Consider the following 63,714-nt stretch of genomic DNA (forward strand, 5'->3'; position numbering starts at 1 on the left):
TGTTTAGAATTCTTATGTTTAAGTTGTTAAGTATATTTAAACTGTTGTGAAATTGTTATGTTTAATTCGTTTGGATTGCTATTTAATTATGTTTTATTCATTTGCAATTATTTATTGTTAATTATGAATTTATTTTGTTTTATTTTATTTTATTTCGCGAAATGTCCAACATATTTTTGAAAAATTTAAATTTGGATTTTTTTTTTGCAAATTGTTATGAATTTTTTAATTTTGTTTGGAATTCTTATGTTTAAGTTATTAGGCATGATTAAATTGTTGTGAAATTATTGTTTTAGTTTGTTTGGATTGTTATGTAACTACTTTTGTTCATTTTCATTTATTAATTAATTATAAATAATTTTTATTTGAAATTAATTATTTTATTTTATATTTTCGAATTTAGATTCAAGTTTTTGCAAATTTGAGTATTCAATATATGATTGGAAATGTTAAATTTAAATTTTTTTATTTAAATTATTTGACGGATAATGATATTTAATTCAAATTTAGATTGTAGTACTCGAATAATTTGCGGATTCAATTTTTTTATATAGATTTACATATTTAAATTGGAATCATTCAAAAATTCCAAATATTCAATCCACTTTCATTCGTATATATTACAAAGACTAATTGGTCGGAAATCAACCACCTACAGTTGTTCCTTTTGGCATGAAGGCCATAATTGTCTTGTTAAACTATTTTAGCTAGTGTCCTGGACACAAAAACGTCAGTGTGGCTTCAATGGTTATCCTAGAGGGCTTGGTAAATTATAGCAGGCCTCAATTGTCAAAAAAAAAAAAGTTTGATTAGCATCTCCAAGAGTTTTTCCGAGAGTTTTAAGTGACATTTTGATTTTGATATCTTCTACATTGTCAGAAATGGTTCAAGAAAACTTGTTTGATCATCACAGATACTAGGAATCATGAAATTCTTGACTTGTATCACCAATCAACTTGCTCTTGTTGCTCAACAGTCCTCAATTATGATACCGGTATTTCGCATCACTTCAAAAGAGACATACCAATCTATGATCCCAACAAAATAGAGGCCGGTTTTGGGCTCCTAAATGAACCAATTCCATTGTTTTCAAGGTAAAAAATTTCCATCGAAAGGCTTCTATACTCGTTTCTCCAACTCCTACAGAATCTAAAGAAGGCCCTCAAACGACATCGTTGCGTTCTATATATAACACGTCTGTTAAGAATTCATAGCTGCAACTAACCATATATCGATCCCTCCAAAGTTTAGAAGGACGTTGTTCTGTCATTGCTACTCTAGTTCTTGAAGATAAGGGTTTGTGGCGAGAGAATTGTGGAAGAAACAATGGGATCGACATCGACCAAGATAAAGTTGAGGACCTCCGACCAAAAGGTTTTTGAGGTAGAGAAAGCGGTTGCAGTCCAGTCTCAGACGATCAAATACATTTACGAAAATGGTTGCCCCGACAGCGTCATCCATGTCCATAGCGTCTCCGGCGACATCTTATCCAAGATTCTCGACTACTGCAAGAAGCACGTAAATTCCGCCGCTGGCAAGGAAGACATTTCCCCTGAGGAACTCTACGAATGGGATGCTAATTTTGTCAAGGTTGACCAAAACACCCTCTTCGACCTCATCCTGGTTAGTTTCTTTTCTTTTCCCAATTTGCCATTCTGCCATCTTCTTGAATCTTGGTTGTATTCTACTATCATGAGAATGGGGTTTGCTTGCAGGCGGCCAACTGTTTGAAAATAGAGAGCTTGTTGGACTTGACATGCCAAACTGTTGCCAACATGATAAAGGGGAAGAGACCTGAGGAGATTCGCACTACCTTCAACATCAAGAACGATTACACCATTGAGGCAGAAGAGGCTGTTAGGAGGGAGAACAAATGGGCATTCGACATGCTTGGGGTATGAAGCTTCACCGGTGATAGGTTCTCAAGTTTGAAAAAGTTACAACATTGCCCCTTTTTCTTGACATTTGCTTTCCAATCTGTTTCTAGAGGATTTCATATGAGGATGCCTCTTTTGCATGCTTAAGTCTTTAGCCTTCAAATTTGATTGAATGAGTTGATCGATTTCTTGCTTTGCGTTTTGTGGTATATACTTAAAATCATTGTAGAAACAAACATCTCTTACACCATCCTAGATAACAATCGAAGTTTAGTTGATTCATGTCTTCTTTTCAAGGGTGTTGGAACCATGGTTATAGAAGAGTTGGCCGATGATACGATGAGCAAGTGCGTTACAAATACAAAGTCACGAGTATGTGTAATTGCGGCAAATCAGATTGTTATGATGAGGTCAATTTCAAAGCTTGCAAACAAGAAAAGCATTGATGTATATAAGCAACCACAAAATCCCACAACACCAAGGATTAAGGAAAGCGTCAAGCAGAGAAATGTTGGAACTGGTTTTATTGAACTCTTCTTTCATTTCAAATGCAAAATGTGACCCATATTATGAACCAAGTCCTGAGGCTAACATCAAGGACTCTTAATTTTTCTTGGCAGTTCATTTATTCCAGAAAGCCAGGAATCAGATTATATATAGTGCTCGAAAACAAGTTTGAAACCCTATCATCAATTTCTCTACACACAACACTTTCATGACGCTATCAAGGTATCTAAATATTTATGTAATGTCTTACTTCGCAAACAATATTACAGGAGCTCATCCACCAGAGATTTGCCCTGGAACTTCTCGTTGATTGATGCTATAGATGAAATAGTTTTGTCCAACTGAGAACATTCATGTTCCATGTCATCCAAACGGGCCTTGATTTCTGCGACTTTTTCCCGGGCATCAGCAGCCTCCTTTTCTTTCTGAGATAGATTTTCCATTCGAGATTCCAGTTCGTTCTTTACAGACTCTAACGAACTTTCATACTTAACCTTTTTGGCTTCAAAAGTTTGTCGTTGACTAGCAAGATTGATGGCTTCTGAGATTTCATTGAGCAGAGCACGCAGCCAACTAACATCAATGTTTGCAGATTCTACATCCTTAAGAACAGCAAAAATTTCTTTTACTTTTGATTTGGTCAGTTCATTGAATGGAGTGGATTGCAACTCTTGAACCACAGCACACAAGCACTCTAAATAATATGCACGCATGGAAGACGATTCCAACTGACAGTTAGCTGCTATGTCTCCATATTTATCGAAAATTGACTGTAGAGTTGAGGAGATGCTTTCTTTCACATGGTATTTTCCAACTGAAACACAGGACTCAGAGATTATGGATTTGTTATCTTCCTTATCACTCTCTTCTAGAGCTTGGGTGATCCCTGTGAAACTGAAAGCTGAGCTAGTAACATCTTCTCTCCCATCCTCGGTACTTGCATCTGAACTTACCTTAGAGGAAATTTGAATCTTCTCCCCTTTAAATTTGGTTGCTGTATCACCAGGAGACTGTCAAAGAGGAGGATATAAGCAAAGGTTTACATTTATAAAAAATCAAGAATCACTAAGCTTTCATATGTAAGTATAAGCCTTTGCGAGTTTGTAAGAGGGAACAACCATGATTTTGCCAGACATAGGCAACGGTTGAGAGTATTGAATTTGAGCCTTGTCAAAAGATTGCTCTTGCGAACAAATCTCTTCAGGGTGTTGCTCAAAAGAAGAAAAGGACTCGGCATTCTCTGCTTCCAACTTCTCCCTATATAAATGAGACTCAAGTGAGTTGGGGTCACCATGGTAAATTGCACCTAGGGCAGGGGTAATCTCAAGTGCTCGAGGGGACTTAGGCTGAGACTCAGATCCCTTCTTTTTCCTGTCAAAGCTTCTGGAATCATCAATAAATTTGGAACCTACAATGAGAAGACTGTAGTCATGAAAATGCAACAGTGAATTTGTGTACCTTGAAAGAGAACATCAATCTCAAGGAAGAATCAAGTCGTTAGATGTTATCAAACTGGTGGAAATGAGTCTCAAAAGTGTATCAGACTAAAAATTACCCTCAGCATGCAACAATATGCCAAAACAAGATCATCAAACATGCAACGATCTAAGAACAACATGGCTTACGAAACTCTTTAAGAACATCTACAAATTCTCCAAGGTTCTATGAATAGCCAACAATAAGATTGATGTGGCCTTTGACTACCTCCACTATTCCATCCCGTCTCCATTCAAGGGAGGGAAAATAATCTTGATCCGTTCAAGAGGAGTCCTTCTATCCAAAGGTTGTATTTAGTTATCTATTTATAAGAATTTACTGTATTCCTTATTGTTTCACCAAATTAGAACTGCAACTCCAACAAACAAAAAACATAAAAACAAAACAAGTTTACAGTGGAATTGTTTCTAGCAACTTAGTGATAACGAGTAACAGAATTATGACAAAGGTTTGGCTTTTGGGGTGAGGGGGGGTTTAAAATCTGTTTCATTTCTGATCCCCTGTGTAGCATCATTATTCCTTTCAAAGAAATTTTCGTTGCATTCATGATAAGCATTATTAGATGCTTACTGTTCTCTCGACATCCTTCTTTCCTAAGTTGACCTCGTTTTATAACATTGCGACTATCTAACAAATAAAACTGAAAACATGTATGCCTATGTTCAGAAAAAGGTCTGTAAAACCCACAGAATACACATGAACAAATACAACAGTTCTCTTAATCATATCATCAGAAACCTGATTCTTTCTTGGCCTCTGTAATTCTGTTGAAACAATTTTCATCACATTCATGGTATGGATTCGATGCCTTTCCGCAATTTTGGTGCACTCTTCCCTCGCCACCTTTCTTTTTTCTAAGCTCACTTTGTTTTATACCGTTGTGATTATCTAACAAATAAAAAGACATGACCACCTAGCTTTAGAACATCAACAAAAACCTAAACAATAATATAGTAAAGAACTTTTAATCATGAGCAGAGACCTGATTCCTTTCTAACTCCCTGAATATTGGCCTTGGAACTTCTCTGGGTGCAATTATCATTGCATTCGTGGTAAGGATTCGATGCTTTAGGGCAATTTGGTTGCGATCTCCCTCCATCATCAGTCCTTTTGTTACGCACAACTTCTTTTATACCGTAGCGGTTATCTAAAAAATGTAAATGCAAATAAAACCTGCCTTTAGAAAGTGATCAACAAAGCTTTGACTTAAGCTAATAAATTAAAAGTTTCTAGGTTAGGCTTAACAACATGCCTATATCAGCCAAGAACCAAAGGAACCTAACTGTTCAGGTACTAACAAGAAACTTAAATTCTTTGTACTCTGAATTTAACCAAGCTGCTTTTGATGATATGGAAACAAAATTATTTTCCGAAGATACCCTTTTCTCTGGGAATTCTGTTATTTGTCGAGCCGAGAATGACTTAAAATGACATATTCCTTATTCACACTTTCTACCAAACATTTAAAGATAGACCAAACTTCACCTTTTAGATTATTTAGTTCCACAAATAAACTTTTATTAGGTTACTTAAACCATAAACTAGATTTCAATCATCCACCTTGCATGAATTACATTGAATCGATCACAAACCAATGGTACATGAAAGCATAAGGGATGCCAGTGTTTATGAACTCCTAAAATGAATTGATCATCTTTCCAAATGCAAAAGGAAGTAATAGAATTGAACAACTTCATCTGTGGAATAACATGTTTCGCAAAGATCAGTTCGGGAAATTGAGCACAAGGGGGTAAGATTGATTACCTAATATCTTTTTATCCTTTTCCTTATATCCCTTGCCATCAGCAATCTTTTCTAGGCAATATGCACCACATACATGGTAGGGATTAGCAGCATTAGCACAATTCGGGCGTACTTTTCCATTCTCATCCATCTCTCCTCGTTGTTTGATTTCAGTTTTACCTGTACAGGCTCACAATAAATTAAAACAATCTAATTACTAAAAGTTGTCACATGCCATTGAAATAGTAAGCACAAAGATCCTAGCTTGCTATGATCTTCCTTTTTCTTAGAACTTTTATCATACACTAAGTCTTCGATCTCACAGCCAAAAGCCACTTCTAAATTTATACACATGATTGAAGTTCAATCCACAAGTAACCAATAAAAAAACTTGAAATTATATATAAAAGAAACAAGTAATTAGTATTCAATAGATGGGAAACAAAAACTGTTTCTCTCCTCCAATAAATAAGCAGCCAAAAACATGATCGAAGACACTTTTTGACCTTCCGTTAATTTCAAAACCAGAAGTTGATGAGTCAAGACGAACAGAGGGGGGAACCCAGCAGAAAGTTTCTTTACACTTCCCTACTCTTTCTCCCCTTCCAAACAGAGCATAAAGTAAAAAAAGAAAATACACAAACTCCAAAATCCCATCTTTTTGATGAGCATACAGAAAAACATGGATAAAATATTAGATGTTGATAAAGAAGAGAAAGAGAATACCAGAGAGAGAAAGGAGAATAGAAAAAAGAAGAGATGGTATCTGAGACACAGATTTTATTGTTGAAAGTCTTTGTATTATAAATTACGATTGACTAATGAACCTGTCCGAGAACTGAATTAACAAATCAAATTGGAATTTCTCCCGTCTTTGGGGTTGTCGCAGTTTGACCTGAATTTTCCTTCTTTTTTTTTTTTTTGGTAATTGACCTGGATTCTGGAATGCATATACATTAATTCTCCATTTTATTATTTTGTAAAAAGAATCTTTATATATTAATATAAGAGTTGATGTTACAGTTTTCTTCTTTCTGTCAATTACAAATTTTAAAATCTATTTTCAATATTTAACTATTTTTCTGGGGGATAGTGATTTCAGTTATTATAAAATTATAAAAATACATATTTAAATAAAAATTATAAATTACAAATTTAAACATTAAACACATATTTAATAATATCAAAACATTTACACTCTACTTATTTTCATTACTAAATAATTTTCTAAAAAATATATTTCTAATATAAATTACTTTTTTCACCCATATAAAATTATTCTACTTAGAAATATAATGTTAATAAAGAAACCTTGAAAAGGCTCCAAAGAATGACTTTTTTTCACCCATGGTCTTTCACTTTCTTTTTTTTAACCTCCCAATGAATATAATCTATATATCTAAAACATGTCCCACCTTCTTCTTCTTCTTCTTATTTTTTTTTTTGGCCTTTTTCTAATTGCCCTTGGTGTAACTGCCAAATTTGTGGTTCAACTTCACAATATTTTGGGTAAATTATACAATTAGTCATTTAACTTTTATAAATTCTTATTTTTGGCACTAAAAAATGAAAATTTTGTAATTTAATAACTGTCGTTACATATTGTTATCATTTCAGTTATTTGCAGTTAATTTTCCATTAGGAACACTCATTTTAGTCACCCAATTTCAGTAAATTTTAATTTTTGTCACTCATTTTATCTTTTTAATTTCTTTTATTTTTTTAAATTTAATTTTAGTTTTTTCTGTGAAGGGAAAAACTTGAAATTTTACCTGAGAAATTCTGGTTAGAAAAACTATTTTATCTTTTTAATTTCGATTTTAGACTGAATTACTCGGGATTTTTACGAACAAAACTTTAGTTTTTACTGGAAAAATTTTTTTTTTCCTTTTTAGAATTAATTTTAATTTCTTCAATAAGTACTTGGGTTTCTATAGAGAAAACTTGAATTTTTACATCAAAAATCATTTTATCTTTTTAATTTTTTAAGTTTTTGGAATTAATTTTAGTTGTTTTTAGTAAAAGGGAAATATATGGGGTTCTGTAGAGAATTATTTGAGTTTTTTTTCTCGGAAAAATTATGGTTATCTAAATCGGACAAGACCTATCGGTTGGACCGAAAACCGTCTGGGGTTTTGGTCTAGAAAAAGTCTTTAGACCGATTGAGTCAGGAAATGGTACATACCAATTCAACCTAGTTAAACAAACTCGAATAATTCCAATAAAATCCCGAGTAATTCCGTTCCCTATAAAATTTTAAAATTTATGGATAGTAGAAAAAATAATTTAAACTGGTATTGACCGGTTCAAACGGGCTAAAAAAACCTGGTAATTCCTATAAAAGCCTAAGTAATTCCCTTCCATGACATATGACAAAATTTTACAATGGAGATTTTTTTTTTCTATAAAAGTCTAAGATATTCCCTATAAAACTCTAGGTTTTTCCATTCCCTTTTTATTGAGAAAAAAATTAAAATTAATTCTAAAAAGAAAACTAAAAAAAATAAAATGGTTTTTCTAATCGGAATTTTCCAGGCTTTTATCTTCACTGAAAAAATAAAATTAATTCTTAAAAAAAATTAAATTTATAAAATGAGTGACGAAAATGAAAATTAAATAAAGTTAGATGACTAAAATGAGTGTATCTAATAAAAAATTAATGATGAGTAACTAAAATGATAATTAAAAGTATATAATAGTGGCGACTAAAATGATGAAAGTATGTAATAACCGTGTCAATATTATAAATTTTTTTATTTTTAGTACCAAATGAAAACTTGTGAAATTTAAGTGACTAATTATGTAATTTACCCTAAAAACATATTAAAACGTGATGAATAAAGTTGGGTGACCAATTGCGAATTCTTATTGTAAATTTTTTTTATAATATCTTTGAGGAGATCCAGAAAAAAGGACAAGAATATAAATCAAACGTATAAAATGTTAGGACAAGTACCCACATATATATTAAACTATTGCTGACAAGTACGACGGTTGAATTTGGTCACGTTGGAACCAAATTTTATTTTATTTCCCTTTTCTGGAGTTTTCAGAAAAAGATGGCGTTGATTCACATTGAACATAAATTATAGGTTTAGAGCATTTAGGCTTCGTTTGGATGGGCGATTGACTGCGGTGAGGTGCGTTTAGTTTACTTTTTGTCTCACGCTACAGTATCGCTACAGTATCTAATCTCACCGCCACCGCTGTTTTTACACTAACCGCAGCTAAACGCACCGCCCATCCAAACTCACCCTTTATAAACAATGAAGTTCTAGTATTTATTTTTGGTTCAATTCTAATATTAGTACCTATACTTTATTAAAGTTACGACTTTAGTTATTATACTTTAATTTATTATTTTTGTCTAGTACTTTTCGAATTTTGAAAACTTAAATAATAGTAGTTAAATTTATTTGGTTAAATTTAACTGTTAGTCTCGTATTATGCATATAGTTATAGATTTAATTTATATTCTTCAAATGGGTCATTCTAAATTCCTATATTCTTCGAATTTTAAAATTTGAGTATTGACGCAAATGACCGCCGTTAATCCATTAATTGAATTAACTAGGTGACATGAAATTTTATACGTGATCATATGTTTAATGGACTTAAATCCACAACTTTCCTAAAATATAGAGTATAATAACTGAAATTAACCTTTATTTTAACCTGAACATCAATATCCACGCCGCCCAAATCGTGAAGGATGGTGCCTTCTGATGTGCTTGTACAAGCACCAAATGTGGGCACGCCAATGCCGGTACCGGGGAGATTTGCATGCTAATGAGCCGCATGATTTCGTGCAGGAACGCGACGTTTTAGAAGGTGGCAATGAAGACCTACCTAATCTGCAACTGGGCCCATCGAATGAAGACCTCACCCAAGACATTCCAATGGCCCCCTTCAACAAATAGATAGAGTTTAAACATAATATTAATGCATTTTATATTTGTTTAAGTTTGACTCCAGTAGAAATATGAGCTAAAATCTTGCCACAAGTCCCTTTTGAACATTCCAGTCCAAGGTGATGGTAATATAGAAAGCAGAAAACCCAAGTAGTGATGGTGAGGCGCAAGCAGCATTCACCCATGAGGAGGAGCAGTCGAAACTCACAGGGAAAATGAGCGTTGTTGGAAAGAGGAGCTGAGCCATGGAAACTCGTAGGGAAATATGAAAATACTATTATCACAAAATCCCTGTACAACTATTAAAAATAAAAAAAATGGAGTGAGTGAAGTGGCACAACAGCTAATGGAAGTTTTGAAGGAATACCCAAACTTTGGTTAACTCAAGCCATATAGCCTATGAAGTGTAGGGCTGCATTCTGAGTTCGAATCCTGCAATGTTTTTCTTTTACCTTTTTCTTAATGTCGTTACACGGTAAAAACTATTGATTTTTTTATTTTAATGTAGTTTTAAAAAAATCACTTTAATTTAAAGGATGAAAGTATTTGGTTCTCATTATTCTTGTAATAAAATTTTGGTTAAAAGATTACATAAGATTCTGTATTCTTTACAAATTTAGAATTTAGTTTTATTTTCATGAATTTAATCTTTTTTTTATTTTTTTAAATGTTAAAATTTATGTCTAACTATTAACACAATTAAATTTGTTGGTATGACATTTTATAATAATAAAAAATATTCACTTGGTAGTCATGTAACTATAAAATGATATTGTAATGAACTTAAATGTAACAAAAATTGTTGATGTGACATTTTGTAATATAAATAAATAATAAAAATTCACTCAGTAGCCATGCAAAAGACAATATCATAATGAACCTAAATTTAATACAATAATTTTAATTCGATTAACAATTAGACCAAAAATTTTAAATTCTAAAAAGTAAAAAGTAAAGAGTAAAGGGACTAATTTTCAAATTTTTAAATGGTATAAGGACTAGTGGCATATTTTAACTTAAAAATTTTCATCCAATGATGAAATTTTTTAAGGCAAAAAAGTGAGAGTAGATTAGCCGCGCCTAATGAAAAATCAGAAAAAAAGTAAAAGAGAAGCTTTGAAATTTCTTCCCAAATAAAACAAAGGGAATCTAGAATGCGTTCACTTTTACATCTTCTATATATGGGGAAAATCTGGTTACAACTTACAATAATGAATAATTAAAATAGATTTACCTACTTTTATAAATTTTGTTGATTAATTTATTAAAATAATTGTATTTATAGTACATGTAATTTTTTTTAATTGATTCAATATTTTTATCATATTGATCTAAAATATAACATTTATTTTTTTAAGCCCGGTTGATACAAGTGTTCATCAAGTGCGGTATTGTTTTAGCATTTTGTTTATTGAGGTAGTCTGAAATTGTTACATCTCAGTGGTCTCTTAGTAGTCCCCTCTTATAGATAAGTTTGCTCCCGCTAAAAAGCAAGTGGTCTAGTGTCTAGTGGTTCAATGGGTGACCAATCGAACAATGCAAGGTGGAAGACTAACCAAGAGATGCGAGGTGGAGAGCCATCCACAGGTGTCTCTCAAGTAGCTTCTCACGGTGTTACATGTCTGGGAGGTGCAGGGGTATACCCAGTCGAGAGGTAGGTTAGAAATTGGCTTACCTTAAGACCTTCTGTAGGTAATCTCAGTGGGTGGTAATTGTCATAAGAGAAATAACATCATCTTCAAAAGCGTCCTCAAGACACGAGAGGTAGGTTACTAGTGTATTGAGGACGATTTTGAAGATGAAGGGTCATTTTAAAGATTCTATAACATCTACTTTAAATGAAAAGTTGAGCCATTATTTATAGAGAGTGGGGCCAATGATAAATTGTGTTATTGCAAGGGACACTCTCCAAATGCATTGGTCGTAAAGTGTTGAGATAGTTGTGTAATGAAACACATTTTTTGGGGGATTTATATATATATATATAGGTTTCTCCTTCTTCTTCCAATTATTTGATAGCTTTGAGTTCTCTGGTTGTTGTTCCTGCTCCTTTTCTGATTGTTCTTTAAATTCTCTTCATAGTGTGTGGGTGGCTAGTAACTAACAGTGCAAGGTGGAAGGCCAACTGGACGATGCGAGGCGAAGGGTCATCCGTAATAATCTCATGGGTAGCTTCTCGTTGTGCCACATATTTAGGAGGTGCAAGGGTATAACAAGGCTTAAAGGTCTAGGAACCCTTTCAAAAAAAAATGCACTCAATTGAGCTCTTGAACACTAGAATTTGTAATGAGCTGATTTTAGGCAATGTCAGAAAATATGGTTTCGAAATCTCATTTTCGTAAACCGAGTCTGTAAAAATAAAATGGGAATATTTACGAAGTTACTATAAAAATATATTGAAGATCGTTTAAGTAATTTAACAGAGAAAATAGTTAATTAAAGCTTAGGGACTAAATTGTAAAAGTTTAATTACTATTGAGTTTTAATTTAAAAAATGCTTGAGGACCTAGTTAACAATTATCCAAAAGGTTTAAATGGTTATTAAACCATTGTTTTTTATATTATTAGTGGGAAATGATGATTACTACCATTAACTTTAATAATAATAATAATAATAATAGTAATAATAATAGAATATAAATATTAGATTAATTAAGAAACCATGACTAATTAACTTATTTAAGATTAATTAAAAACTAAACTAAGTATAAATAATAAATTAGTAGAACGAAAGATGAAGTTTTCATCTTCTTCCCCCGTCATTGAAAAGAAAAGAAAAAAAACCTCAAGCTTCAAACATCATTCGACCATTCAAATTCTCAAGGTAACCAAGCCTTTTTCTTTGAATTCTTATAGGTTCATAATCATGGGAGCTTGATTTAGCTATCTCATGTATTAATTTGTTCATTTAGTTTATATTTAGCAAGTTTCCATTGTAGTGAAATTGATGATTTTGAGCTTAATTTGAAGAAATTGATAGTTAATAAGCCTAGGTTATGATAAGGGCTAAATTAGAATGTAAGTTAAACTTGTTAGATAACTTTGTAACATTAAGGACTAAATTGGATAAAATGAAAAAATATCATGAAATTACGTTATAGATAGAAAGTATAAGGTCCCTAATGAAAGAATGTGAAATTGGATTTTGATCCGATGTTTGATATTGAAAAAAACAAGTATCCTAAATCTAGGGACTAAATTGACATGTTTGGATATGTATTTCAATGTGAAGTGGATGTAAAATGATATTGTTTCTATTATTGAATTATCGAACGTAGCTAAAGGCGACGTCGGGCCCTCACAAGAGAAAGGAAATACGAAAGTTATAGACGAGTGACGAATTCAATTTGTACTTTTATGATTCAAGTTCAATACATAAATACATGTGCATATGTGTGTGTGTGTGTGTACACACATATATTGTATTATTACCTTGTAACGACCCAAATTTCATTACAATCGAAAAATGCAATTTCGGAGCCCCATTTCCATAAATCGAATCCATAAATATTAAATAGGAATATTTACGGAGTTAATACAAAAATATATTGAGATTTGGTTAAGTAATTTAACCGAAAAAGTAGTTAATTAAGGCTTAAGGACTAAATTGTAAAATTTTAATCGCTATAAAATTTTAATAAGGAAAAGACTAGGGGACCTAGATAGCAATTATCTAAAGGATTAAAATGGTAAATAAACTGTAACACCCCTTGCCTGACCCAGCCACCTAGTCCTAACTATAGGATGCCACAAGCGAAGCTGGAACAAAAACTAACAAATTATTCATCCAAGCATTCATTCATACCATAAACGTTTTCACATGATGACATGCAATTAAATTCAACTCTAAATCAAGTTTACGAAAGCTCTTTTGGTTACTCGGGCATGAATTCGAACCAAATTGCAAAGTTTGAAAGTCTGGACCTAACGTCATGATGTCACTTCCTCCACATCGTGAGTCGCCCAACAGTTTGTCATGTCCCAATATCGAACCACTTGATTTCACAACATCACTTACTGTCGGTTGACATTGCGACGAGGAAGAATTTCTCGTCAAGACAAGGACCCTGTTTTTGCTTAAATTTAGCCATTTGGTACCTATTTTATGCCAAGCCAAACCTTTAACTCATTTGGTGCATAAATGCACACTTAAACCTACATAAAACCAATCCAAAAGCATTTCTAAACATTCATTTAACCATTTCTAAACATCCATCCTAACATTTCCACAATTTGGCATCAACATGTCAATCCAACCTATAGCAATTCAACCTACCAATCATGGGTTTATAACTATTCAAAATCATCATTTTACCATGCCTTATCATGCTCAAAATGCCATTCAAAAATTATTCATAAGATTACAACACATTACCAATTCATTTCCATCACTTTTAACCATTCAAATAGCATTCAAAGACATTATATGTCAAAACCAAAATCATCATGTACTACTTAGCAAGTGATGCATAACATCAAACATTAACTAATTCAAACCAACATATCCAACTAGTAATATAAGCAACCACATATACGCAAACTCTAAGTCCATATTATCATTTACAAACACCTATTTACATGCCACATAACTGGACGTAAATGAACAAAAGACTACCAAATCAACAATTGGATAGTGTGAGCTTTGAGGTGATCCGATTGATAGGTTCCGCAAACGAACAAACTACAGAAAAAGAAAACAACAATCGAGTAAGCATTTTGAATGCTTAGTAAGTTCATAAACATAAAAAGGTAAACTTAACTCACTTTATACTTATATACGATAATATATCCAACCTAACAAATTAAACCCAACATGGCAATTCAATTTCACAAGGTGAGTTCTCATATGATCATGCCATATAAAAATTCAACACGTAACTTGCATTTTCATCATTAATCAATAGTCAATCATATACTTGTCAAGCTCATTCTATATCATTCTTGTATTATTAGTTTGTATTAATCATTTAACCCAATGAACCCTAGTAAAGAAATCCTAATACACGAGTACTACACCACACCAGAAAGCACTGTGGTGTTGTACAAAGGCACCAAAGTGCAAACAAAGGAACCGAAGTGCAAACCTATACAAGTGTGCAACTAACTCTATTGTCATGCCAACCGTATCCTATTCTTTGCTATGTTCACACGGGCATTACTTTTTACAGATAATAACATTTCTTTACAATTCAGTCTTAATCTCACCATTTTGTAGTATTTTGTAAACAAGTTAAACTATAGTCAAACATTCATGATTCAATTATACAACAATTTCATTGCAACTATTTCATCTGAACTTACCAAACAGGATTAGTAATAATGAAACATAGAGGACTAATCTACAATTTTCTCTTTTTTCGAGATTATCTACTAGTTGGTTCAATTCTGGATCTATATCATAATTTAATTCAATTTATCAATTCCAAACATCATTTAATAGCCTACTATGAGTATGCCTCAATTTAATTTCATTGTTTAGATATTCCCTCAAGTTTTACATTTTATTCAGTTTAGTCCCTAAAATCGAAACAACCATAACTTACACATTTGAGCTTCGTTTTATAACCATACTTCAATTATAACATTAAACAAACCTTTACTATCTATTTATATCAAAACATCATGACAATTTTACCATTTATTCATTTTAGTCCTTATGTTTAAAATTAACATTCAAACTTTACAAACTAATCCTTTTTCATTTCTAAGCTTAAAAGCAAACATTGTAACACCAAAACTTAAAGCATTCATCCATGGTAACATTTTTTAACTTTAACGGTTTTGAAAAAAAACACGGGTTAACTAAATCGAGCTACCACTAATAAAAACGTAAAATTTACGAAAAATAGGCTTCAAACGCAAGGGCCGAACTTTCGGTTGAAGGTCAACAATGGATTCCTCAATTTATTTTTTTTAGAATAGTGAGGAAGAAAAATAAAAGATAGGTTTTGTTTATTTTGTTTTAACATATTATTTTAATTATTTAATCAAACTTTTAACATTCATTATTCATAAAAGATACCACTAACCGTCCATTCACCCTTAAAATGGATGATTTGCTATTTAAATCCTTGATTTAATTACCATTTAAGCCTTTAAACAAATTAAAATTTATAACGATTAACTTTTATCACTTTTACGATTTAGTCCTTATACCACAATTAACTACCAATTCAAAAAGTTTACTAGACCGAAATTTAATATAATTCTATAATAGACTCGTAAATATTAATTAATAATATTTACAAACTATCAAAAAATGGGGTTCAAAAACAATCGTTTTTGATACCACTGAAAATGTGTTGTTACATAAACCAATGTTCTTCATATATATAATGAGACATGATGATGATATCTATTATGCATAATTTATAATTAAATTAACCTAAATATGATTAATAATTAACTAAAAATACTTAATTAATTTAATTAGCTTACTAATTATACTATATATGTTAAGTGGGATGAAAGATAAAAGTTTTATCATCTTTCTCCAAAATAATACACCATTGAAGAAAAGAAAGAAGAAAGCTTTGAAACTTCTGAACATTAGACAACCATTACAAGTAAGTTCCTAAGTCATTAATTTGTCCAATTATTGAAATTTTGGTAAGTTGTTATTGTTGAGAAATTGAAGAATTGGGCTTAAAATTGATAGAAAATAAGCTTAGATTATGAAAATGACTAAACTATAAAGCTTAATAAGCTTGTTTGTTAACTTTGTTACATTAGGAACCAAATTGAATAAAGTGAATGACATGAGATTATACTAGAAATAGAAAGTATATGGTCCCTAATGAAAAAATATGAAATTGGATTTTAATCTAAAGCTATATACCGAAAATTATTCAAATCCCGAGTTTAGGGACTAAATTGAATAAAATGAAAAATATGCTTGGCATGAATTGGATAAAATTTGTTTTCGCTTATTTTTTGAATTATCATCCGTAGCTAAAGATGACGTAGAGCCATCAAGAGGGAAAGGAAAAGCGAGAGTCGTCGATAAGTGACATGCAATCCCGATTTGTACTTTTATGATTTGAGATCAATTTACTTGCTTTCGTATTCATGTTAATTGCATTGTTGAGTATTGAGGTGAGTATATAATTTTCGTGTAAATTGATTGGATGTGATTAATATTGAATATTGAGATTTTGGACTGAATTGAATAAAATAGAAAGTAGGATGATTTAATTGATACATGATATGTGATATGGAAATGGAACAAAACATGTTATGTGATATGAGAAAGTTTTGAATTGTTGATGAATTGAAATGTGATTATGAAATTGAATGAGAAATGATATATGAGTTGGATTATATAATGTAATCGAAACATTAGTACCTATTAACTGTTCGGGAAGCGTCAAATATAGTTGGCATGTCATAGGATTAGATTGTATACGGTTTTACACTTCATTTTATCTGATGGTGCACTTATGTGCCAGTATATTTGCTTTGGCTTGTCCAATGATGCACTTTGTGTGCCATTATATCTGCTTCGATTTATCCGATGATGCAATGCGATGCTAGGTTGATGTGTTGGTTGGTTAATCTGTGTATTCGTCTTGCATTTGAGTCTGGTTAATTGGGAATATAAATAATTAATTGGATAAACGATGTTAGAGTTGAATTGATGATACAAATTGATATTATAAATGTATATATGTGAGATGTGATTAAAGACAGCATGTGAAAGACCATGCAAATGTTGGATCTGGTGCCCAAAGTATAGTATTTTCATTAATGTGCACTTTTATTTTTTTTCCAAACTGATTGTTAATAAAATTATTCATGAATTACATTAATACTTAGTATAATTTCCTCACATGGTTTTTCATGCAAAGCAAAATGGAAACAAATGTTACTCATTGGTTGTCTAATGTTTAAACTAATACAAAGTGGTATCATGTAGTCGGATCGTAATACAAAAAGACAGCTTGTATTAGTAGACGAACCTAAACATGTCTTTAATCTAATCGAAAACGATCAAACCGATTGAAGTACTAATATGTTGTCTATCAAGTCTAATTGTGGAGATGCTTTATCTTGGACATCAGAGTGGATGACTCCCAGAAGATAGAGACATAGAAGAAATTGACTGAACTGGCAATACATTGGATAGAACCCAAGAAGAATAGATCATGAATCTATTTATAGATAAGGAATAAATAAGGAATCGAAAGTTGGTTCGTTAGGTGTATGACTCCTATAGTATGTAGCATCATTCACAATAGTGGAATTCATAGCTCGAAACATGGGCAAATGATATCCTTTCATTGGCATTACATGGTTAATGAAAAGGAAACGTGGCCAAGGGTCGTTCATTTTTGTGATGGATGACTTGATCACTATTTGATAGTGATTGACTTTTCATGAAGGAAGATGTAATGGTTACCATAAGATAAAATAGAATCATATTGGGAGAACGGATATTATCCCAAAAAGATTAAAAATATCTTATGAGGGTAACACACTTATGATAAGGTCATTGGACGAGCACTAATTGAGTTGCTTTTGTAATGGTATACTGTTAGGGAGAGCTCAATCATGATATTATAATGGAAAGACTTCGTGACTAAATGAATAAATAATTAGTAGGCGAAAAGCTGGAACTTAATTATAAATCATTTAAGCCTCAATTGCATATGTTCAATCGATCCCTCCGCTAGCTCGTTGGAACCACAAATGAATTGCATGATGAATCAAATGAATAGAAATTAGTAGAAATGGTGAAATAAGAGAAATGGAAAACATTCAAAATGATTATGGTTTTCTCCGAAATGAAGAGATGGAATCATTTGGAAATGAATGTGGTTTTCTCAAAATGGAAATGAAAATGAGAAATGATTCATTTGCAAATGAACATGGATTACTAAAAAATGATCAGAAGAATGAATTTATGTTTTTGAGCTATTTTAAAGCCCAAAAATGAAAATAAATCATTTGATCATAGTGAACAAGTTGAATGGCGAAATATTAAATATATTTTCTGAAAAATTTTATCAGGGGTAAAATCATCATAATTTTATCGAGGATAAAATTGGGATAAAAAATTATTTAATTGAATATAAATATTGAAGTTTATTTGGGAAATAGAAAAATAGAATCGGGTTGGCTTATATAACAAAGAATTAGGTTGAAAAGTTTAATAAGTAATTATAATTGGACCTGGTGTGAGAGAGGCCGAAAATCCCCCCATAAAACATGAAAGGGTGACAACCCTAGTAGGAATACTAGGGGATGTCATTCGCCCTACTTATACTCTAAGTAGGAGGTTATTTTTCTAGTTGAAATAAACTTCTACAATTCAACAAGAGTTTTGTTTTCTTTTCCTATAATAGATGGCACCGGTAGGGCTAGAAAGATAACTTTAAGATATTGTTACTCTGTCGAAAAATAGAGAGAATTTATTCTCAATTATTAAAAATTCTGTCAGTTTCCATTTTGAGAAGAGAATTTTCGTTTTCACCCCAAAAGAAAAGAAAACTATTTTTAGTTCTGTATTTTGATTCGATTTGATTGAGCTCATGCTCGAGGCAATTTATGGTACCAGAATAGTGGAGAAGATCATTTGGTTGAAAGACGAGAACGACAAGGATTCGTCTATCTAAAAAAACAAGTGCGATTTTGATCTAGGGTTTATTGCTATAAATATAAAAAACTGAAGGTTTTCAAAATTTTTATTTTTCATTGTGTAAGAAAACCGTTTTTAAACCAATTTTTTTCCAACAACAAACTGGTTTATATGAGCCCTAAGGGCTAACATGGAACTAAGCGAATCAATATATTTGATACAAAAATATAAATTTGGTATAGTCAAATGGAATTGATTGAAATTAAGGATTGAGTATCACATTGTTATATGCTTATGTGTATGGAAATTAAATGGGATTGTTTGTATACATATTATCAAAAGGCATGGTATTGAATGTTTTAATTGGTTATTAAATGAAATGGTATATGAAAATTGGTATTTGAATAGTAAGCATATAAATCAATATAAATGAAACTTAGCATACATTGATTGAATCCTTATTATGATTATGTTCAATTTATGACTTGAATTATGAAAGTACCATTGAGCTTCATCGTTCAATGTACGTTTGTTTGTCTGTGCACATATTAGGGAAATCTTGAAGATCCCATTTGTGATTCAGCCAGTAATCCTTGACTCAGTAATGTTTGTATAGTTCCTTTTGTTTTGATAGGTGGCATGTACCCAGGTCTCGAGTCGGTTTTGCATATATAAAACAGGATCATGTTGAAGTTTAAGCTAATAATGGTTAACTATATATAGCATAATTTTATTTCACAAATTATGTTTTGAGATTGTTGGTATTGATACAGCATTAGTACGCATATGTGATCTTAAGTAGATGTAGTGAATTGGTAACATATAGCTACAAGTTAGCATGTGAAAAATACTGTTGGTAACAAAATGGAATATTTTTTTTTGTAGTGAATTGGTAACATATAGCTACAAGTTGTGTTATATGCTTATAAATGAGCTTAGGAATACGATTTTAGTTCTTATTTGAATGTAAAATAGAATTGGTTTATATGATTTGGTATTTTGAATAGGCACCAATTGGACCTTATGGAATCAAGCGGTCACGTTGTGATGTTAGCCCCCTTAACATTGTGACGAGACCAAGTCAGTGAGTTGCATCACGATGAAGAACCCCTGAAGTCGCGACGTCAACCTTATAATTTGAAAATTTTACAATTTGGTCCTTATTCGACCTCGAGTCATCTTAGGAGCTTTCATAAGCTCATAAGGGACCCATAAATGATTGTGCATCATATTATGAATGAATATTATAATTGGTAGCATGCATACATGGTTTATTTGAATCGTGATTGATCGTAGTTGCTCCAGCAACGAATGTTGCATCCTGTAGCTCAAATCCAGCAATCAGATCGGGTATGGGGTGTTACATGCCTCATGACTTGGTTTGAATATGATGATCTCAAGTTGTCTAGAATTTAATTGAGTTGATTTCAAACATAGTAAACACGAGCATGATTTGAACATGTTAAATGATTTCTTAATATAAATTGATGATGGAAATGGTATGGAATTATGATATTGAACATGTAATGACATGTAAATTAGATATTGGAAACCATATTAGCTATTTGGGCAGATTCAGATATAGCTGGCATGCCATAAAATTAGATTGTGTATGGGTTTATACTTCAATTTATCCGATGATGCACTATGCGCCAGTATGATATGATAGCGTTGAGTGCAGATTACTTTGGTTTAGCTGATGATGCATTATGTGTTAGAGTATGCCCAAAGACCAATCATGAGATGATTGTAATCATATACTCCTTTTACTTTGTTTATTAATATAAGGTGTTGTCATTGTACAAGCCCAATTTTTAGCCCAAAACCCAATACAACCCAATTAACCCTACCAATACACCAAACCAATTAAACTAACCCATTAACCCTAAGCCCAAAACAATTAAACCCAAAACCCATTTACACCCAAACCCGAAGCCCAATAGCCCGGGCCCAATTTCCCGAAAAAATATCTGCCTAGGGTTTCAGAGACTGAAACCCTAGGTCTCTGAACCTAGGTGTCGCCCCTTGACTTTTGGCCCTCTGCCATTGCCGCCAGTACCGCCGGACGTCCCATCCGCGTCCATCACCGCCCATCCACTTGCGCCGCCGGTTACCTGCAAACAAACAAGAAAAAGCAACAACAGAAGCAGTAATAAATCGGCTATAAAAGCCGAACTTGTAACATTTTAGGGGGTTCTTTTTTTTGGTTTTTTTTAGTTCATCTTTTGTAACGAAAACATTAGCAGAGAAATACAAAGAAAAAAAAAGGGATTCAAGGTGATTTGTTAGTTTTTTTTAGATTCGTTTTTCATCCTTTTTTTCTTTTGTTTTTCTTTTCGTTTTACATACATAAATAAAAGAAAAAAAGGGGAAATGAGGTACCTTTCTGCCAAACGCCGCGCCGGAGGATGAGGAAGCCGAATGGTTTAGCCCTCATTTTCGCGTCTTTGGTCCGTTTTTCATTAGTTTGGCCCTAGATCCACGGCCTGGAAGCAATCGGCCTAAGAGAGGAACCAAAAAGGTTCCGTTTTGCATCTCTGGCCGCTGCCCACGGTGGCGCTACGGCGGAGGCATGCCGGCGATCTAGGCCGGACCATGGCTGAATTTGGGAAAGGGGGGAGAGAGTTTTCTCAACTTTTTTTTTAAAAGGAGAAGAAGAAAATGAAGATTCAAAAAAATTTTGGGTTTAAATAACCCCCATAAAACGGCACCGTTTTACCCTTAGGGGTCAGGTGCCAAAACGACGCCGTTTTGGCCCTGACCCGCGCGGTGACCCGACCCTAGGGGAGGATCCGCGTGTTTTCTTCGAATGGGTTATTTATGCCCGCAGTCCCTCCTATTTTTCAGCGCATTACAGTTTGGTCTTATTTCGTTGTTTTCTTTTATTTTGATCTAGCCTTAAAATTTTACTTTTGTTTCATTTTAGTCCACTGAAGTGCTGCGTTTTAGAACTTTGGTTTATTTACTATTTCGATCCTTCCCTTTTTACGCGTTTCGCAATTTGATCCTTTTTGTTATTTATTATTTCGAATTGGCCCTGTATCTTTGTTTTTCTTTTGATTTAGTCTTTTTTTTCTTTTATTATTTAGTTAATTATTTTTAACATTCTTATTTTTAATAATATTATTATTACCTACTTATTTATATTTTTTATTCAAATCTCAATATATATATACATGCATATATTTTTATGATATACATACATTATTTTTTTAAACGTATATATATTTATATATTTTTACATATTTTACCACTTATATACATATCTATATATCTATATACATATTTTTATTTTCATAAATACATATACCTACTTATATACAGTCTTTATAATTTAAAACATACCTTTATATATCTATATATATTTAAATTCATACATACATATATATTATAACGTTATTCACTACTATTGTTTTATTTGGTGTTAATTTGTTTATTTATTTACATGCTCATTATTATTTTTATTTTATTTAAGTGCTTTAATTTTTTTACTTGTTTATTTACTTTTATTTGTTGATTTCTTTTCATTATATATTTGCCATCTTATTTATTTATCTTTTCTTATTTTCTTGTGTTATTTACATTATCATCATTATCATTATCTTACATTTTACTCGGATTTATCAAAAACGAAAAATTTTTCAAATAAGGCAATGTTTTGCATTTGGAAATTTGAGAAAACATGCCCTAAGGTGCTGGGTGTCGATTTTTCTCGTTCAACCAAATGGCTTAATATCCTTTTAAAAATTTTAAGATAAGGTAATGTTTTGCGTTTGGAAATTCGAGAAAACATGCCCTAAGGTGCTGGGTGTCGATTTTTCTCGTTCAACCAAATGGTTTAATATCCTTTTAAAATTTTTAAAATAAAGCAATGTTTTGCGTTTGGGAAATTTGAGAAAACATGCCCTAAGGTGCTGGGTGTCGATTTCTCTCGTTCAACCAAATGGCTTAATATCCTTTTAAAAATTTTAAAATAAGGAAATGTTTTGCGTTTGGAAATTCGAGAAAACATGCCCTAAGGTGCTGGGTGTCGATTTTTTCTCATTCAACCAAATAGCTATATAGCCTTTCAAAAATTTCAAAATAAGGCAATGTTTTGCGTTTGTGAAATTCTAGGAACATGCCCTAAGGTGCTGGGTTTCGATTTCTCGTTTAACCAAATTGCCAAATATCCTCTTGAATTTCAATCCATGCTATTCGAGTTTTTTTAAGGATCGTATTTTAAATTTCTTTAAATTTTTCAGTTTTTTGACACTAAGACATTAGGTAATCAACTAGGTACCAATTTTGGGCGTATCGAGGGTTCTAATCCTTCCTTGTGCGTAACCGACTCCCGAACCCGTTTTTCTAAATTTTGTGGACCAAAATCGTTGTTTTAATAAAATTAAATCGTTTATTAAAAACAACCACTTTTCAAGGTGATCCGATCACACCTTATCAAAAAAGGATTCGTGGCGACTCCTGTTTTTGTTTTCATTTTCAAAACCCAAGTCGACCCCGTTTTCAACCAAAAAATGGTATCAACAGCTTGGCGACTCCACTGGGGACTTTAAATAAGAGATTCAAGCCACGAGTTGATTATTTCTTGTCTTTTTGTCAAAAGTTGAAATTTTGATTTAAATATACGATCCTCTCATTGCATTTCATTTGTTTTGAGTTATAGTTTTAATCATGTTTTGTATTTTAAATTTTTATATCTTTCTGCATTGCATTGCATGACCACTCGGTCATACCCTTTTAGGTGGGAGTGAGAAGCTAGTCCTTCGTGAGGTTTTCACCTCCGTGCAGGATAGTGGATCGCTTTCGGGATACATCCGTACCTATGTCTTCGTGAGATTTTCATCTCCGTGCAGCCATAGAAAAATGTATTCCCCTGAACCGAACTCGGTCCGTATGAGCCTATAATAGGTGAGGATCGAGGAATCTGCTGGTTCGGGTACCTTGACTTTAAAACCAAACCACATATAGTAGACTTAGGAACTTAACCCAGGTAGAGCCACTCCAAATCCCTAGTGGTTACCCGACTAGGTACTTTTTTTTCCTTGCTTGTTTATGTTTTCTACTAACCTCTCTTGTCGTGTTTTGACTGACATTGAATTGCATTTGCATCTTAGGAAGGAGATATTGATTCAAGTTTGATTACTAACTTAGAAAGCTTGTCATGGAATACGGGTTCCTTGATAAAGTGGAAGACAATACGGTTGCCTGACTATATTCTGAGAAACACAAGAAGAGCAATGGAAGAGTTCGTGGCCTTACTTCGTGGCCTGAGGATTCAAGGCGATCGTCTGAGAGCCTTCGACGTTCCAACCCCTTAAAGAAGCTGACGAGCCTTATGAAGACGGGTAGATGGTGGATCGCAACCAAGATCAAGAAAAGGAGCTGGAAATGGCATCTATTGGCGAGATTACCTCAAACGTGCGGATGAAGAAAAAGATCGATATTGTCTCTTAGAATATAAGGGCGAAGTCGTACATGCCTCTGCTTTATGTAAAGGAATTTGCTTTCTAGAAAAGTTTTCTAAATGTAATTGAATCTGATTCAACGTCTCTTTAGGCATTCATTTCATGCATCTGCATTACATGCATTAAAATTCATTAAAAGAGTCTAATTGAATAAATTTATTTCAGCTAACCTGGAAAACCAACCAACCCAACACCCTTACGGTATCCAAACAAAGGTTAGAAAAATGGAACGAAGGTTGAAAAAATTAGAGCGAATGCAAATGTAGATATGAGCAATTGACCGAATTTCAACAGGAGATGAGAGATCAGATGCTAGAATTACAGAGAACTATGATGAGCCAGTTCAACCGATTGCTAGCTGGAGAGTTAAAAAAAAGGAAGGACCTGATAGACCACTCTGAGGTTGATAATGAAGATTTTGCTTATTTCTTAGATTGTACTCCGACAAGTTTCCAGGTCCAGCCAGATGGGTGCCCACAAGGGGCACTCTTTACCATAAGATCTCAACAATATCAGACTGGTACAACAGCACCAGTGAGTGGCTTGACGGGTCCAAGATCCAATTTGAGGAACAATTTTCTTGTTGCACGTAATGATCCAGTAGAAATGAAGCAGGTGAGGGCAAAGTACCCAGATACTATAGAGGCCCCAAGGAAGGAGAATAGGGGGAATAATGCGAACAGATATAACAAGGGCCACTCAAAACCAATCACTGTGGGCCGGTCAAAGACAGAAACCACCAGACGTCGGAGTCCTTTAAAGCAAGAATCTAGGGTGAAACCAGGTACCGAGAAGCTCCGGTTCACACCAATTCTGACGTCATATAAGGAGCTGTATCAAAGCTTGTTTGATGCGCATGTTGTTGCTCCTCATTACTTAAAACCCATACAGCCTCCGTATCCCAAATGGTATGACATGAACGCACAATGCGACTATCATGCAGGAATTACGGGGCATTCAATAGAGAATTGCATTGCTTTCAAGAAACTAGTTGAAAGATTCATTAAACTAGGCATTGTCAAATTCGATGAGGCCTCCAGTGCAGAAAATCGGCTACTCAATCATACGGATAATGAAGGGAATGCGATGAATGAAGAAATGTTGGGAAATGTTCACATCAGTGCCGAATACGAAGAAGCAATTGGAGAAGAGATCTTATTAAATGTTCGCCCTTATAAACTTGGGAGTGTTCTGAACAATTGAACTGCAGAAGAAATTCTTGTAGAGTAATGTTCAGAACATTTTTGTTTTTAGCCTAAAAGTGATAGAATTTCCTTTGTGAAATAGGCTAATGTCTGAACGTCATTATTCTAATAAAATACATCTTCGCATTCCTTTTTGAGCCAATATTCTTTCATTCTTTTTGAATAATTATTTGTGATTATTTCATTTTTTTGGATTTTCTTCCACATCATTCATTCATTTATAATCATATTGTATAAATAATTATTCATAAATTTATACGTTCTGTTGTATATTCTTTGGTACTTATTATAAGTCTTCAGATATCAATGACATGAATGAAACTGCTACAAACTCAGATTTTCCACTTGAGCGAGGCATGTATTTAGACGGATCTCATGACTTTGGAAATGACATAGATCGTAGATTATTTCCAAACTTGGTAGAACAAGAGGATAAACAGATCCTACCTCTCAAGGAATCATTAAAAATTGTGAGCTTGGTGAAGACTAGAATTGACCTTGTTGAGTTACCTCTAGAGTTCAAAGATACCTTTGTATGCTCATACCAGGATATGCCCGAATTAATCGCTGATAATAAAATCTACACAGCAACATGTTTTTAGAAATTTGCAGTGAGCAATGCGATTCTTCATCAGGACAAATGCCTCTCTCGTTGACTCAGCATAGCTTTGCCCATTTGAAGTCGAGCTTCCATCTTTTCAAGTTCTGTGGGATTTTATCTTGATTAAAGAGGAAGATCAAAAGTTTTCTATTGTAGTTTCGCCCCAGAAGGCTCTATGAAGGAAATCTGATCAAAGAAGGTCCTTCAAAAGGGATAACAAGGACTTACCTAATCCTATGAGTTCAAACTCGAAAGAAAAATAAAAAAAACAAAAAAATTAAAAAAAAAACAAAAAACAAAAAAAACAAAAAATCAAAAAATCAAAAAATAAAAAAAAATCAATGTCAAAAATAGGAGAAAAAGAAAGAAGAAGAAAGAAAAGAAAAAGGAGAAGTCAAGGCGAAAACCCGTAAAGGGCGCTTTGACCAAAGGTGGATCTAAGTTGAAAACCCGAAAAAAGACGACTCAAATTTTGAGCAAAATGTGTAATAGCCCGATTTTAGGCTTAGTCGGAACAGTGGTTTCGGGACCACAAATCCGACAAAAAAAAAATGTAATGGCTTGAATTTTCAGAGGTGTTGGAACGGTGATTCGAGATCACTAAATTCGACAAATGGGTAGAAAATATTATTAATTTAGTAAGTATAAGTTAAATATGAAGTTAGGAAAATTTTTGAAATAGTGAATAGTGCACTAGAAATAAATATTAAAATAATTAGAATCGAAATGAGGTATCAAGACCTCGGGGATTTTAAACTGAGCCATAAATATTTTTATAAATATTTATGGAGTGTTAAAAAGTTAGTATTAAAGTTTCGTTAAGAAATTTTAAAGTTCCGATAATTAATTGAACAAAAAGGACTAAATTGTAACAAATGCAAAATTTTAGGAAATGATTAAATAGCTTAAATGATAAAAGGAAGAGGGCTTAAAAGGCAAATAGACCCAAGGTCTATTTGGACTGGACGGCAGAGGCATGAAATCAGCAAGAAAGTAAGGAGAATTAAGGGCAAAATTGGAAAATTGCAAAATTTGCTTAATAAAGTTAGGACCCAAGTGGAATTATCTAGATTTCTCATCATTTTTCTGAATTCTCATCGGCTAAAACACCATGGAAGGGCTTCTTCAAGCTGGTTCTTCATATTTTTATTACAAGTAAGTTCAATTCTTGACTATTTCTTGAAATTTTTGTATTTTTATGACTTTTACAACTAGGCTCACTTGTTAAATCCATTAGTTTTTGATTTTATGAAAGAAGTTGAAAGTTGATATGAATATGTGCTGGAAGTATATGATGATTTAGCATGAAATTAGAGCTTTAAATTGTTCATATGCTGATTTTATTGAAAGAATTGAATAGAAAGTGAATGTTTGGGACCTAATAGTAAAAGAGTTTGAAGATAGAGTTATATGTGGAAATTCTGAATTTCAATAGTTGTGTAACAACTTATAATGTCTAGTAAAGTACTAATTGAGAAAATTAGATTAATTGAGGGGTTAATTGAGAAAGGACCGAATTGTATAAACTGTGAAATTTGGGGCAAAATGGAAATCAAAATTTTGCACTAAAGCAGTTTTGGACAGCAGCAGTAGTGTAACTTTGAAAAATCACCAAAAATTGTAGAGATTGAATTAGAGGATGAATAAAATATGAAACTAAAGCTTATTGAGTCTAGTTTCTTATAAAAGAAATGGTGTGAGCAATGGAATTGTAAATCATGAGATATAATAGATTTTGTGAGACAAGGTCAGAATGAATTCGGGTTCCCCTGTTCTGACTTTGGAAAATCATTAAAAATTGTACAAAAATGATTATGAGTTATAGTTTATATGGTTAGAATCCTTAATGAGTCTATTTTTAGAAGAAACAAGCTAAAACATCATCCGAATTCTGTACAATGAGATAATTAATTTTTAGTGAAGAGTGGTCGGAACTGTCAGACAGCAAAACAGGGGAAATTTTAAAGAATAAACTGTACTATTTGGCTGAACCAAAAATTATGAAAATTTTATGGTATGAAGATATGTGAGTCTAGTTTCAGGGAAAATTAACGGATCTTAATTTGGAGCTCTGTATCTCCGGATAAAATAATTTAGTGACTCTGACTCGGATAAACAGCTTTGAATATACATGTTAGTGAGTGTTGAAATTATGGTTAATGTTGTTTAAGTGTGTTATACACATTAAGGATGTGGAATGGAGAGGAGGAGGAGGAAAATTGGGAAATATATGAATGATTCGTGTATAAATGGTCATATGTTTGATTATAACTCATAAACAATGAAATATGAATGATGCTTATTTTTGTGCATTATTGGTCATGGTTTAAGCTCATGTGTGAAAATAAAGTTTCATAGTATGTGTGTATGGTATATTCAGTATATGATTTGGCATGAAATAATACCATGAATGGTTTATGAATTAACACATGTTGGTAAGCCTGATATATGAATAAATGATCAAATTGAGAGGAACGCCGGATTTGAGTACTTCTGATCAAGTGACAAAGTGATAAGTGGTAGCTTTAGCTACACTTATCTGATCAAGTGACAAGTGGAAAGTGATAAGTAATAGCTTCGGCTATACTTATCTGATCAAGTGACAAAGTGATAAGTGATAGCTTCGGCTACACTTATCTGATCAAGTGACAAGTGGAAAGTGATAAGTAATAGCTTCGGCTATACTTATCTGATCAAGTGACAAAGTGATAAGTGATAGCTTCGGCTACACTTATCTGATCAAGTGACAAGTGAAAAGTGATAAGTGATAGCTTCGGCTATACTTATCTGATCAAGAGACAAAGTGATAAGTGATAGCTTTAGCTACACTTATCTGATCAAGAGACAAAGTGATAAGTGGCTACACTTATCTGATCAAGAAACAAAGTGATAAGTGGCTACACTTATCTGATCAAGAAACAAAGTGATAGGTGGCTACACTTATCTGATCAGGGACAAGTGATAAGTGATCATACGTAAGACCATAGTTATACTATGGCAAAGTGAAAGTGAAGTACTCAATTTTCCGTGACCGTTCCCTAATTTGATTAAGGATGGTAAGTGACAAATGGGCCCAAAAGAATTAAAGTAAATGGATAAGTGGTAGTGTATTTATATCAGGACGATGTTGTTATTCAAACTAAAGTGATATTTTCATTGCTAAATTGAGAATTTCATAAATGTGTTATTGAATGGTATAATCAATAAACATTGAGTTAAATGGTAAATACGTATTAGTTTTGAATTTGATGTCATTGAATTGTACGTGAATTAAATGGAAATTGCTAGTGATATGATTTAAATTATGAGCATGAGAAATTGCGAATTGAATGAAATGGAAATGAAGCATTAAATTGCATGAGTATGTATCGGGTCTCGCAGGCCCTAATTATTATGATTATAATATTTTTAGGATATATTGTGAAAAGTTATAGAAACATGTTAATTATTTTGAAAGTTTTAATTTTGATGAAATTTTATAACTCGGTTAAATACGTTTACAAGTGTATGTGTTTTGGTAATGCCTCGTACCCTATTCCGGTGTTGGATACGGGTAAGGGGTGTTACAAAATGGGGCATGGACATCACCATTATCGAAGACTTCTAATGGGCATTGCTTCATTTTTTGAGAGGCTACCTCATGGATCAAGGTCATCCTATACCGATACAGAATTTCAGAGAGGATGGTATTGGAGAATGCATTGAACTTAAATGATAGCACGATAACTGGGGTCTGAAATCAATTCAGAATCAGACACCACGTTTTGTCACCGAATTACCTAGAGGTGAACAAGGACTGGCATGAGAAATTACCATTTTCCCTTATCGCTTGTCGAACATCTGTACTGGGGCAACACCTCTCTTGTTGGTTTACAGGATTGAGGTTGTTTTACCTATTGAAATCCCCTCATTGCTTGTTGGAGGGATCCAATCGCGATGTGATCAGTTGGCCCTAGAAAAGGGGTTAAAAGCTATTCATAGGGTCGGACGTACCAGAAATAAATTATATAAGCCCACAATAAATAGGCTCGTCTCAGAGAATTCCACGAGAGGGCTAGATGTTGAAAAAGATTCTTCCTTAACGAAAGGATTCTAAAGGGAAATGAATGCCAAACCGGGAATGTCCCTATGTTGTAAAGAAGACCTTTTTCAGAGGAGCACTGATCCTGAGTGAGATTGCTAATCTTATAAACTCGGATACAGTCAAGAAACACTTCGTTTAAAGAAGAAGAAATGACCAAGGTGAAAATCTGAAAAGGGCATTTAAAAAAAAAATTTGCCCTAGAGGATTCCATGAGAGGACCTGGTATTGAAGAAGATCATTTCCATACAAAAAGAACTTCATACCAAGCTGGGAAGAACCTTGTGGGGAAGGCCTTATCTGGAAAAGTGTCAATCTTGATCAGAAGAGATAACAAGGACGTGCCTAATCCTATGGGTTTAGATTCAATAAAAATACAAAAAACAAAAAAAAAGAAAGAGAAAGAGAAGAAGAAGAAGAGAAAAGAAAAGGAAAAAATGAGAGGTCAAGGTGAAAACCCGCAAAGGGCGCCTTGAGACCAAAGGGGATTTGAGTTGAAAACCCAAAAAGGGCAGCTCAAATTTTGGAACAAAATGGGGCACAAAGTGATCAGAGCGACTTAAATTTTGGATCAAATTGGGGCATGGTGGTGATCAGAGCAGCTCAAATTTTGATCAGATCAAGGCATATGATGATCTTTCCATACCTAAAACAACAAGAAAAGGTAGGCGACATCTTGGAGCATCGACAAAGTTCTGAAGATCTCCTAAACACATGTCAAACTCAGAATGGTCTTTCAAAAAGTTTGTACAGAGAAGTTCAGGCTGCGATATCTGGGGCATCTAGTCCTCATACTAATTATATTGAATTTGTTATTCTTGAAATACTTCTTTCTTTTCCAAGATACATGTTCCAATCAATTCCTCTTTTTATTCTTGCTATCCTTGATAATTTATTCATTTCGAGCTATACTCTCAAATCAATTCTATTTTATCTATCGTTATGATCTTTTGCAAGCATGTTGCATTAGAATAATGATTAATGGACTAAAAATATTTTCACAATGAAAGTTTTGCATATTACTCTAGAAGTTTCTAAATAATATAGGAACCTGAAACAGGACTATTGTTTAGAAAACACCAAGTTTAAAGGGTGAAATATCTAAGAAGGAAGGGTCCAAGTTAAATACTATCCTTTCAGATTTTGTTGTCCAAACATTGATTGAACAAAATGACAAGATGCCGTGTTGGTGACTAAGCTTCAATGAACAAACAAGTAATGATCACCGAATGATAAGAAAAGGTTTTCTCGGAGAAGAAAATTTTGCAATTGTGCATGAGCATTTGATATGACACCCTGGGAATGGTGTAGGAGACCAAAGAGTTTCACATTCTGTATCATTGAATTATGATAACAGAGGATCGAGAAAAAGGCCAGGTCTTTCTATCCTTGGGTTACAGAGGGAGAAAGATGATTCAAATTTTGTATCCAGTGGATTGAACCTTGAAGATTATAGTGGGGGCAATCCGACCAAGTAAGAGATGATCATTACCAACCGGACAAGATAGCATTCAGACGCGTTGGCAATAAACCCTTATTGAGCAAGGGATAATAACAACTCAAACATTGAAAGATCATTTTCAATTTGCATTCATGCATACACATTTAGCCAGGATATTTTGATTCATTTTGATCATAATCACTAGGCATAAATAGGTTCATATAGGTCATGTTCCCCAAATAACAGATCAATAAAGATGGCAGGTCTTACTTTCCCGAGTTGACAGTGAGGCAGGTCGAAAAACCATAGATTGCAATTTAAAAGATCGAAGCCACAATGGTGAATCTTATTTCCCAGGCAGTGCAGTTGAACAGATTGAAGCTACAACAGCGGATCTTGCTTCCTCGACATTACAATTTAAAAGATCGAAGCCACAACGGTGAATCTTATTTCCCAGGCAGTGCAGTTGAACAGATTGAAGCTACAACAGCGGATCTTGCTTCCTCGACATTGCAATTTAAAAGATCGAAGCCACAATGGTGAATCTTATTTCCCAGGCGATGCAACGGAACAGATTGAAACTACGACGGCGAATCTCACTTCCCAGACATTGTAGTTTAAAAGATCAAAGCCACAACGGCGAATCTTATTTCCCAGGCGATGCAGCGGAACAGATTGAAGTTACAACAGCAAACCTCACTTCCCCGACATTGCAATTCAAAAGATCGAAGCCACAACGGCGAATTTTACTTCCCAGGCGATGCAGTGGAACAGATTGAAGCTACGACGGTGAATCTCACTTCCCCGACATTGCAATTCAAAAGATTGAAGCCACAACGGCGAATCTTACTTCCAGCCAATGCAGCGGAACAGATTAAAGCTACGACGGCGAATCTTGCTTCCTCGACATTGCAATTCAAAAGATCGAAGCCACAACAGCGAATCTTACTTCCCAGGCGATGCAGCGGAACAGATTGAAGCTACAACAGCGAATCTCACTTCCCCGACATTGCAATTCAAAAGATCGAAGCCACAACGGCGAATCTTACTTTTCAGGCGATGCAGCGGAACAAATTGAAGCTACGACGACGAATCTTGCTTCCTCGACATTGCAATTCAACAGATTGAAGCCACAACGGTGAATCTTACTTCCCAAGAGATGCAGCGGAACAGATTGAAGCTACGACAGCGAATCTTACTTCCCCGACATTGCAATTCAAAAGATCGAAGCCACAATGGCGAATCTTACTTCCCAGGCGATGCAACGGAAAAGATTGAAGCTACGACGGCGAATCTCACTTCCCCGACATTGCAATTCAAAAGATCGAAGCCATAACGGCGAGTCTTACTTCCAGGCGATGCAGCGGAACAGATTAAAGCTACGATGACAAATCTTGCTTCCTCGACATTGCAGTTTAAAATATTGTGGCCACAATGGCGAATCTTACTTCCAAGCTATATAGCGGAACAGATTGAAGCCACAACGGTGAATCTTCCTTCCCCGACATTGCAGTCAAATAGATTGAAGCTACAACAGCGAATCTTATCTCCCTGGCGATGCAATGGAACAGATTGAAGCTACGATGACGAATTTTCCTTTCCCGACATTGCAACTAAAAGATTGAAGCCGCAACAGCGAATCTTATTTCCTCGGTGAGACCGGGCAAAATTTGATCTTTCTTAGTCTTTACTCTGTTATCGTTACACGACAACGAGCAAAGAGGGGCAGCTGTACAAGCCCAATTTTTAGCCCAAAACCCAATACAACCCAATTAACCCTACCAATACACCAAACCAATTAAACTAACCCATTAACCCTCAACCCAAAACAATTAAACCCAAAACCCATTTACACCCAAACCCGAAGCCTAATAGCCCGGGCCCAATTTCCTTAAAAAATATCTGCCTAGGGTTTCAGAGACTAAAACCCTAGGCGCCGCCCCTTGACTTTTGGCCCTCTGCCATTGCCGCCACCGCCACCGGACGTCCTATTCGTGTCCATCACCGCCCATCCACTTGCGCCGCCGGTTACCTGCAAACAAACAAGAAAAAGCAACAACAGAAGCAGTAATAAATCGGCTATAAAAGCCGAACTTGTAACATTTTAGAGGGTTCTTTTTTTTGGTTTTTTTTAGTTCATATTTTGTAACAAAAACATTAGCAGAGAAATACAAAGAAAAAAAAGGATTCAAGGTGATTTGTTAGTTTTTTTTAGATTCATTTTTCATCCTTTTTTTCTTTTGTTTTCTTTTCGTTTTACATACATAAAAAAAAGAAAAAAAAAAAGGGAAAGGAGGTACCTTTCTGCCAAACGCCGCGCCGGAGGAGGAGGAAGCCGAATGGTTTAGACCTCATTTTCGCGTCTTTGGTCCATTTTTCGCTAGTTTGGCCTTAGATCCATGGCCTGAAAGCAACCAGCCTAAGAGAGGAACCAAAAAGGTTCCATTTTGCATCTCCGGCCGCCGCCCATGGCGGCGCTACGGCGGAGGCACGCCGGCGATCTAGGCCGGACCATGGCTGAATTTGGGAAAGGGGGGAGAGAGTTTTCTCAACATTTTTTTTAAAAGGAGAAGAAGAAAATGAAGATTCAAAAAAATTTTGGGTTTAAATAACCCCCATAAAACGGCACCGTTTTACCCTTAGGGGTCAGGTGCCAAAACGACGCCGTTTTGGCCCTGACCCGCGCGGTGACCCGACCCTAGGGGAGGATCCGCGTGTTTTCTTCGAATGGGTTATTTATGCCGCAGTCCCTCCTATTTTTCAGCGCATTACAGTTTGGCTCTATTTCGTTGTTTTCTTTTATTTTGATCTAGCCTTAAAATTTTACTTCTGTTTGATTTTAGTGCACTGAAGTGCTGCGTTTTAGAACTTTGGTTTATTTACTATTTCGATCCTTCCCTTTTTACGCGTTTCGCAATTTGATCCTTTTTGTTATTTATTATTTCGAATTGGCCCTGTATCTTTGTTTTTATTTTGATTTAGTCTTTTTTTTCTTTTATTATTTAGTTAATTATTTTTAACATTCTTATTTTTAATAATATTATTATTACCTACTTATTTATATTTTTTATTCAAATCTCGATATATATATACATGCATATATTTTTATGATATACATACATTATTTTTTAAAACTTATATATATTTATATATTTTTACATATTTTACCACTTATATACATATCTATATATCTATATACAAATTTTTATTTTCATAAATACATATACCTACTTATATACAATCTTTATAATTTAAAACATACCTTTATATATATATTAAATTCATACATACATATATATTATAACGTTATTCACTACTATTGTTTTATTTGGTGTTAATTTGTTTATTTATTTACATGCTCATTATTATTTTTATTTTATTTAAGTGCTTTAATTTTTTTATTTGTTTATTTACTTTTATTTGTTGATTTCTTTTCATTATATATTTTCCATCTTATTTATTTATCTTTTCTTATTTTGCTTGTGTATTTACATTATCATCATTATCATTATCTTACATTTTACTCGGATTTATCAAAAACGAAAAATTTTTCAAATAAGGCAATGTTTTGCGTTTGGAAATTTGAGAAAGCATGCCTTAAGGTGCTGGGTATCGATTTTTCTCGTTCAACCAAATGGCTTAATATCCTTTTAAAAATTTTAAAATAAGGTAATGTTTTGCGTTTGGAAATTCGAGAAAACATCCCTTAAGGTGCTGGGTGTCGATTTTTCTCGTTCAACCAAATGGCTTAATATCCTTCTAAAAATTTTAAAATAAGGCAATGTTTTGCGTTTGGGAAATTCGAGAAAACATGCCCTAAGGTACTGGGTGTCGATTTCTCTCGTTCAACCAAATGGCTTAATATCCTTTTAAAAATTTTAAAATAAGGCAATGTTTTGCGTTTAGAAATTCGAGAAAATATGCCCTAAGGTGCTGGGTGTCGATTTTTTCTCATTCAACCAAATAGCTAAATAGCCTTTCAAAAATTTCAAAATAAGGCAATGTTTTGCGTTTGGAAAATTCGAGGAACGTGCCCTAAGGTGCTGGGTTTCGATTTCTCGTTTAACCAAATTGCCAAATATCCTCTTGAATTTCAATCCATGCTATTCGAGTTTTTTTAAGGATCGTATTTTAACTTTCTTTGAAGTTTTCAGTTTTTCGACACTAAGACATTATGTAATCAACTAGGTACCAATTTTGGGCGTATCGAGGGTGCTAATCCTTCCTCGTGCGTAACCGACTCCCGAACCCGTTTTTCTGAATTTCGTGGACCAAAATCGTTGTTTTAATAAAATTAAATCGTTTATTAAAAACAACCACTTTTCAAGGTGATCCGATCACACCTTATTAAAAAAGGATTGGTGGCAACTCCCGTTTTTGTTTTCGTTTTCAAAACCCAAGTCGACGCCGTTTTTAACCAAAAAATGGTGTCAACAGTCATTATTATTTCAGTTTCTTTTTGTGTATATAAATAAACTGAATTGTGATAAAGTCCTAAGAAAATATGATTATTCTTAAAAGGTCCTTAGTCAAGTATTATTGTGGGCTTGGACAACAATAATGCATTGAGACTAATGTGTAGTTGATTGATGACAAAGAGTTGTCATTGACACAGGGATATCAAAATCAATACATGAGTATGTATTAGAGAACAACATATTGGACTGACCCGCTATGAGTATGTTTCTTGGATTATTATGTAATAATCACAATATTACTCATAGTGATAACTATGTACATGATCCTCAGACTTGAGATCATCATTGTCCCAATATCGCGAGTCATATATTTTGATACCGTCAAAACGTCTACCGTAACAAGTTGTACTATAAAGACTGGTGTTGGATATACCACAATCCATATAGTGGGAGCAATATCTTAGGCCTTTTGATGGAGTGAGACTAGAAATGCATAGCCATGCTAGAATAAGTTGATATGAGATATCACACTTATTTGTTTATTGTAGTCTGCTTAGAAAATCAAGAAATATGAGATTGTACTATACAATTGTGACTATTCCATGACTTGTGTCCAATCTAGATATTAATGATAAAATGATATAATACATGAAAAGATTATCACAGAAAGTTTATGTCAAATCACAACTTTTTCTAACTTGGGTGGCAACGATGCATTGTTAGATGCCACTCATTGCTTGTAATGTTAGAAACGATTTATTATTATTACCAATGTTACAATAACCTATGCGGCCACACCTTATAGTTGAAACGAATAGAATCCAAATACATTTGGCATTGTATTTAGTTGTCACGTGAATTAAATTAATTGTTGAATTAATTTAATTTAATAGTTAAATATTAAACACATTATATGTACAAACTTGTTGTACACAAATAGAGAATATAGATAAAACTAATATATAAATTTGATTCATACAAAATATTAATTATATATATTTTACCAAATTTATTAATATAAACAATTATATTAATTAATTTCGGTCAAAATATAAAATATATGGAAATTAATATTCTTTTGGAAAGAATATAATTAATATATGAATATGATTCATACAAAAATTAATTGTATATATTTTACCGAATTTATTAATATAAACAGTTCTATTCATTAATTTTGGTTAAAATATAAAAGACATGGAAATTAATATTCTTTTGAAAAGAATATAATTCCTTTTTTTTCTAAATTTTCATTTGTCTTCTCTATTAATACGAGAATAATCTTATATTCTTTTGGAAAGAATATAATTCTTTTTTCTAACTTTCCATTTGCCTTCTCTATTAATAAGGGAATAATCTTGGTTTTCCTTTTTAATATGTGATATCAAAGAGGATAAAAGGATGATAATCCTTTAGTGTGTTAATGTTACGAACTTAACAAAATAAAGGTCTAGCAACCATTTTTAATTCTCTCTAAAAAGTTCAAGAGAAAGTGGTTGTTCGTTTTTTACAAGGTGGATTACATAGAGGCTGGGACGTTTTCGTTATGGCTTGGAATCGATATCGAATCAGCAGCATCCTTTCAACGTTTTCAGTAAAGAAGGTACATTTTCAACCCTTTTTCAACCTGATTCATTTCTCGTACATGGATCCGTGGTTGATGATCACCAAAATAATTTTTTCACTGCGCCACAGGGCGTATTGATGATCCAACACTATATGCCAGTGTGATTACTTTGATTTATCGAATGATGCACTATGTGCTAGTATCTTTACTTCGGTTTATTCGATATTCCACTGAGGTGGCAAATTGGTGTGTTGGTTAGATGATCTGTGTATCTATCTTGAGTCCGAGTTTGGTTAATAAGGATTATAAATTATGAACTTGATAAATGATGTTGAATTGAAATAATGATATGAAATGGTACTATATGTACATATATGTGAAATGTGACTAAAGATAGAATGTGAAAGATCATGCGAACCAAATTATTACAAACCCTGAGAGCCAATATGGAAAATATATGAATCAATAGATTTAAGAAAGAACAATATATGACTTATAGACCTTGGTTAAACGGATTAGTGCATAATCTTGATTCATGAAATTTGCATGAATGAAATTAGATTATGTGTTGAATTGTATCTTTAATAAGTTAATGCTTTTGTATTAATTACTTGAATCATGAAAATACCACTGAGTTTTATCGCTCAGTGTACGGTTTGTTTATTCCATGCACAGGTATTATTAGATCTCTAATCGCCGCCTAACATGCGAATGTTTGACTGAAAAATAAAACACCAAATATATATGAAATTAAAGTAGTGGTGTCCGCAAGTATACGGGTCAAATTGTAATGTAGTATTGTGTTACAACAGAACACATGGAAATATTTCGAGGATCATACCCAAGAGAGGATGAATTAGATCTACTGAAATTTTTTTACAACAATAAGTTTAAATAGTAATAATTAAATTCTATATTACGATAAATCATAAAATAGATGAATATTAGAAATTAAATAACTAAAGTAAATAAACAATAAAATAAACAAACGACTAAATCAATTAAACTGATCAAGAACATTAACTTGTTTCAGAGGTTGTAATTAACTTGATATTCAGGCTTTAGGGTGGATTAACTATTAACTAACCAATTATTACCTCACAGCCTCTAATTAATTAATTAATTGGTTGATATTCGCTTATCTCCCGACCTCATTTTCTCAACTAGGATGAATTATGATTTACTTGGAAAACTTATCTCCCAACCTCGTTTAACCATTGATTACTTCCTAGGCATGTCAAGTCTAGGGTTTAAGAACGCGTAATTTATATAAACTAATTCGATTGACAAACCCATAATCTTTCGTTCATCACTTCCCTATCCACTCGTTAATGTCCCCTAAGGAAATTAGGTACTCTTGGTATCATAATCTCAAACTCAATTGATGTAAACATGTAAGTAACACAATTAAACCGAAAGAAAAAAAGATGTAGAATAATCCTGATTTGTATCGATTAAAAGTAGAATAGTGAATCTCTCAATTATGATAATAAATCTTGTCACTTGCAAAGGATAATAAACAAAAATACTTCAATTGAATAAAATAAATCTTGGACCAAAACTGATTCCAAGAGAAAAGAACAAAGCGTTTTAGAAAAATAAGAGAAAACCTAATCTAAATCTTACTTCTAAACTACAAGGGTTTTTGGATGTGTCTAAGACGACTTAGTTACATCAAACCCCTAAGGTTTTATTTATAGGAGTGTTAGTAGCCCGAATTAGGTCTTCTGCACATCCTAAGTCTTCATGTAAAGTTGATTGTGCAGACAAAAATAGCCTTGAAATACTTGGGCTCTACGTTGATCCTATGTTGCGCCATACACAAGCTATGGCCCGACACGATACTAAAATTATGGGCTTGGAAGTCCTTGTCTTGCTTTCACGGCTCAAGAAGATTGTGCTTTACTCGTCCCACACTCCTACGTCCATTGGGCCCTAAATTAAACATCCTACACATTCAATTCAACATATTAGAACTACCTAAGGCCCGTGTTGGCATAATAGGTCACTAACACTCACGAAATGTGTAAAAACTCTTATTTTTTTAAAATTTTAATACTAGACTACTAAATACTAAAAATGCAATAATAAATACTAAAATGGTTAGAAAACAAGCTCCTTAAGTGCGAAAATATCCCAAAATAACTACTACATTTGATAGCAGGTCAATTTTGAAGACTCGAGGAGTGATCCAGCATCCGATCTACAACTCTCGACTCAACAATGTTTGTATATGTTATAATTAAAGTCGGTAATGGTAGTAGAATGATCGTAAAGCAATAAGAAAAGAAAATTAAGAACATACAGATTTTACATGAAAAACCCTTTTGAGAAAATCCATGAACAGAGGAGGAGAAAATTCACTACTGGTGAAAATTAAATAATATAAAAGGAGTTTCGAATACATATATTTAAAGGTTGAAAAACCCTATTCTAATCAATGTCAAATAGAATAAGTGTAGTACTATAAGGAGTTTCGACCTCTCACCTCCACAGATCCCCTTATTTTGTCACTGTATTTATTTCTCCAACAAGTGACGAGATTTGAGTCACATAATCCCTAACAATCTCCACCTTGACATGAATTCTCAACAGAAAAGTTCTCCACCTCTTCCACAAAACCCCTAAAGGGGTATTCTTCAACAATGAACACCAATCGAATCCAAGCAATACTCAAACTTGGTTATAGGAAGAGACTTAGTCATCATATCCGCAGGATTATCATAAGTACTAACTTTTCTCACAATGATATCACCACGAGCAATAATAACACGCACAAAATGATACCAAATACCAATGTGTTTCGTTCTCTCATGAAACATTTGATTCTTCGTAAGGAATATGGAACCCTGGCTATCACAAAACACTGTATTGATCTAAGGTCTTTACTGAGTTCACCAAAAAGTTCCTTTAAACAAATAACTTCTTTACAAGCCTCAGTAATCGCCATGTACTCAGCTTTAGTAGCAGACAAAGCAACTGTAGTCTGTAAAGTGGCTTTCCAGTTGATGGTGCAACCCCCAATAGTAAAGATATACCTTATGAGTGACCTTCTTTTATCAAGGTCTCTAGAAAAATCAGAATCAACATACCCAATGACTCTATCTATATTTTTTCCAAACTGTAAGAAAACATCAGTAATACCTTGTAAGTATCTGAAAATCCACTGAACTATTTTCCAGCGTTCTTTACCGGGATTCACCATGTATCTACTAACTACATATGATAAACATGGACGTGAGCAAACTATAGCATAGATGAGAGATCCCACTACACTAGAATATGGCACAAGTTACATGTAGTCAATCTCATCATCTGATTGTTGAGACAAAGCCAATGAAAGTCTGAAGTGTGGTGTTAATGGAGTACTAACAGGCTTGGCACTCTGTATATTAAACCTGCAAAATATTTTCTCAATATACCATTTCTAACTTATGTAGAATTTACATGTTTTTCTATCTCTGGGAATCTTCATATCGAGTATCTTCTTTGTTACTCCTGAATATTTCATCTCAAATTCTTTACTAAGCTGGGCTTTGACCTTTCTTACCTCTCATTTATCTTTGGTTGTTATCAACATGTCATCAACATAAAGGAGTAGATATACAGATGATCCATCACAAATTTTCTTAAAATAAACACAACTGCCAAAACTGCTTCTTTTGAAATCATGAGTAGTCATAATTGAATCAAACCTCTTGTACTACTACCTAGGTGACTGTTTCAGGCCATAAAGGGACTTTTTCAGCAAGCAAACATAGGTCTCCTTTTCTGAAACTATAAAGCCCACTGGTTGTTGCATGTAAATATCTTCCTCAAGTTCTCCATGTAAGAATGTTGTTTTCACATATAACTACTCAAGCTCCAAATTATACATGGCCACAATACCAAGCAAGGCTTGAATCGAACTATGCTTAACAATTGGAGAAAACACATCTATGAAGTCTACACCTAGAACCTGACTGTAACCTTTTGTAACCAGCCTTGGTTTATACTTGGGTTCTTCAACCTTGGAGTCTCTTCTTTCTTATTGAATACCCATTTACAATAAACAACCTTTTGACCCTTAGGAAGCTTCATTAGGTCTCACATTCTATTCTTTTGTAGTGATTTCATCGCTTCTTGCATAGCAATCATCCACTTTCTTGAATCTTCACAGCTAACTACCTCGGAATAAGTAGATAGCTATTGATTTGTATCTATATCTTCAGCCATATTTAAAGCATAAGCAACTAAATCAGACTCGACGAACCTCGTTGGAGGTTTAATTTCTCTTCTAAGCCTATTCTTGGCAATAGAATATTGTGATGCTCACTATGGTGAAGAAGCAACTCTACTTTGAGTTTTTGTACTAACCTGAGTAGTAGACTCTATTGTAGATCTTTGACCAATCTGAAGCTCCACCTACTTCACATATGTGTTTGATTTCCGCTGGTCTTTATCCAAAGATTCTATAAGAGATAAGTTAAGCAGCATAGCAGTTTCATAAAAAAAAACATCTCTGCTAATCATAACTTTTCCATTTTTAGGACACCATAACTTATACCCTTTAACACCAGCCTTATGCCCAAGAAAAGCACACTTAATAGATCTAGGTTCCAATTTACCATTATCAACATGAGCATACGCAAGACACCAAAAAAATCTTCAAATCAAAATAATCAGCAGGAGTATCAAACCATGCCTCTTGTGGAGTCTTTTTCTCAATGGTTACAGACGGAGACTAATTATAACACCCCTCACCCGAATCCATCGCTAGAACAGGGTTACGGAGCATTACCAGAGTTTACAAATCAAACAGACAGAAAATGAAAACATTTCGTAGCATATAGCATTCATGCCAAAAACCAATCAAAATCATACATATTGTCCCTTGTACGAGCCCTCAAGGCCTAAAATATGTGTTAGAAACAAATCGAGACTAAATCAGATACTCAAAGAATTTTTCGAAAGACATTAAAACTTTTCAAAGTTGCAGGGGTTACACGGCCGTATGGCCAGGCCGTGTGACTCACATGACCAAGAGACACGCCCATTTCTTAGGTCATGTGGACATTCGAAATAGGGACACACGATCGTGTCCCAACCCGTGTCCGTGTAACTCATTGACTTGGGTCACACGACCAAGCCATACGCTCATGTGCTAGGCCGTGTGAGCATACTAACTTGCATTCTTAAGAAGATATAGAGGACACACGATCGTGTCACCTAGCCATGTGTCACACGCAGCTAAGACACACGCCTGTGTCTCTGCCAATGTGGACGAAAATAGGTTATTTTTCAAGCCACATTTCTCACCTAATTTCGCACCAACCTAACTCAACATTTTTGCACATCAATAAGCCATAACAAGGCATCCAAAACAAGCCAAAATCAAGTCTTAAATATGAAATATCACCACATACAACCAATATTCCCTTAGGCACCTCAAATGACAACTTAGAAACATGCCAACTAAGTATCTAAACTTACCTAAATGACCAAATACATATATGCATATTCAGACCACATTTTACTTTCTTTCATTCTACCATATCAAACACACATCAAATATGATAAGGCCACATATATACACATCAAAATATACCAAACACTTACATATAATTCAATTTAAAACATATAAATATACAATTTAATTACACAAACCTACCTCGACGAGTGTACGTAGATACGGATGCGACTAATCTAATATTTTCTCTTTACCTCGATCTAACTCTGTACAGGGTCTGACAGGATCTATACAAATAAATTTAACTCATTTCAATATAATTCTCTTTCAATTTAATCCAACATGGAATTTTGGCAAAATTACCATTTGCCCTATACTTTTAATTCCTTTGTAATTTAGTCCCTAGGCTCAAGAAATGAAATTCATGCAATTAAATCCTCACTCAAGCCTAGCCGATTTTTATACATATTAACAGCAGCCCATATATTTCACAAAATTCACAAATTTTACCATAAATTGATCATTTTTTTCAATTTAGTCACTAATTGATAATTTCACCAAAAAATCTCTTTACAAAAGTTGTTTATCTAACAACAACCATTCATTTTCTATCATCAAAATTCAAAAGTCAAGCATGTTCATTAATAGCAAAACCCTAATACTTTAACAGTTTTGCAACTTAATCCTTAGGCTAGCTAGATTAAGCTACAATAATCTTGAAAATAAAAAAATCGTCAAAAACGAGACAAAAATGCCACCTAATTGAGCAAAATAAGCTTGCCTAATTTTCAAGCTTCCACGGCTAGGTTTTCTTTTCTTTTCTTTTTTTGGTGGAAGATGATGATAATAGTTTATTTTCTTTAATTTATTATAACTTTAATCACTAATTTCCAAAATTAACCTTAATAATTCATTCAAATTCCAATGATGACAAATCCATGCTTATCCACTAACAACCTTAATGGCTAATTACTATATAAGGACCTCCAATTTAAAATTATATAGCTATTTAATACCTTTAGCTATTAGAACACAACATTTGGCACTTTAAGCAATTTAGTCTTTTCTATCAAATTTAGTATGTAAACGGCAAAATTTCTTAACAAAATTTTTATATGGTATTTGTATCATACTGCAGACCATAAAATAACAATAAAATAATTTTTTTAATTTATTTTTGTGATCCCAAAATCACTGTTCCGATTTCACTAAAAACGGGTTGTTACACTTATTAATCAGAAAACATGCAGCAGAGGTCGCTTTAGCCCAAAATGACTTCGGTAAACAAACATTCGACAATACATTAAACCTTTTCCATGATTGTTCTATTCATTCGTTCTGCAATGCTGTTTTTTTTGTAAAGTATGACGAACTGTCAAGTGTCTCACTATCCCTTCTAATTTGCACAATTCATTAAACTCATCAAAACATCATTCCAAGCCATTATCTATACGGAGGTGTTATATCTATTTTCCTGACTGCTTCTCAATCATAGTCTTCTAAGCCTTAAATGTGGAAAACACATCACTTTTTTGCTTCAAGAAGAATACCCAAACTTTTCTGGAAAAATCGTCAATGATCGTTGGCATATAATTAGTGTCACCCCTTGAAGGCAGTCTAGATGGTCTCCAAAGATCAGAATGAATACAATCTAGCGTTCTCTTCATGTTATGGATTCTTCTAGTGAATCAAACTCTCTTTTGCTTCCTAACAATGCAGTGCTCATAGAACTTTAGTTTTCTAATGCCTTGTCCATCAAAAAGTCCTTTTTTGCTTAATTTTGTCATGTCACTCTTACTCATATTCCCTAGATGCATATGCCAAATTCTAGTAACATCATCATCTAACAAAGAAGAGGAAGCGACGACTGCATCGCTAGTAACAGTTGAACCCTGAAATACATATAACTTGGCAATCTTTCTCTGCCCTTTCATCACGAGGGAACCCTTGCTAATCTTTAGAACCCCACTTTCAGTTGTGTACTTATACCCTTTTGAATCAAAAGTACTCAATGAAATCAAATTTCTCTTTAATTTTGGTACATGTCGAAATGTCACTAACTGTTCTGGCGACTCCATCAAACATATTATTTTTTATCATGTTAATACATGCGATTCCACATGAAGCATTATTTCCCATCAGAACAACACCTTCAGACATTGTTTCATATATTGTAAACAAATCCTTATAGGGACTCATATGGAAGATGCAACCAAAATCAAGGATCCACTCTTCGTTCACTTTACACTGTGTTTGGTTCAGTGTAATAGGTAATCCATTACGCCTCGATTACGCGCCTATTACATTACCACCTATTTCGGCGTTTGGTTCGCTATAATAGATATTACGCGCGTATTACAATACCAACCTAATCCCTAAATTCTCTACTTTTCTATTCCCTTCCCAAATCGAGGATTAGCTATTACGTCCGGCTTCCCTTCCCAAGTCTCTGTTTTACCCTCCCTCCCTACCCGACCCTCTCCTTTTTCTGTCCTCATCATTTCTCCTCGTCTGCCTTTACCGATTCTCTCTCTCTGTCATTTTTTCCCTTTCATTTGTTGCAGCACGTTTGAAATCCACTGCTTCATTTTTTCTCTCGGTCTCGGTGTGAGGTATGAATCTTGAACTTTTCATTTTTAGTTTTCTGTCTTTGCCTTGGATTGTGGCTGCTTTGCATGCTGATTTGTCTGACACTCTTTAAATCATTAATTTACTACGAAATTTGCGTCTTTATCTCCAGTCTCTTTCAAAACCTTCCCAACATTTTTTTCTCTTTATTTAATTTCTCTTTCTCGATTGAGAATTTGATGTTCGTTTGACTTTTTTTTTTTGGGTTGATGCTGCTCGATTTCAAAGATACAAAGGAAAATAAGTTTTTTAAGGTTTGATGGATTTTCTTTTAAGATAAACAATTGTTTTTGTAAATGGGCTTTTAAAGGATTAAGTGTTGGGGATTTAAGTTAATTTGATGATCAAATGATTTTTAATTTGATTGGTTTCAGCTATTTCCGACTCTCATCTTTGCTTTTGCATTCTTTGGCATTGGCAAAGTTCAATTTTCTTCAACTTTATGTTCGAAGTGGATAATCTTTTGATTGATTTCTTCAAATTTCAGAGTATCGAATTGTGTTGATCTGTTATTGATTGTATCTGGGGTTTATTCACTTTCACTTTCAATTTCAATTTCAATCCAAATCTTGGTTTTAATTTGGACAATTTAAATCCCTTTTTTTATTTAGCTGTGGTGAGGGTTTATCAAGTTGTAAATTGTTTGATTGATTTCTTCGAATTCAAAAGTGTCCAATTGTGTTGATTTTCTCTTGATTGTAATCTACGGTTTATTGAATTTGAATAAAGAAATTTGATTTGGCTGTAGTGAGGCTCTATCGAGTTTATAAACTGTGTGATTGATTTCTTCGTATTCGAAAGCATCGAATAGTGTTGATTTGCTCTTGATTGTTGTATTTAGGGGGTTTCATTGAATGAATCATGGTTCTAGAAAGTGGATTGTTTAAGTTCTATATATATCATTTGCTCGATCGAAAGGCTTGGCTTTGATTGTGTAACAAGTTGCCTGGTAGTGTTAAGTCGATTGTTTGATCCGTTTTTATTCAGTTTTCTTGTGTGTTCTTGGTTTTGATATGGATGGATGTCGACCCGGGGTCCCGACATATAAAGGAGACCTTCATGTTGTTGCTGCAGCTCACCATATTGTCAAGGCATTAGGAGCAACTAAGAATCTTAGTGATGATTTGCGGAAGATCCTTATCGATCTCGACTCTCATTTGTCGATGATAACTTTGAATATAGACAGCAAGGGAGGAAGGGGACTTGTTGATGTTAAGGAACGACTCGATCAAGCAGAAAGAAAGATCATGCGGTGGGAAACAGATCCAATGATGATATGGGATTCTGGACCTAAAGAAGCTTCTGACTATCTTGAAACTGTAGATGAAACTGGGAAATTGGTTGATGGTTTACGAGGGTTATCTGTGCATGAAAATCAGAAGCAGAAGGAAATTCTTCACCGTGCAATGAACATTTTGCAGATGGCAATGTCTAGGCTCGAGGAAGAGCTTATTCATATACTTGTTCAGCATGGGCAACAGTTTGAGCCCAAAAACATGTACTCTCGATCTATTCGAAAGGATATTGTGTATGACGAGTCATTTGTTTCAGTTGAGGATGAACCAACCAAGGAAACATCTAGCCGAAACTGTAGTAATGATGAAAGTGGTGAATGTATTGTAGATTTGGTCCATGCAGACGTAATTCCTGATATCAAGTCCATTGCAAAGGTTATGTTCACTTCAAATTACGGTCCAGAATTTTGTGACCAGGTCTTAGGGGGCTTTGGATCTGTTAGTTCATATTGCTTTCTCGAGATCTCAAAGGCAACGATCCTTTGCCTGTTGAACTTCGGTGAAGCCGTAGCAATGGGGCCTCATCGACCTGAAAAGCTACTTCGTTTGCTAGACATGTACGAAACTTTGGCAGGTCTTCTCAGAGACATAGATACATTGTTCTCAGAAGAGGCTGGTTCTTTCATTCAGCTCCAGTTCCATGAACTTTACGATCATGTGGCCGTATGTTGTAAAAATATAGTGTAACTAATTATATGTGGGATGATGAAGGAGCTGCAATATGTGTTTTCAACTTTCTTATGCAATTTTAGCTAATTTCTAAACATTTTCTCTCAAAGAAGTAGAATTCTGTTTATTGATCATTAGATTGACCTTTCGGCGTATAAACTGTTACATAATTGTGCTTCTATTGCCTAATTGGAAAATTTTGAGACAAGGATAAGTTACGTTAGTCCATCGTAAAGTTATAAAATTGTTGTTGGCGTTGTTGTTGTCAATAGTTGTAGTATAATATGCAGTATATATCTAATAATTTGTGTTTTGGTAGGTTCATACAAACATATGGAATACACATATTTTTGTTAAATTATATTTAATAATAATTATTTTAAATTATATTTTATAATATTATATATTATAATTTTAGTAAATTCATATATTTTATTAAATTATATATTTTTATTAAATTATATTTAATAATAATTATATTAAAATATGATTAAATTATTTATTATTTATATTAATAATCTTATTAAAATTTAATAACAATAACAATAATCATTTACCTAAACAAATTTATGCTAAGGGTATTCTAGTCAATTTAGTTTTTTTCCATTATGCTATTACACCTCCATTCCATTCAACCAAACACAAGATTACTATTACGCCTCTATTCCATTACATTCAACCAAACAATTGATTTGCTATTACACCTCTATTCTATTACGCCTCTATTCCATTACGCCTCTATTCCATTATGCCTCTATTCCAATACTGCAAACCAAACGTGTAGAGTTGTCAGTAGAAGCAATTAGGCGTTCACCACTGTTGTAGCCTTCTACTACATCAGCTTCACTGGATTGTTTTGGTTGTTTTTCCTTTTGATTCACTGCCTCTATTTAGATCTTGTTCTGCAACTTATAGCATTCAGACTTAATATTCCTTTTCTTTTGTAGAAATTATAGGATTTACCTTTGTCTCCCTGAGACTTAGATCCAGCCACAAGATGTTTTATCTTGTCATACAAGGCTAAGGAATCATAGACTTCATTAATTGTGAGAGATTCACGACTATACAAAATTGTATCTCTAAAGGTTGAATATGACGGAGGCAATGAACAAAGCAGAATTAACCTTAAATCGTTTTCATCATACTGAATCTCCATGGCTTCTAAGCCTAAGATGATTTCTTTAAACACGATTAAGTGTTCGACCAAAAACGTACCTTCTTCCAAAAAATGAGAATAAAGACTCTATTTTAGATGCAACTTGCGAGTTAGGGTTTTCAACATGCATAGCTACTCCAACTTTGCCCATAATGTAGCGGCGGTTTTCTTCTTCAACACGTCCTGTAGAATATCATTCGATAGATGAAAATGTAATTTTGTTAAAGCCTTTTAATCTTTACGCTTCTTCTCTAAGGCATTTTATCTAACCCTAGTAGGGTATCCTTCAAATCCATCTGCGCAATAACTGTCTGTATCTTTACCTACCACAACGCAAATCTGGTGTTGCGATCCAACAGCGGATTGTCATACTTCATTATCGTCATTACCATGATTGAGACAAGCAACCCGAAAAGCTTTGATACCAATTTGTTATAATTAAAGTTGATAATGGCAGTAGAATGATCATAAAGTAATAAGAAAAAAAATTTAAGAGCACACAAATTTTACGTGAAAAACCCTTTTGGGAAAAATCACGGGCCGAGGAGGAGAAAATTCACTAATGTTGAAAACTGAATAATACAAGAGGAGTTTCAACTACATCTATTTAAATGTTGAAAAACCCTATTCTAATGAATATCAAATAGAATAAGTTTAGTTTTATATGGCGTTTCAGCCTCTTACCCCCACATTAGTTATCAGGTATGGGTTGTTGTAGAATTCCCATCAATTAAGCTCTTTGACCATAACTTTAACATTTGCCATCTTATATTACGTGTCATGACAAGATTGTGCCACATGGTGCAAAAATAGTATTTTCTCTTGAAATTTATTTAAATATTATAGAAAATTACAAAAAAATTATACAGAATTATGAAAAATATAACAAATTATAAAAATTATTTAAAAACTATAAATATATTAAAAATTACAAAATATTATAAAAACAAATTAAAAGTATATGAAAAATTATAATAATAAAAAGACCCAAAATTTTACCATTTTCATACAAACAATATAACACCTATAAAAAAGTATAAAAAGAATAGCTTCCATCACCTATGAAAACTCTAATTGATTTTTCCTTCGACCATTATTTGGTTGGTTTTCATTGTAGTTTTTAGGGAAAAGAAAGAGTGCAATGAAATTCTTAATTAAATTGTTTTCTATTAGCATCTTTGATGGAGCCGTAGACTCAATTAGGCCTGTTCTGCCAGATGATTCCATGTAAACACTATGATCCAGCTTTGAGCTGTCCTTTACTCACCAAAAATATAAAATATTTTGTAATTATGAATAAGGACAGTTAATAAATTCCTCCAAATGGGGAACAACCAGGCTCTTGGGATATATTGGGCAAATCAGAACGCAACTGCCTGAATGTATATAGCTTTAACTTTCGTCTTTCTTTACTTTGAAAGCCAAAGCAGCAGAGTAGTTGAGACACGAGACAATCAGTAACACATAAGCCATATTTCAACAACTTATATAAAGCAGTTAGTTAAAGTTTTATACGTAATCTTAGCTCATGCAATATTTGCTCCTTCAATATATCTCCATTTCTTTACTTTATTTTATATTCCCATATATAAGTTTGAACTTCTTTCTCATGCAAGCACTGCATTTCACCTACCAAATAACAAAAATTAAACAGGCTTTCTTTCTACATATAAAAATAATGAAAACACTGGCAAGGGGTTCATTAAAACTTTGAAAGTTTCTCCATTATTGGGTTTTAAGATTTTCTTCTTTCTTTTTAGAAAATGGAGTTGGGGTTTTAAGGATGAGGTAAGTGTATGTTTGAATCGCATGATGATGCAGATAACCATTGCTATCAACTCAACCTTGTATGCATCTTTGGTTTTGTTTTGTGTTTTGTCTGCCATTGTTCGTTTGTTGGTTTTCCTATTTCATTCAGTCAAGAGAAGCAAGCATTTCGATTTTGGAATATACCAGGTTTCTCTTTGGACTCTCTCCTTCTCTCCCTCTTTGGTAATTAATTAATTTGTCAGTTTTGTATTAAGACAAAAAGTGTCTGGTTTTTGTTATTTTTAAGGAAATTGCATGCATTTTCTGAATTTCATTGAAGGTCATTAGGATGAACATCTTTCAAAACCTCATGGAGAGACTAAGGCAGGTGGTGGGTCCTAAAGGATGGGATTATTGTGTTCTCTGGAAGCTCAGTGATGATCAAAGGTTTGAGTTCTAATCATAAACTGCTGCGTGCATGTGGTGACAATATATATATATATTCAGATACCAATGTTAATGGATATTTTGTCAGGTTTCTGGAGTGGGTGGATTGTTGTTGTGGTGGAGCTGAAAGTATAGAAAGTAGTGGAGAGCTTCAATTCCCAGTGACAACAGTCCTCCCATGCAGGGATGTGATGTTTCAGCATCCAAAAACCAGATCCTGTGAACTGCTTGCCCAACTTCCTTCTTGCATGCCCCTTGATTCTGGGTATATTATTTAGTACCTTATAGTGCCTCTCCCTCTTTCCTCCTCCTTCTTGGTTCATTTGTGTTTTTGATGAGTTTATACTGCTGCTTTGAGAGATTGTAAACAGAAGTCATGCACAAGCCTTGATATCAAACCAACCCAAATGGTTCAACTTCTCTAATAACTCTGATTCCAATGTCTTAGAGGTTAGTGTATTGATACACCTTCAAGCCCCTCATTGTTAAGCTGTTTGATATATCTTCTTACTACCCTTCTTTTGCAGGAAATAGTTGGAACTAGGATTTTGATTCCAGTTGCAGAAGGATTAATTGAATTTTTTGTTGCCAAACAAGTATGTGTGTGTGTATATATATAGTAATTTTATTGGTTGCTATGATTGGAGTCAATTCTTTTAATGTTTCAAAACAGGTTTGTGAAGACCAAAATGTGTTGGATTATATTGTGACACTGTGCAACATCTCATTAGAGCAAAGCTCAATGATGAATTCAAGTTGCATGGATACACATTTCACTGCTCTAAACGCGCAAGCATTGAATGAATATCAAGCAAAGACTCATTTAAGCAATGAGAATGACCGAAAGGATCCCATCATCAATCATTTCCAGCCACCATTGACGACAACACTCGAAACTCTAAACCTACCTTACGACATCTCCATTGATCAAATTCGATCAACCAACACCCTGCAGCAGTACCATTATCTTTCAGAAGATAAAAACAAGAAGAATATGGATGTATGTGTTGAAGGGTCTCATGAAGTGTTCCTTTCGGACAAAGTTGTTAACCCACTTAAGTCTTCCGTGGATAATGGACTTCAAGAGATGGATCCATTGAATTCCATGATGACCAATGAATCAATGGTTATCCAAGGGAATGAGAAGGACTCTATAAAACAAGAGAATGGACGGTCTGATTCGATTTCGGATTGTAGTGATCAGAATGATGATGAAGATGATGCAAGGTACCAACGGAGGTCAGGGTCCAAAGGGCAGTCTAAAAACCTTGTTGCAGAGAGGAAAAGACGGAAGAAGCTTAATGAAAGACTTTATTCCCTTCGATCTCTGGTTCCCAAAATCTCTAAGGTACTTGACTTTCAATCAGTGTCTTAAGTAGCCTTAGACCGATATATATATATATATATGTTGTGAAATTGTATATTTTTCAGTTGGATAGAGCTTCAATCCTTGGAGATGCGATTGAGTTTGTGAAGGAACTGGAAAACCAAAAGAAAGAACTCCAAGATGAGCTTGAAGAACATTCAGATAACGATAATGGTGCTAAGAAAACAGGAATGAATGGAGTCCACAAAAAGTTCCAATCTGAGATTTTCTTACAAAATGATCAAATCCCTTTGTATTTTAACCTTGAACATGACAAGGGACCAAATGGCTTTCCTGTTGGAGTTAATGGCAGTGTCTCAAGGGCACAAAACCAAGAAGTGGACACTTGTGCAGACAAGACACAGCAGATGGAGGTAATAGCAAATACATATATGTTCTTGTCTTTTATTCATGTGCAATTTCATGGGGTTTTATATAATTTCTAATTAAGAAAGATGGAAAGTGTATAGGTACAAGTTGAAGTTGCTCAAATCGATGGAAACCAGTTTTTTGTTAAAGTGTTTAGTGAGCACAAACCAAGTGGGTTTGTTAGATTAATGGAGGCTTTGGATTCATTGGGGTTGGAAGTAACAAATGCAAATGTTAACAGCTTCAGAGGCCTTGTTTCCAATGTGTTTAAAGTAGAGGTAATTTATCTTAAAACAAGACATGCACCTTGCTTTATATATATATGGCTATTTTGACCCAACTAAAGTTGTAATTGATGTAGAAGAAAGACAGTGAGATGGTTCAAGCGGATCATGTGAGGGAGTCGTTGCTGGAGCTAACCCGAAACCCTTCCAAGGGGTTGTCTGAGATGGTAAAAGCTTCAGAGACCAACAATGGTAATGGGGTTGAATGTAATTATCACAACCAGCAGCAACATCTCCACAATCAGCGTATCACGTCCCATCACCACGAACTCCATCACTTCCCACCAAAGCAAGCGGCATGACCTTTTATCTTTTTTCTTTCTTCAAGTTGTGCATGAGACAGGGACTTTAGACCCTTTAGCTTATATTCGTAGAATAATATGCTTGCTTTAAGCATTTTGGCAGACAGATAAGACCATTAAGGGTCGATCTGTGGGATTAGTTTATATGTAAAAGGTTTGCTGAAAACTGAAAAGCATTGGAGCCAATCAAAAGACTGGCACCAAATCATTGATCTAAGACTTTTTTCCTTTTTTCTTTTTAGTGTTTCTGGCAGTAGCCATGGCTGATCTTAATTTCCACACCCATCTTAAATTAAGGTGAACTTTACAAATTACGACTCACTAATCGATTGGGTACTTTGAGTTTTTCTTTTTTACGACCCACCATCGATTATTCTCTTTAAATGTTGCTCTGTCCCAGAGAAAACACATTTCAATATTGAAACAATTATATACCAATGCTTCATTTGACAAAGCAAAGATGAAGTCCATCAAGTATCTACTTCTAGTTTCCAAATCATTTGTTCGAATCTGCTCCAAATTTGCTGTGAATTGTAAACCTAATATCCAAATTTGAAAATTATCTAAATTCATAATACCGAGGGAAAAATAGAGAGATCCGATTTTTCACTAGGGCACTTGAAAGGAAAATAAATGCACAACTTGATGAAACCATCGTATGGTGGATAAATTTACTTTAGTATGTCACTGAGTTAAAACTCGTCGTCATCTTCCTCTGCAATATGCTTTGCAAGCTCTTGCTCCTGTTGTCGTCTTTCTCTCTGCTTCTCAGCACTTTCTTTCTCCTTGTGGGAATTTGGTGGGAACCGAAGTGCACGCACTGCCTCGTTATGCATATTGAGGCAGAAAGCAATCCTAGAATTGAATACCGTTTGAGGCTCAGTCATAGAGTAGATGTCTCCAGTCTCCTTTGACAGCATACATCTACTTGCATGATCCAATGTCGCATCAATAGCTCCATCTCTGATTGCCTTGGCTACTATGCTCTCAGCATCAGCAACAGAATCCAATCTAAGCTTCTTGGCAACATCAACCAGTGAGATGCGAGAATATGAGATACTTATGTTGCGTAGCCCAGTCCGAATGACATTATGCCGCAGCCTTACAATCAAATTATGGGTCCGGCCTGAACTGAAAGTACTTGAGAACTTCTCAGCAACAGATCTGAAGAGCTCCAGATCACCAATGCGTACAGCCTGAATACATGCAAACATTTATCGTGTTCTCAAAACCAGTTGTAAAATATTGGAATTGCTGAGACTGAAGAGGCAATCAGAAAACAATTATAACTCTTGGTTTTGTGCTAAATTTTGTGATGTAAATAACAACAATGCAAAGTTCGATGATAATATGCGCGAGGATAGTGATAAAACTAGTGAAAATTATTTAAGAGCTATGCACATGACGTTCTCTCTTTTTCCTTATTGGGAAATATATGCATGGAATATATCAGATGTTAGTCCCCTATAGAGCAAGATGAATATAAAATCAACTCTGATAAACTCAAACTCACATTTGTCAATTCAAAATATGGCCTCAATGCTTTCTTCATCCCCTTCTGCATAAAAACAGTCCTCTCAGGGATTTCTCCTAGCAGTAATCGGACAATGATTGCCCATTTGTTGCATTGAACCCGAAAACCAAGAGCTGCAATAGGGGCTTTCCGAGCAGCTTGGAGAAGACACTCTTTGGCATCAGTGTACTCCAATTGGATTGTCCTAATCTTCCCCAAGTAAAAGAGGTACCGGCAAAACTGCACAGGAGAACCTTTTGTCTTAGGATATGAAAGCTGATTATAATGTTTTTATATAACCATAATCATAAGCTATATCAATCCTCCAGGCAAACATTTCATAACCATAACTATATAACTGCAATTTACTGGTCAAAGACAAAAGATGTAAAAGTTTGCGACTTGCCTGCTGATTTGAGTGAGCTTCAAATCTAGGTGCCTTTGATCTCAGTTTCTCAGCTTGATCATACAAATTGTAATGGAGGTAATTGCGAAGTAGCAGGTTGAGAAGTGTCTCCTTCATGAGAGCAATATCCAAATATAAGAATCTTAACATCAGAGATATACTTTCTCAAATATCTGAAAATTTACCTGACCCAGCTCGTCATGACGCAATGTTGCAATCCGATGCAGGGATAGAAGGTTACTGTCAATGAGAGATCATCATAATTAGACCTTAAATACCATACTGTACGTTCAGATTATGTATGGTAGAAGCACAAAATGCAGAAAATTTCTTTGAAAGACAACACACATCAGAACATATATGAAAGACAACAAATAATAAAAGCTAAGACTTTTATATAATATAGCTCACCCCCTAATTTCAGCAAGATCACCTGTGAGCTCATAGCAAAGAGAGTAATAGAAGTACAGCCTAGCAGCTAGAACATCGACAGTCCTCCTATTGATATTCTTCAGCCGGGCAATGCTTGCAGAGGAACATGCTTTAGCCTGAAATGAGATAATATTATGTACGAGAAACAGGAAATGTCCCAGGGAAACTATATGCTAATGTACCTCATTGTATTTCTTTTGATCAATCAGAAACATCAGGACAAGCAAGTAGCAGTAGATTTCTATCTCTGGCAGGGAATGTTTAGCAGGTGCTTGAGGCGCAGAAGTAGCAGTGTCAACTTCCATTGCATGCTCATCTTCCTGACACAACATTCAACAATTGAGTTCTTAAAAGAACAAGAAATACAAGAGTTATTAAATTATGAACATTTTACATACTTGCACCCAAAAGAAAAAATTAGGTGGAAAAGAGTGCTAAAATGGAGAAACCAGACTAGTGACAGACAAATTTAAATGACCTTAGAACTAGAAAATCTACTAAACTCGTGAAGGTGAACACATGGAAAAATAAATATCTCAACAGAGATGGTCAGTTAAGGGCCAATCAACAATGATTAACTTCAGTAAACAATCATTTATTTTATATCTTTAGCATGTTTTCAATGCTTTTTAATTAACACGACATCAAGACTAACGTAATAGGATAGCATGCCAATGAATTAGAGTACAAAACCATAGTACAAATAAGTCACCAATTCACTCTTACCACAGGCATCAAAATCACCTTAACACTGGAGGAAAAAAAAACCACAATAACACGAATAACTGATTAAAGCAACGCCCCATCAAAAGATTACCTTAGGAAGACAAGAAGAAAGCCGAGTAAGGGCCTCGGATCCAGGGATAAGAGTGAAATTGAGGAATGCAGAAAGCGCAGATGCCTTCAACTTCCGCCTTAAAGCCATAGTAAGTCTTATAGCCCGCAAAATACGGCGAACTTCACGGTCATATGCACCGGTCTCTATCAGAGACGCAATTTCCTTCAAATCTAACACAAATCCATAAGGAATTGTTCAAAATCGAGAAAAAAATCATAAGTACCCAATTCAGTAATCATTGGGAAAAAAAAAGAGTTAAATTTCTACCGCTAAACATAAAAAATATGTATAAAAGGCAAGTGGATATTATAGATTGATTGAGCTTACGGTGCAAAGTGGAAGGAGAAAAGGAAGGAAGGGAATTGGAAGGAGCTGCTTGCTCTTTCATCTCCACATCTTGAGTCATTTTAGGAAATCTGAAAACAAGTGCAAAATGAAATGAAAATAATGAAAAAAGAACTCCGATTAAAAAAGAAATAAATTTTGAAAGAGGAAAAGCTTCAATGCTAAAAATAAAAGGTAAAGAAAGAAAAAATTGACCTTGGATTCGCGAGAGGAGATCCTAGACTTGGAGCAATCTATAGCCGAGACTGCAGAGGTGCAAGTTTTTGGGTTTTCTACTGAAGTTTCTTCGGCAACAAGTCAGGAGAGGAGAGCCGGAGAAAGAGAAAAAAGGGCGGACTAAACGACGCCGCTTAGGTGGAAATCAACAGTCTTTCTCAAACGAAGGTGAAACGCATCGTTTGGTTTGACAGCAAAACCCAAATCTTGGGCCGAGGATGTCTATCATTTATTTTCCTAAAATCTATAACTTATAAAAAAGGTGAAAACATTAATAGCATGTTTGGTCGGGTGTAACGGATTAGCCATTACACCCCTAATCTGTGGCCCCACTGAATACACTGTTTGGTTCGCTGCATCGGCCTAATACGGGCTATTACGTTGCGGACGGATTCGACTTTTCTATGCTTCAGCGCCGATTTGCTATTACGTTCCAAAATCAAAGATTGCCTAATCGGTCTCCCTTTTACCCTCCAAGCAGAAATCGATTCTCCACCCCACCCCACCCCACCCTTTCCCTCTCCCTCCCAACATCAACAGAAGCCGCCAGCGAACCAAACCTCCAGCCAGTCCCGACTTTCATCTTGGCATGTGGTGAAACTGAACCATTTGTAGCTGCCGCAGTTCCCTTCTCGCTGAAGATCTCCTGTCCTCCGACGACAATGGTTGCCGCCAAGAAGACCGTAAAGACCCTTTTACTCGTTTTCTATTCTTCTTCTTTTTTTGAATATTTAACCTAAATTTTCTGAAAACATGCTAATTCATTTTTATGTTGTTGATGATGGTATTTTGATGCAGAAGAAGACCCATGAGAGCATTAACAACAGATTGGCTCTCGTTATGAAAAGTGGGAAATACACTTTGGGTTACAAAACTGTTCTCAAATCTCTCAGAAGCTCCAAAGGTATTCCATTGTTTCTTTAAAAGTGGGAAATACCGCTTGACTGGAAGTTCTCTCAGGTGTTTGGAGAACGGACGGCCGAAGAGGAAATTCAGGAAGGTGTGCTATTTGGATTTATTCGATTTGGTTTCTCTTAGTGTTGATTTTGTCTCAGTGCTAAAGAATTATCGAATTTTATTGTTTTTTAATCTTTATAGCTAATAATCTTTTTTTCCCTTGCTATTTATTTTTCCATTGTTTAAATTGGTAATATATATTGTTGGATTAGTGTATAATGTTAAGATCTAGGTCTAGCTTCATGCACTGTATAGCTTCTCAAAGTGTGATGTGAAGCAATGAAGAATTTTTTGTGTTTTGGAATTAACTAATTATCGGTTGAGTTCAGTAATTAAGTTGAGATTAGATGTTATTTACTGAAAGTCTGAAGAAGGAATTCAATGAACTGTAGATTGATCTAATTACTAGGTTCCTGGTCTTGGAGGGTGGTGCACCATGTAAAAAATGTACTAAGCAAGTCCTTTGTGGTAAGAGACTGAGTTTGCCTACGTGACTGATGCTCTTTGACTTTAGGGTGTTATTTATAGACTAACATGGAAGTAAAACTAGTTTCATGCATTAATCAGATGGTCTTACTTAGGAGTCTGGCCATGCAAGTGACAGTTTGATGAGGTTTTGATCCAGTAAGAACCGTAATTTCTTTGTGAACCATCTCGGGATGGGCTGTTATTAGTTTTGCTCTTCATGATGCCTTCCTTGCATTGGCCTCAACTCTAAGCGTGACTAAATAGAAAATTTTGAAGAGCTTTTCCATGATGCACTTTGATTGATGAGTCTGCTTATGTGAAGAAACCAGTTGCGGGCGCGATATACTTGGTACTTATATGTCCTACATGTTCTGCTTCTCTTTTCACTTCATTTACATGCCATTGTTTCTTTTTCAGATGATATCATATCTGCAATTAAATTCAATAGAAATGGCGATCACCTTGCTACCGGTGATCGTGGGGGTCGGGTGGTTTTGTTTGAAAGGACTGACACTCAAGACGTACGTTCTCTGACCATTTTTCTTTTTAATATTTCTGAACCTACTTGTTTCACTTACTGTGATTCTCCGGTGTTATGTTCTCACACTTTGTCATACCGTTTTATAATATGTAGCATGTTGGACATCGAAGAGATCTAGAGAAGATGGATTATCCAATCAATAGGCATCCTGAGTTTCGCTATAAAACAGAGTTTCAGAGCCACGAACCTGAGGTATTTATGTTTGGTTTGTGGTAGACATAAACATAATGATTATTGGGAGTACATGCTAAAAACTTTCTGGACTTGAATATTGAAAACGCGTACTCCCTTGGTTTCATACAGTTTGACTATCTGAAGAGCTTGGAAATTGAGGAGAAAATTAACAAAATTAGGTGGTGCCAGTCATCTAATGGTGCTCTTTTTCTTTTGTCGACAAATGACAGAACAATCAAGTTATGGAAGGTAGGTAAAGGCATATTTTCTATTCCAAATTTTACAATTATGAAGTTATACACAAATTATTATTGTGATAACTCCACTATTTTTTCCCAAGGAATATCAATATCCCAAAAACAGCAACATAGCAAATCTACAAATTTAACCTTGTCATCCTGTTGGGTATTTCTAATGTCATTTCAAACTTGTAAAGGTACAAGAGAAGAAAGTCAAAAAAGTATGTAACATGAACGTGGACTCAACCAAAGCCATGGGAAATGGTCCTATTGTTGGTTCAAGTATATCAACAAGCTCCAAACAATACATTGCAAATGGAGGATGCACAAGCAATGACTTCTCATTCCCAACTGGGGGTTTCCCATCTTTGCATTTGCCTGTGGTAGTTGTTGTGAATCCAGAATGTTTATTTGTTAAGATACTTTGGAATCAATACTTTTTTTGTCATTTTTCCATGGTTTAGGCAGTGTTTGATATGCCAATACTTTTATTATATGGTTTACTGATCTAACATGTAATGCTTCTGTCACAATTGTAGTCTTAACATTTTAGCCGTCGGAAATTACTTTGAATTTTTGTTATAAGAATATTGGTTATTAAGAATATTGATTATTAAGAATTTTATTAAATTATATATTTTAATTAAAATATATTTAATAATAATTATGTTAAATTATATTTTATAGTATCATATATTATGATTTTAGTAAATTTATATAAGAATATTGATTATTAAGAATTTTATTAAATTATATATTTTAATTAAATATATTTAATAATAATTATGTTAAATTATATTTTATAGTATCATATATTATGATTTTAGTAAATTTATATAAGAATATTGATTATTAAGAATTTTATTAAATTATATATTTTAATTAAAATATTTTTTAATAATAATTATGTTAAAATATGATTAAATTATTTATTATTGATATCAATAATCTTATTAAAATTTAATAACAATAACAATAATCATTTACCTAAACAAATTTCTATTAAGGGTATTCTAGTCATTTTAGTTTTTTTCCCTTATGCTATTACACCTCCATTTCATTCAACCAAACACAAGAATACTATTACGCCTCTATTCTATTACATTCAACCAAACAATTGAATTGCTATTACGCCTCTATTCCAATACAGCGAACCAAACGTGCTCTAAAACTTGTAGAAGTAAGGGTGTAAATGAATAGAATATTCGATGAACTGTTCTTGAACTCGTTTATATAATGTTTGTTTATATTCATTTATTAAGTTAAATAAATGAGTATGAACAATATTTTTATGTTTGTTTAATAAAACGAACAAATATGAACATAGATGAGTTCGGTTCGTTTATGTTCACGAACAAGCTTATTTAAAAGCTTGTTTATTGGGTCGTTTATAAGCTCGTTAATTAACTCATTTATTTATTAATGATATTTTCTTATAAAAATTTTATTAGTATATATTAATAAAATTATCTTAAAGCTCCTTTATTGCTCCATTAGTATATATTAATAAAATTATCTTGGTTTGTATTTTTTTTTCATTTATAATATAATTATTAATATTTATATTTGGCTATTTTATATCTAAACATGTGTGTATTTATTGTTTGTTTGTTTGTTTATTATTTATTAACATTGTTTGTGAACATGTTCAATTATATGTTCATGAACATGTTCGTTTAATGTTCGTGAACATGTTCGATTAAGTTAAATGAACATGTTAGTGAACATTAAACAAACAAACATGAACACACATAATTTTAAATAAACGAACATGAACGAAAATATGATATTCTTAACGAATACAAATTGAACACGTAAATAAACGAACATGAACAGAGGTTTGTTCGTTCAAGCTCGGTTCATTTCCAACCCCATCTAGAAATCTAGCCTTTAATGAATTATGAAAGACACCTGTATTCTTTAAGGCTTAATATATATTGACCCCTGAACTTGATTTTTTTTCACATTGACCCCTAAACTCTTTTTGGATCATACTAGTCCTTAAGGTTAGCATATGTTACACATATTGGTGCTCACGGTAACACCATTTGCCTTTTTACGAATTTGTTGATGTGGACAAGCATGGGATTGACATGTGGAGAAATAAAGGGACAACACATGGATTTATTTTTAACCATTCTTAAAAAAAATCTTAATTTGTTTTAATTTTTTTAGAAAAATATAAGAAATATATAAATTATAAAACTTAAATATATATGAATTGAAAATAAAATTAAAAAATAATGTATATAAATTGAAAATAAAAATAAAAATAGTTAAAATTCAAAAAAAATTAAATATCTTTAAGAAATTAAAAAAATTGGTTAATTTTTTTAGATAATTACAAGAAATTGTAAAAATATAAAATTATAAAATTACATTTTAAACATTAAAGAATAAAAAATTGAATGGTTGACGTAGGTGAACTCCCAGCTACTGTCAATGCTGGTCAAGCCGAGTTAACTTCGGTCAACGTCCAATAAATTTTTCATTATTTTTTGTTTTATTTTTCATTTTTGTAAATATCTGTATCTTCTTTTTTTGTATATTTTTAAATTTTATTTGTTATATATTTTTAGATTTTAAAATTTTCTTTAAAGTTAGAATATTTAAAGAGTAAGCATTTAAATGATAAATTTTAACTTAATTTTTTTCATTGTTTATTTTATATATTCAAATTTTTAAATTTTTATAATTTATCTCTTACAAATTTTTTGAATTTTTTCAAAATTTTAATTTTTAAGAATGATTAAAGATGAATTAACGTGTCGCCCCCTTATTTCTCCACGTGTCACCCCCATACTTGCCATATTAGTAAATTTTTCAAAAATAAACTGTGTTAGTGTAGGGACAAATTTGTGTAACAGGTGCCAACCTTATGGACCAATGTGATCCAAAAAAGTTTAAGAGCCAAAATTAGAGAAAAGTTGCCAAATTTAGGGGATAATCTATATGTTAAGCCTTTTATAACTTTTTTATTTGAGACGTGTGAGAGAGGGAGAAGAAGAAAAAGGGGGAAAGGGATGAAATGGTAAAAAAAATTGTGTTTATTATATATTTAAGATATTACTATATATTTATATGAATTTTTATGAGTTCATAATTAGTTTGATTAAATAATAAAATACTTGAATATTATATTAAATAATTAAATAATTAATTGAAACTAAATTTATGCTTTATTATATTAAATAAATCATTATTTAAATTTTACTATTTTATATAAATAAGTTTTATAACTATTTGGCTTTTAGTGGTGTTGAAAAATGTTGTTTCGGGATCCTGTTTTAGTAAATCAAGCCCGTAAATATTTAATAGGAATATTTACAGAGTTAATGTATTGATGAATTGAATTTTGGACAAGTAATTTAGCTGAATTAAAGCTTAATTGAGATTCAGGTTCAAAGACTAAATCGTAAAGTTCAATTACTATATATTTTTAATTAGAAAATGACTTGATTACTTAAATTGCAACCAATGGTTTAAAATAGCAATTAGACCAAGTATAAACTTTAGAAAGTGGACGGTTAGTTAAAGACGTCATTAACTTAATTAAGTTAATTTTTATTTAATTAAATTAAGTTTAATTACCTTAATTAAACTATATATATACTTGAGATAGTGGAAGAAAAGATGAACATGCTCATCTTCTTTACTTAGCCACGAAATAAAAAGAAGAAAAACCTAGGGAAAAGCTTGGATCTTTTGGCTTCAATTTAGTTACTTTTTTCTTGTAATTTTTATGTTTTTGAGGTCATGGGAGCCTGATTTAGCTAGCCCATGTACCAACTTGTAAAACTGTTAAAGTTTTAGAAAGTTTTCGTTGTTGATTTCTTGAAGTTTTAGGTGTTAAATTGATCGATTTTAAGCTTAGATGTGAAAAAAGACTAAATTGTAAACTTAATTGATAGTTTGTACATTAAGGACCAAATTGAATACATTTTAAAATTGATAGTAGGAATAGGAAATTGGAGGTCTCTA

At 33.5% G+C, this 63,714-nt stretch overlaps 8 protein-coding genes across 16 annotated transcripts; 5 read left to right on the plus strand and 3 right to left on the minus strand.

Annotated features, from left to right (window-relative positions):
* The first annotated feature begins 839 nt into the window (after window positions 1-839).
* LOC107945066 (SKP1-like protein 1A) lies at window positions 840-2,997 on the plus strand. The gene is made up of 3 exons (XM_016878904.2): window positions 840-1,623; window positions 1,716-1,895; window positions 2,175-2,997. The coding sequence occupies exons 1-3, from the start codon at window positions 1,327-1,329 to the stop codon at window positions 2,436-2,438; spliced, it is 741 nt and encodes a 246-aa protein (XP_016734393.2). The 5' UTR covers window positions 840-1,326; the 3' UTR covers window positions 2,439-2,997.
* LOC107945064 (uncharacterized) lies at window positions 2,399-6,659 on the minus strand. 5 transcript variants are annotated; one of them, XM_041108284.1, is made up of 6 exons: window positions 6,452-6,659; window positions 5,646-5,804; window positions 4,864-5,028; window positions 4,620-4,769; window positions 3,503-3,792; window positions 2,399-3,394 (listed from the first exon to the last, which is right to left on the minus strand). In XM_041108284.1, exons 2-6 carry the CDS (start codon window positions 5,773-5,775, stop codon window positions 2,648-2,650), a joined length of 1,482 nt encoding a protein of 493 aa, XP_040964218.1. In that variant the 5' UTR covers window positions 5,776-5,804; window positions 6,452-6,659; the 3' UTR covers window positions 2,399-2,647. The 5 variants fall into 5 exon arrangements, with proteins under 5 accessions (XP_040964218.1, XP_016734391.1, XP_040964219.1 ...); XM_016878902.2 differs by having other exon boundaries at window positions 6,351-6,590; XM_041108285.1 differs by lacking the exon at window positions 6,452-6,659 and adding an exon at window positions 6,131-6,328.
* Window positions 6,660-33,826: 27,167 nt separating this feature from the next.
* Window positions 33,827-41,970, minus strand: LOC121224490 (uncharacterized). The gene is made up of 5 exons (XM_041107901.1): window positions 41,849-41,970; window positions 41,187-41,288; window positions 40,739-40,958; window positions 34,321-34,422; window positions 33,827-33,937 (listed from the first exon to the last, which is right to left on the minus strand). The coding sequence occupies exons 1-5, from the start codon at window positions 41,968-41,970 to the stop codon at window positions 33,827-33,829; spliced, it is 657 nt and encodes a 218-aa protein (XP_040963835.1).
* Window positions 41,971-46,980: 5,010 nt separating this feature from the next.
* Window positions 46,981-47,949, plus strand: LOC107940482 (exocyst complex component EXO70E2). The gene has a single exon (XM_016873916.1). It carries the CDS (start codon window positions 46,981-46,983, stop codon window positions 47,947-47,949), a length of 969 nt encoding a protein of 322 aa, XP_016729405.1.
* Window positions 47,950-50,715: 2,766 nt separating this feature from the next.
* On the plus strand, window positions 50,716-53,821 carry LOC107945067 (transcription factor ABORTED MICROSPORES). 5 transcript variants are annotated; one of them, XM_041108290.1, is made up of 9 exons: window positions 50,716-51,043; window positions 51,185-51,283; window positions 51,372-51,548; window positions 51,655-51,733; window positions 51,811-51,879; window positions 51,957-52,631; window positions 52,715-53,023; window positions 53,120-53,296; window positions 53,380-53,821. In XM_041108290.1, exons 1-9 carry the CDS (start codon window positions 50,937-50,939, stop codon window positions 53,602-53,604), a joined length of 1,917 nt encoding a protein of 638 aa, XP_040964224.1. In that variant the 5' UTR covers window positions 50,716-50,936; the 3' UTR covers window positions 53,605-53,821. The 5 variants fall into 5 exon arrangements, with proteins under 5 accessions (XP_040964224.1, XP_016734396.1, XP_040964223.1 ...); XM_016878907.2 differs by having other exon boundaries at window positions 50,739-51,043; window positions 51,177-51,283; XM_041108289.1 differs by having other exon boundaries at window positions 50,790-51,043; window positions 51,177-51,283; window positions 53,383-53,821.
* Window positions 53,822-54,149: 328 nt separating this feature from the next.
* On the minus strand, window positions 54,150-57,479 carry LOC107945069 (probable 26S proteasome non-ATPase regulatory subunit 3). Its single transcript, XM_016878908.2, has 9 exons — window positions 57,334-57,479; window positions 57,121-57,209; window positions 56,773-56,963; window positions 56,138-56,275; window positions 55,935-56,071; window positions 55,709-55,763; window positions 55,524-55,634; window positions 55,118-55,357; window positions 54,150-54,800 (listed from the first exon to the last, which is right to left on the minus strand). The coding sequence occupies exons 2-9, from the start codon at window positions 57,197-57,199 to the stop codon at window positions 54,297-54,299; spliced, it is 1,455 nt and encodes a 484-aa protein (XP_016734397.1). The 5' UTR covers window positions 57,200-57,209; window positions 57,334-57,479; the 3' UTR covers window positions 54,150-54,296.
* Window positions 57,480-57,743: 264 nt separating this feature from the next.
* Window positions 57,744-58,300, plus strand: LOC121224639 (uncharacterized). The gene is made up of 2 exons (XM_041108292.1): window positions 57,744-58,037; window positions 58,153-58,300. The coding sequence occupies exons 1-2, from the start codon at window positions 57,759-57,761 to the stop codon at window positions 58,276-58,278; spliced, it is 405 nt and encodes a 134-aa protein (XP_040964226.1). The 5' UTR covers window positions 57,744-57,758; the 3' UTR covers window positions 58,279-58,300.
* An 812-nt stretch (window positions 58,301-59,112) lies between these two features.
* Window positions 59,113-60,212, plus strand: LOC107940491 (serine/threonine protein phosphatase 2A 55 kDa regulatory subunit B alpha isoform). Its single transcript, XM_016873925.2, has 4 exons — window positions 59,113-59,300; window positions 59,414-59,512; window positions 59,624-59,743; window positions 59,931-60,212. Exons 2-4 carry the CDS (start codon window positions 59,444-59,446, stop codon window positions 60,195-60,197), a joined length of 456 nt encoding a protein of 151 aa, XP_016729414.2. The 5' UTR covers window positions 59,113-59,300; window positions 59,414-59,443; the 3' UTR covers window positions 60,198-60,212.
* Window positions 60,213-63,714: the final 3,502 nt, after the last annotated feature.

Source organism: Gossypium hirsutum, chromosome D12 (genome assembly GCF_007990345.1).
Source record: "Gossypium hirsutum isolate 1008001.06 chromosome D12, Gossypium_hirsutum_v2.1, whole genome shotgun sequence".
NCBI lineage: Eukaryota > Viridiplantae > Streptophyta > Magnoliopsida > Malvales > Malvaceae > Gossypium > Gossypium hirsutum.

What these genes read in the sequence shown, in the direction of transcription:
- LOC107945066 (XM_016878904.2), top strand. Translation starts at nt 1,327, where the DNA reads ATGGGATCGACATCGACCAAGATAAAGTTGAGGACCTCCGACCAAAAG. An exon ending in CCCTCTTCGACCTCATCCTG is followed by an intron (nt 1,624 to 1,715) that starts GTTAGTTTCTTT and finishes GTTTGCTTGCAG; the next exon opens with GCGGCCAACTGTTTGAAAAT. An exon ending in GGGCATTCGACATGCTTGGG is followed by an intron (nt 1,896 to 2,174) that starts GTATGAAGCTTC and finishes CTTCTTTTCAAG; the next exon opens with GGTGTTGGAACCATGGTTAT.
- LOC121224490 (XM_041107901.1), bottom strand. Translation starts at nt 41,970, where the DNA reads ATGAAGCTTCCTAAGGGTCAAAAGGTTGTTTATTGTAAATGGGTATTC. An exon ending in GATGATGAGATTGACTACAT is followed by an intron (nt 40,959 to 41,186) that starts GTAACTTGTGCC and finishes TGATTTTTCTAG; the next exon opens with AGACCTTGATAAAAGAAGGT. An exon ending in AGTGTTTTGTGATAGCCAGG is followed by an intron (nt 34,423 to 40,738) that starts GTTCCATATTCC and finishes TCCCAAATTCAG; the next exon opens with CCATGGTCCGGCCTAGATCG.
- LOC107945064 (XM_041108284.1), bottom strand. Translation starts at nt 5,775, where the DNA reads ATGGATGAGAATGGAAAAGTACGCCCGAATTGTGCTAATGCTGCTAAT. An exon ending in GGGAGTTAGAAAGGAATCAG is followed by an intron (nt 4,770 to 4,863) that starts GTCTCTGCTCAT and finishes TTTATTTGTTAG; the next exon opens with ATAATCACAACGGTATAAAA. An exon ending in AGAGGCCAAGAAAGAATCAG is followed by an intron (nt 3,793 to 4,619) that starts GTTTCTGATGAT and finishes TTCTCATTGTAG; the next exon opens with GTTCCAAATTTATTGATGAT.
- LOC107940491 (XM_016873925.2), top strand. Translation starts at nt 59,444, where the DNA reads ATGGATTATCCAATCAATAGGCATCCTGAGTTTCGCTATAAAACAGAG. An exon ending in TTCAGAGCCACGAACCTGAG is followed by an intron (nt 59,513 to 59,623) that starts GTATTTATGTTT and finishes GGTTTCATACAG; the next exon opens with TTTGACTATCTGAAGAGCTT. An exon ending in GAACAATCAAGTTATGGAAG is followed by an intron (nt 59,744 to 59,930) that starts GTAGGTAAAGGC and finishes AAACTTGTAAAG; the next exon opens with GTACAAGAGAAGAAAGTCAA.
- LOC107940482 (XM_016873916.1), top strand. Translation starts at nt 46,981, where the DNA reads ATGGATGGATGTCGACCCGGGGTCCCGACATATAAAGGAGACCTTCAT.
- LOC107945067 (XM_016878907.2), top strand. Translation starts at nt 50,897, where the DNA reads ATGATGATGCAGATAACCATTGCTATCAACTCAACCTTGTATGCATCT. An exon ending in AAGCTCAGTGATGATCAAAG is followed by an intron (nt 51,284 to 51,371) that starts GTTTGAGTTCTA and finishes ATATTTTGTCAG; the next exon opens with GTTTCTGGAGTGGGTGGATT. An exon ending in ACAAGACACAGCAGATGGAG is followed by an intron (nt 53,024 to 53,119) that starts GTAATAGCAAAT and finishes GAAAGTGTATAG; the next exon opens with GTACAAGTTGAAGTTGCTCA.
- LOC107945069 (XM_016878908.2), bottom strand. Translation starts at nt 57,199, where the DNA reads ATGACTCAAGATGTGGAGATGAAAGAGCAAGCAGCTCCTTCCAATTCC. An exon ending in TTCTCCTTCCACTTTGCACC is followed by an intron (nt 56,964 to 57,120) that starts GTAAGCTCAATC and finishes GATTTGTGTTAG; the next exon opens with ATTTGAAGGAAATTGCGTCT. An exon ending in CATATTTTGAATTGACAAAT is followed by an intron (nt 54,801 to 55,117) that starts GTGAGTTTGAGT and finishes GCATGTATTCAG; the next exon opens with GCTGTACGCATTGGTGATCT.
- LOC121224639 (XM_041108292.1), top strand. Translation starts at nt 57,759, where the DNA reads ATGCTTCAGCGCCGATTTGCTATTACGTTCCAAAATCAAAGATTGCCT. An exon ending in TGGTTGCCGCCAAGAAGACC is followed by an intron (nt 58,038 to 58,152) that starts GTAAAGACCCTT and finishes ATTTTGATGCAG; the next exon opens with AAGAAGACCCATGAGAGCAT.